We start from the raw sequence: 72,089 nt of genomic DNA on the forward strand, positions 1-72,089 counted from the left end.
AAAATATTTCTCAGAACCCTAACACATTACCAGAACACCAGCTTCATGTGCCTGTTGGACCCGGCCTCGTAGAATGGCCCTCCGTGCCCCCGCACCACCGAAACCTGGTACATACAGCCCAAGCCCCCGGCCCAGCCGAACCTCCCCACAAGGACACACGCACCGACCCGGACATCCCCGTCCCTGGCCTCTCCCCTTTCGGCCACCCCGGGCCCGCGTGCCCACTTCATGCACCAAGATGGCCGCCCGGCCCCAGCGCGACCCGGGCATAGAGGCGCCACTCCGGCTGGAGGACATCCCGCTTCCAGGGGATGAGAGAGGGAGGAGCAGTTTCTATCGCACCTCTGAACTCCCCCGGGACGATGGGTTTCGATCGGCCCTCCGGCCTCCCTGAGGGCTGGCTCCACGCCTGCTGGGTGTCTGGGACTCCTCCCGACCCGGCCCTGAAAGAATCAAAAGACTATAGCAGGAAATCCCGACAAGCGACCCCCAGGTGACAAGACCCCTGCCTGCACAGACTCCGGACATCAAAGAGGGGTCGAACTATAACAAGGGGTGCTCTGGGGCTGTCCGGCAGATTCGACGCTGGAACAATGAGAGCCTGCTGACGTGGTCGCGGCTCCTGGAACTGGAACTCACCTGAGCCCTGCTGAGTGACTCGCGGCTCCCTGAAGATCGTAAGACCTCCGAACTTGTACCTGAGCCCTGCTGAGTGACTCGCGGCTCCCTGAAGATCGTAAGACCTCCGAACTTGTACCTGAGCCCTGCTGAGTGACTCGCGGCTCCCTGAAGATCGTAAGACCTCCGAACTTGTACCTGAGCCCTGCTGAGTGACTCGCGGCTCCCTGAAGATCGTAAGACCTCCGAACTTGTACCTGAGCCCGCTGAGTGACTCGCGGCTTCCACAGACTCCACCGGTCCCACCGGACCCCACGACAACCAGCCTACCCCCCAGCTCGAGGATTGTGAGCTGTGCGCCGGGTACGTCCCTCCTTTGAACCGTTACCAGAGACAGTCCCGCTACCCCCTACCTTTCCGAGACTCTTGAGCCCGTGCTCACCTTGTACATATTTGCAGTGATACCTGTTTGATAAAGCTTGTTCTGAGAATACCCAGTGTGGTCCCTCTGTGTCGTGTGGTGCCAGAAGTACGATCCTAGTTGCGAGAGTCCTCCCCCTGGGGAATCTCCCGCCAGTGCCCGGCTACGATACTTTGAGGGTGGGTCTCAGGGTAGTCAGGACCCCTTCCCGGGCTCCTCTGAGGTCGCCGTCTAACATTGGTGGCAAGCGACGGGATTCGGGCCCATCACCTAGAGATCGTACAGTAAACGACGGACGCACGACCAACAAAGATGGCAGAAGGAAGCGCCACGAGCTCCGCAGAAACCAACGCCAACAGAGTGTTCCAGGTGGAGCATCTGGAAGAATACACACACAAAGAGCTAAAACAATTTTGCAAAGAACTTAAAATCGCTACCACTGGCCTCAACACTAAGGAAGACTTGCAGAAAGCACTGAAAACTTGGGTGGAGACCGGGGCCTCCCGCCCGGAAGGCACGGGGGAGCGCCCCGACGAAGCCGAACCCCCCCAAAGTGAAAGCAGTAGCAATCAGGTGCGAGGCATCGTACCAGACGGGGGCCTATCCCCGGAAGAGCTCGCGGACAGAGAGAGGAGCCGCAGTCATGAACTCGAGTTAGCCAAACTCAAAATCGAGGGAGAATTGAAGTTAGCGGAGAAGAAGCTAGCAGTAGAGCAAATGCGTGTACAAGGCGAACTGGAAGAAAAGAAGCTCCAACGGGAGCACGAAGGAAGAAAGCTCCAACTGGAGCACGAATGGAGCTTAAAGGAACTCGAGCTCAAGGCCCGAAATGAGGACGGGAGGCCCTCGGGGAACCGAGAGATGGCCCCCCCAGCGGAACAGAAGGTCCACATCCCCAAGGATGTGGTCAAAGAATATTATAAAAACGATGACATTCAGCAATGGTTTCGGGCCTACGAGGTCGCCATGACCTCCCATCGGATTCCACAGAAGGACTGGGGGGCGGGGTTGTGGGGACGGTTTCTGAGCGAAGGAAGGGACACCCTGCTCGACCTACCCCTCTCCCTGCAGACCTCCTACAGCCACATGAAAGAGGCTCTCCTCACAAGATACGGCCTCACCCCAGAAATGTACCGCCAACGGTTCCGGGACTGCAGGAAGATCCCGGGCACCACCTGGGTGGAGTATGTAAACTTTTTTAGTCGGGCCTTCGATGGGTGGGTCAAGGGCAGCAAAGTCACCACCCTTGCCGAACTCACTGACCTCATGTTATGGGAACATCTGGCTGCGAACTGCTTCGTAGAGCTACGTCAACATCTGCTGGATAGCAAGCTCACAGATCCCCGGAAGCTGGCCGTGGAGGCCGACCGCTGGACCAACACCCGGGTCTCCCGGGGCATGGTAGGAGAGTACCCCCGAACCAGTCAGGGACCACCCCGCCAGAGAGGGGGAGGGAACCAGGGAGGGCCGAGGGAGTCCCAGCCTAGCCCCCCGAAGACACCACCTCCACCTTTCCCGGCGCCCCCCCCACCAGTAACAGGGCCCCCTGGGAGACGGGGACACCGGGTGACCGTCACATGTTTCTGCTGCCAGAAACCCGGGCACTACGCCAATGACCCAGAGTGCCCCATGGCCACCCAAGTCACCCCTGCGAGACAGATAGCCAACGTAGCCCTAGGGGAGGAGGTTGAGGAAGCCGAGGAGTGGGAACCAGCCGCGATGGCCCTAGTATCCCTGGGAGATAGGGAAATGATCCCTGGTAGCCTCCTACCGTCCAACACACAGAAATATGGGCAGCTCGTCAAGATCAATGGCCACCAGGTAGAGGCCCTGCGGGACACCGGGGCCAGTATCACCGGTGTCCTCAGGCACCTAGTTCCCGAGGAGCAGATCCTCCCCAATGTCTTTTGCCCCGTGATATCTGCAGACAATAGGGAAAGTATGTGTCAGGTGGCCCTGGTGCCATTTGAGTGGGGAGGGGTGATAGGTAAACTCAAGGTGGCCGTAAGAACCTCCCAGCCGGTCGACTGCCTCTTAGGGAACGACCTGGAGAGTTCTCCCTGGAAGCACGTAGAGCGCAAGGCCCACCTAGGAATGATGGGACTCCCCGAGTGGGTGTGTGCCACCACCTGATCTATGACAGCCCGACTCACTCCCCGGAGAGAAATCGAGAGCACCCCGGTCGAAGTAGCCAGCACCGTCCCCGCCGAGGGTCCTCCCGTTCCCCCATCGGAAGGGTCCGTCGCCAGCGACGAACCCGCACCATCCGACCCCGCCCCGGTCCCCGAGTTGGGGGATCTACCCGAGTTGGCCCATTGGCGCCACGAGGGCGGGCCCACCCGAGAAGAATTTTGCCAGGAGCAAGCCACCTGTCCTTCCCTGGTCGGGCTGCGGCGCCAGGCCGAGGGCCAAGCCGCAGGTGACCAGACCGGAACGCACCGAATCTATTGGGAGAATAACGTCCTGTATAGTGAGCAGAAATCAGTGGAGCTGGGATCCGGACGGGTACTGGTGGTACCTCTCCGCTTCCGGGATTTCCTCCTGGGCTTAGCCCACGATGTCCCCCTCGCCGGTCACCTGGGTCAGGACAAGACCTACAGCCGTCTCGTGACCCATTTTTATTGGCCTAAGATGAAAGCAGCGGTAGAGGCCCACTGCAAGTCCTGCCCCACGTGCCAAGCCAGTGGGAAGAGTGGGGGGAAGCGCAAGGCTCCCCTCCAACCCTTCCCGGTCGTCAGTACCCCCTTCGAACGAGTCGGGATCGATATCGTGGGGCCACTGGACCCCCCCACCTCCCAAGGTCACCGTTTCATCTTGGTCCTAGTGGACCACGCCACCCGCTACCCAGAGGCTATTCCCCTACGCACCATTACGGCCCCCGTGGTGGGCCGGGCCCTGATGGGGATCTTCTCCAGGGTGGGTTTCCCCCGCGAGGTCGTGAGCGATCGCGGCACTAATTTTATATCCAGGTATATGACGTCCCTGTGGCAACAATGTGGGGTGTCCTATAAGTTCACCACCCCGTACCATCCCCAAGGGAACGGCCTAGTAGAGAGGTTTAATAGGACTTTGAAAGGGATGATCGCTGGCCTAGAAGAGCCCCTCCGGCGTAAGTGGGACGTCCTGCTCCCCTGCCTCTTGTTCGCTTACCGGGAGGTCCCCCAGAAGTCCTTAGGGTTCAGCCCGTTTGAATTACTCTATGGGCACCCCGTCCGAGGTCCCCTCAGTTTAGTTAAGGAAGGGTGGGAGGCAGCACCCCAGACCACCCCCCGAGATGTGTTCCAATATGTCCTGGCCCTCCGGAACCAGACCAGGAGGTTCCGAGAACTGGCCGAGGCCAACCTGGAGGCGAGTCAAGAAGAAATGAAGCGCTGGTACGACCAGAATGCTACTCTGGTCGAGTTCCAGCCGGGCCAGCAGGTGTGGGTCATGGCCCCCGTGAAGCCTGGCGCTCTCCAGGACCGATGGACTGGGCCCTACAAAGTGGTCGAGAAGAAGAGCCAAGTCACCTACTTGGTGGACGTCCAGTCGCCTCGGGATCCCCTCCGGGTCCTGCACGTGAACCGCCTCAAGCCTCACTTCCAGCGGACAGAACTGAGCCTCCTGCTGGCCACCGATGACGGGGCCGAAGATGAGTCGGATCCCCTCCCGGACCTCCTGTGTATCAAGGAGCAGGATGGCTCCGTGGAAGGAGTGAACCTCTCCCCAGCCCTCACTGCCCAGCAACAAGCGGACTGCCGCCAGCTCCTAAGACAATTTTCTGACCTCTTCTCCCTGACCCCCCGGGTCACCAACTGGTGTGTTCATGATGTGGACACCGGGGACAGCCCGCCGGTGAGACACCGAGCCTACCGGGTTCCTGACCGGGTCCGGTCCTGCATTCAAGCGGAAGTCTCGAAGATGTTGACCCTGGGGGTGATCGAGCCCTCTGACAGTCCCTGGGCCAGCCCCGTGGTCCTGGTCCCGAAGGCAGCGGCCCCCGGTGTCGCCCCCGAGCTCCGATTCTGCGTGGACTACCGGGGGCTCAATGACGTTACCCGAGCCGATGCCCACCCCATTCCACGAGCCGACGAACTCATTGACCGACTAGGGGCAGCCCGGTTCCTCAGCACATTCGACCTCACCTGCGGATACTGGCAGATTGCGCTCACCGAAGGGGCCAAAGAGCGGTCCGCTTTCTCCACCCCCGATGGGCACTACCGCTTCCGCGTAATGCCCTTCGGGATGAAAAATGCCCCGGCCACTTTCCAGCGACTGGTGAATAGAGTCCTGGCCGGGCTAGAACAGTTCAGCGCGGCATACCTGGACGACATCGCTGTCTTCAGTTCAGAGTGGAGTGAGCACCTCCAGCACCTCCGAAGGGTGCTAATCGCCGTGCGCCAGGCAGGCCTCACAGTAAAAGCCAGCAAGTGCCAGATCGGGCAAGGATCCGTGGTCTACTTGGGGCACCAGGTCGGGAGTGGCCAGGTCGCCCCGCTACAGCCAAAGATCGACGCCATCCTGGCCTGGGAACCACCCATCACCCAGACGGAGGTCCGAGCCTTTCTGGGACTCACGGGCTACTACCGAAGATTCATTCGGGGGTATGGCAGCCTTGTCGGCCCTCTCACAGAACTCACGTCTAAAAAACAGCCAAAGAAAGTGCAGTGGACGGCTGCCTGCCAGGAAGCTTTCGATGCCCTAAAAAGGGCCATGTGTACTGCCCCCGTCCTCCAGGCTCCCGACTACGCCAAGGAGTTCATAGTCCAAACCGATGCCTCCGAGCATGGCATTGGGGCCGTCCTGTCCCAAGTAAATGACCAAGGCCTAGACCAGCCCGTCGCCTTCCTCAGTCGGCGGCTGTTGCCCCGAGAACAAAGATGGAGCACCATAGAGCGCGAAGCCTTTGCCGTGGTCTGGGCACTCAAAAAGCTACGACCCTACCTGTTTGGCACCCATTTCAGAGTCCAAACTGACCATCGGCCCTTACGTTGGCTCATGCAGATGCGAGGAGAAAACCCCAAGCTACTGCGGTGGTCAATCTCCCTCCAGGGGATGGATTTCACCGTGGAACACCGCCCTGGTACGGACCACGCCAATGCTGACGGCCTCTCCCGGTTCTTCCGCCTCAGCGAAGAGAACCCCCCAAGCTGATGGGCAGTTCTCTCCGGCTTTCAGCTGGGGGGGACACGTGTTGGACCCGGCCTCGTAGAATGGCCCTCCGTGCCCCCGCACCACCGAAACCTGGTACATACAGCCCAAGCCCCCGGCCCAGCCGAACCTCCCCACCAGGACACACGCACCGACCCGGACATCCCCGTCCCTGGCCTCTCCCCTTTCGGCCACCCTGGGCCCGCGTGCCCACTTCATGCACCAAGATGGCCGCCCGGCCCCAGCGCGACCCGGGCATAGAGGCGCCACTCCGGCTGGAGGACATCCCGCTTCCAGGGGATGAGAGAGGGAGGAGCAGTTTCTATCGCACCTCTGAACTCCCCCGGGACGATGGGTTTCGATCGGCCCTCCGGCCTCCCTGAGGGCTGGCTCCACGCCTGCTGGGTGTCTGGGACTCCTCCCGACCCGGCCCTGAAAGAATCAAAAGACTATAGCAGGAAATCCCGACAAGCGACCCCCAGGTGACAAGACCCCTGCCTGCACAGACTCCGGACATCAAAGAGGGGTCGAACTATAACAAGGGGTGCTCTGGGGCTGTCCGGCAGATTCGACGCTGGAACAACGAGAGCCTGCTGACGTGGTCGCGGCTCCTGGAACTGGAACTCACCTGAGCCCTGCTGAGTGACTCGCGGCTCCCTGAAGATCGTAAGACCTCCGAACTTGTACCTGAGCCCTGCTGAGTGACTCGCGGCTCCCTGAAGATCGTAAGACCTCCGAACTTGTACCTGAGCCCTGCTGAGTGACTCGCGGCTCCCTGAAGATCGTAAGACCTCCGAACTTGTACCTGAGCCCTGCTGAGTGACTCGCGGCTCCCTGAAGATCGTAAGACCTCCGAACTTGTACCTGAGCCCTGCTGAGTGACTCGCGGCTCCCTGAAGATCGTAAGACCTCCGAACTTGTACCTGAGCCCGCTGAGTGACTCGCGGCTTCCACAGACTCCACCGGTCCCGCCGGACCCCACGACAACCAGCCTACCCCCCAGCTCGAGGATTGTGAGCTGTGCGCCGGGTACGTCCCTCCTTTGAACCGTTACCAGAGACAGTCCCGCTACCCCCTACCTTTCCGAGACTCTTGAGCCCGTGCTCACCTTGTACATATTTGCAGTGATACCTGTTTGATAAAGCTTGTTCTGAGAATACCCAGTGTGGTCCCTCTGTGTCGTGTGGTGCCAGAAGTACGATCCTAGTTGCGAGAGTCCTCCCCCTGGGGAATCTCCCGCCAGTGCCCGGCTACGATACTTTGAGGGTGGGTCTCAGGGTAGTCAGGACCCCTTCCCGGGCTCCTCTGAGGTCGCCGTCTAACAGTGCCTCATCACCAACATCAGGTACCTGAAATGCAATAGTGTGGAAACTAAATGAAAAGGCTTTATTCAGCACACAACATTTTTTTGTAAGAAGACACTATTTACAAAGGCCAATGGCCAGTCCATAGTTCGAGTCCAAGGGTGGACGTATGTGACTGTGTCCACCCCTTCCTTGCCTGCACAAAGTCACCTCAAGGTTTGTCGACCGGGGGGGCATCATCAGTGGGAGTACCAGGCACCGCAGGGACAGGAGTGGGTTGGGTAGGTGTGGTGGGTGCAGGGCTGGACGTATCCACCACAGGGGGTGGGGCAGCGCCAAAGGTGGTGGTGAGCAGCTCGCTGCACACTGCTGCCAGGGCCTCCAGAGGAACCCCTGCACCGGAAGAAACACCAGGGCCAACGGAGGGGGGTGTCCGAGGGATGGGGTGCAGCGCTCTTGGGGGAGGTGGTGGATATGGGGGGGACTCAACTCCCCTACCCGGAGGCTTCCTCACCCGCTTGCGGGGTGGTGTCACAGTGGGGCTGAGGGACAGACTAGCCATGTAGGTCTCTTTGGGTGACATTTTGCCTGGGGAGCTAAGGGGAGTGGATTTGGAGGAAGTGGGTCGTGAGGACTGCGGACTCTGACTGTGGCTGCGTGTCTGCCGTTTGCCCCCAGACCCTGTGGGTGTGACTACATCCCGTTGAGTGTGCGTGCCAGGAGGTGTGCGCTGTGCCTTAGTTGGGGGTGTGCTGGATGTGTCTGTTGTGGTGTGTGCCTGTGACTGTCTGTGTGTGCTTTGGACAGGCATGGGACATGCAGCATCGATGCCTGACCAACCTGCAACTGCCGCAGTGTGTCCACAGACTCTTCACTGAGGGCAGCAGGGGTGACAGGGGCAGGGGCTGCGGTGCCTGGTCTGAAGGAGACACGGTGGGACCCTGAACGGACAGAAGGGACGGGAGCAACTGGAAGGGCTAAGATGGCAATGGAGGAGGCGGGTACAGATGGTGGGATGCTGCCAGATGTTATTGCGTCCTCCGCCTCCTCAAGGATGTCAGCCTGGGACCCGTCGGTGTCGTACATGCTCTTGCCTCCGGACAGGTCCTCCGACTGACTCCCCTCGCCCTCCGTGCCACTGTCTCCTGCTGACTCCACAGCACTGGTGGCACTGTTGCTGGGTCCCTCCTCAAGGTCCATGCAGGTGTCTCCCTCGCTTGTGGATGATGATGCTGTGGGCAAGGAGAAGAAACCAGAAAGCATCAGTCACCTGTATACATATGACACATGAGCACAAGAACAATTGGTCACAGTGCATATCAGGCAATGCATCATGAGTAACAGCTGTATTACTCCACACATATGTAAGCCCTGTACTGCCCAGTTGGCAGACCCACCATGCCACTTTGACACCAGGAAACTCAATACACAAAAGGCCACAACTTGAATGAGCAATACACTGAGAAGCTAGTGTCTGCGAACCGGTGAGCACAGCAATACAATGAAGTCATGACACCTCTTGTTTACCCTGAAAGAAACAGGAGTGGTGCACTCAAGGTAAACTAACACACCTCAATACACAAGGTGTCACCACACTCAGAGACCTGTAAGTCCCTTGGAACACAAAACGAACAAATGTTGGTACCTTGGGACTCACAATACTTTAACCAATCTACATGTTTGGGATGTGCCAATTGGCCATTTTGTGAAAAGAACACTGATGTGTCTGCAAGCAAGATGTTGCACAAGGCAGTGCACACAAAAGTAAATTGACACTGTCATTGAAGAAGCTGGCACCTTTTCGGAGGAGCCACTGTTTGAAATAGATGGTGTTGCAGAAAGTACATATACGTGGGCCCACGGAGGTCTTGACGTCTTGACACTCGTTAGTTTGTATCACCGACATCTAATAAGTCTCACAAAATCAAGACCACCGTGGGAACATGTATATGGAGAATCTAAAACACCATTTATTTATAACAGTGGCTTCTTTGAAAAGGTGCCAGCTTGTTCAATGACAGTGTCAATGTACTTTTGGGTGCACTGCCTTGTGCGACATATTGCATGCAGGCACATTAGTGTTCTTAACACAAATCATCAAATTTCCACATGTTAAACATGAACAACTGTTGACAAGTGCTTTGAGTGCCAAGGTACAATTCATGAAGAGTAACAACATGAATCATGTCAGTTGTCACCAGGCCATCCGTCACCTGATTACACAGTTGGCTACACATATGACCTACTGCCTGTCATCTGGAGTGGCACACATGTCCACACCCAGGACAATGCATAAGCTAATGAGCCTGCAATTGGGTGGTAAAAAAGCCCAGCTGTACTGTGGGGACACCCTCATGGCAAGCCAGAATGTACACACAGATGTCAGCACACAAAGTCCAAACTGCGTTGCATCTGAACCACACACGTGCCAAAAATGTATGAGCAGGATTCTTGTTGGTAAAAAAATGACCCAGGCTGCAAAGCACGTACATTAAGCACTGGCCAGCATCACAGGGGCACTGCCCAGTGTATTTTAGTCCAGGCAATTCTCACACACAAGTCAGACCTGGCAATGAAAAATCAGGGTTGCACATGTATGCCTCTCCCGCACCCCCCCCCCAATACCTGAGTCAATGTGATTTATACAGATCAAGAAGTGACACCTCTTATTCAGGGTTACAACAACAGTGCTAGAGAAATTGCTTCATTGACACCACATCACCTCGTGGGGCTGACAACACATATTTGTGACAAACAACCATCAACAGATTGTTGTGAATAGCCACACAGGCACTGCCAAGTGTGCACAAGCAAAATGGTGTATCCCTGTCCAGTGGACACATGTAGCACACATTAACAAAATCCAAACTAGGCCAGGGAACAATGCCACAGAGGCAGACCTATGCATCACATACAGAGAATGTGCACAGTGTTGGATGACACACATGATTAGTAGGCCAGGGTGTCTCAGGGGACTGTAGTGGGCACACTGCTCCATGGTCCTGGAATGAGCTGACTCTACCATGTTCAACCGTCATGGTACTATGCATATCTCACACTCATGCACATCATGTCTGAGGTCAAAACATTGCTCATGCATGCTGCAAGGGTGTCCAGTTGAAAGCTCACACTCCAATGTTGAGAATCAGCATCAGTGACAACAACTATGGACCCCTACATAGTGAACAGGCCATGGCACAGGCAAGGTACCAACACAAGTCACAGACCACCCTCCCACATGATGCAGAAAGCAATGTGCACTTAGATGTACTGGCACCCTAGATGACCATGTGCAAATGTGATTACACACACACCAGGGGACACATGTCAAGGAGAGGAAGGGATGAAAAAGATCCTCAGGTGACATTTGGGAACAGGAAATGCACTGCACATATGAACTCTGGGAGTGTATTCATGCACAATAGCACTTCCTAAAGCTGGCGACACATAACACAACAAAAAGCCATGTACCTACCCCCTCCTTGCTGCAGTCTCTCCTGTAACTGCCTATCGAGGTCAGGGAAGACCACAGCCAGGACACGTTTCATGTGGTGGGTCAGGTGTCGGCGGCCGCCGTGGGGGCGAGGTGGAGAGAGCTTGAGCTGGACCCGGGCGATCCGCCGGGTCCAGCACCGGATGTCCTGCCACCTCTTGCGGACCTGGGCCAGCTGCCAATCACAACCCCCCCCGCAGTCCTCACGGCCCTGACGACGTTGGTCCAGATCACCCCCTTCTCGTAGGCAGTTGCCTGTCAGGATGACAAAGTGACACAACATCAATACACCTGCTCCATGTCCCAGACACACACATTAGAACATCTTTGAAATGTTGAACAGGGCATAGGATGCTGACGTGAATAGCCTCATTCACAACATGAAATTGGCCTGTGTGCAAGCGCCAATGCAGTACATGGCATTGAAAGTCTGCAGGTGGCATGAGGGGTGCAAAACACTCAATGAACATGCCACACACTGTGCAGCACATGCAACAGCAAGCTGATGGGACGCACCCTCAGCAGACTAGACAGACACACCCAGCAACAGATCACTGGCCTGTCATTGACAACAGCGGATACAACCCTCACTCTGCACATGTGCCAGTTGCCAGGGGGGAGTCACAGGTGTCGTGCTAGCTCTGCAAGTCAGACACACAGCACGGCTCACTTGTCACATCAGATGGTTAGATCAGTAGCCTCCAACATGCAGCTGTGGTGCAACACTTCACATGGACACTCACCCACATGACAAGGAACATTCACACACATCAATGTCCATGAGGTTGTACACGTCATTTGGACACTCTCACCACAGGTCCACCCAACTCATACACATCTGTGGGTACAGTGTACTACCAGTGCCCCTGTGTACGCACTAGTTGTACACGTACGTGTAGGCACTGGTAGACACATACGTGTACTACCAGTGCCTACACGTACGTGTACAAGTACGGTACGTGTACGCACTAGTTGTACAGGTACGTGTAGGCACTGGTAGTACGTGTACTACCAGTGCCTACACGTACGTGTACAAGTACGTGTACGCACTAGTTGTACACGAACATGTACTACCAGTGCGTACACATATGGGTATACATTTCACACGCTTACAGTGGTAATACAGCTGTACACATGCCAGGAATGGAGGGCTACGAGTCACACATGGATGTCCATCAAGTACTTGTCATTGCATACTTTCATGTGCAGGCCCTAGGTGTGTTAGCCAGTGATATTGCACAGGTCCTCTCATCTAGTAGCACAATTGATGTGTTCTGACCTGTGGACACATGCCATGTGTGATGGGGCACGATGTGGCACACATCACCTTGCCACTTGCCACATGTGTGTCTGTAGTCCAACTGTGTCATGCATAGCAGCAGTGGGTGGCACAGTCATCAACACCCGCACCCGTCTCCTGATGCCAGGGACACTTTATCAACTGACCTGTCACGATCAGCGTGCCCCTTTGGGACTATGTCAGGTGTGTGTCATGTGTTCCCATGAGCTTCATGTCAGTGTCCCGTCAACAGCATCTGCTGTTGGTGCATCCAACAGGGGTCTGTGTGGAGATGGGCATGTAACACATCTACGCACACCATGCCACATGTGGATTCCCAAGGTCTGTGTGCATGGGACATCATATATTTTCAGTCATACATGTGTTTGTTGTCTCAATGGCTGTGTCTTTGTGTTGTAACATGTACCCCTTCATCGCACTCTGTTTGATATATACATTTGACATTCCATGTGACCTGTGCGTGTGCCTTGCAGTCAGCTGTCTGGATGAGATGACATCCTTCAAATGCAGCTATGTGGTTGTGTGTCACTCCGGTCATATCTGTGGCTCTTCACTCAGACTGGCCACCAAATCATTTCAGGGCATGTCATGTAGACTTGACAATCAACAGGTGTATCAGGCTTTTTGTAGGAGTGCCAGCAAGCTGGCATCTGTGTCCTGGATGTATTGCACACACCCGACTCCATAGTTACCTGATGTGTATTAGCAGTGTAGCATGTGCTATGTTCATTGACATTGATGTTTGCCGACTCTCAATCTTCATTCTTCAAAACTATGTTTTGCAGGGCACCACCTGTCCCAAGACTAATGCCAGACTTGGGTGCCATGAGGGAACGTGCCTGCATCCGCCGTTACAGATTCACTCAACAGTTGATTGAGGACCTGACAAACAAGCTGGCACCACACCTCCAACCGCAACACAGGTATCCTACTCCGCTGACCCCCAAGATGAAGGTGATGGCAGCCTTACTTTTTTTGCCACAGGTACGTTTCAATTGACCATAGCTGATGTGGGTGGGATGTCTCAGACTATGTTCAGCCGTGTCCTGTGTGATGTTTTAGCAGCCATGTTGGAGCACCTTGATGAATTCATCAAATTTCCGACTCCAGAGGGGTTGAGGGATGTCAAGGGGGATTTCTATGCCCTGGGTGGGAGGCCCCATGTAATTGGGTCCATTGATGGTACACATGTGGCTTTTGTACCACCACAGGCACAGGAACAAGCCTATCGCAACCGCAAACATTACCACTCGATAAATGCCCTTGTGGTGTGTCTTGCTAACATGCTGGTTTCCCATGTCTGTGCACATTTTCCACGATCAACACACGATGCCTACATCATGAGTCGTAGCAGGGTGCCGCAAATGATGCTGCGGCTGCACAACGAACGAGCATGTCTTGTTGGTGGGTATACCAATACTATGTGTTGCGGTATCTTTGTCTCTTACGGCATCTCGTGACCCACTTATTTACATGATGTTTCCATGTAGGGGACTCTGGCTATCCCAACATGCCATGGCTGCTGACACCTCTCCGCAACCCCAAGAACAGCTGCAGATCACCGGTACAACGATGCACACGGCCAGACCAGGCGAGTGACTGAGAGGACGTTTGGACTCCTGAAAAGCTGATTCCTGTGCCTGGACAAGACAGGCGGGTCCCTCCCTTATGCCCCGGAGAAGGTCTGCAAAATCTTCATTGTGTGCTGCGTGCTGCACAACATGGCAGTTGAGAAGGCAGTGCTACTCATCCTGGATCCAGATGAGCAGGAGCATCCACTTGTGGAGGATCAAGGGCTTGGTCACGAGGCTAGTGATGAGGAGGAGGAGGGGGATGATATCCGGAGTCAGCTCATACGCAACTTCTTCTCATAATGGTGAGTCACTGGCTATGAGTGTGCAAGCTTGTAGCATTGATTGTCATGTGTTGCAATGTGTGTGTCCAGCTGACTGAATGCAAAGTGACTTGGATGTGTGTTCTGATGTGTCACTCGAGTGATGATGTCATGCAACACAGTTTTGCGGAGAGTTGATTGGCAATTTACATGTGTCCAACATTGTTCATGTTTTGTACACTTCCATGTGTGCGTTGAGAATTTTTTTAGGTGACTTCTCGTGTGTCTGTCATTCCCAGGTATTTTGCACCTGTTGTCTGGTCGTGTCATCGTTGTCCTCCTTCTATTCCTCGTGTGGATTGCAACGTGTGCTGCATCAGCGTTCCATGCACGGATATGTGGAAATGTCAGTTTGGGTAAGGATTGCAGCAAGGCTTTTTGGTGGTGGTACAGGTTGGGAATGTGTGGGGACTGCTCCTGTGCATGTTGTGCTACCATGCATACATGTCTTCTCACCATGGAGCATATGACATGTAGCACCACTCCCATGACATGATAGTCAGCCTTCTTGACAGTCATCTGTAGTGGAATATGGCGTCTGATGAAGGCATCAATGTGTGTGTACCTTGGCTCTGAAACATTGCAGATGCTACGGGTGGACATAGTGGGGGACATCACAACAACATGCTCTATGGGGTATTGCAGCCTCTCCGTGTGCAGCAGGATGTCTTTTGCTCATCCCCTTACCTTGTGTGCTAGTTCATTGGGATTGACATCATCCGTGTTGTGAAGGGGGGGGTCCAGCGTATGTCCCACATGTTCTGTCAACTGACCTGTGAGTCTGTTAATATGGAGGCATATCCCTTTGTGTGTGTATGTGGAATAAAGGTGTTCAGCACAATCCAAAGTGCCTCATCTCGGTCACTGCAGATCTCTTACCAGTTTGCATGCGTCATCTATGGCATAATTGACAAAGATTGAGCATATAAGTGTATGTGTACTTTGGCAACATGCATGCAGTGCTTCATGGCTAATGATCTCTATTGTGCATAAAGTACCTGGTTGTGTATGTATTTGTGCAGGTTGCTGCCCACAACGGGACGTGAATGCCTGCTGATGGCATGTCTCCTTTGCGCATCTCCGCATTTTGTTGCCTGATACAGTGGCTGTAATTTATGGTAATTGATCATACACTTTCTGGGAGTGACCCATGAGTGAGTTGACACTCCTTCCTTGACATACACCTGTTGCACTGTGCCTTGCAGACCTCCTTGTCTTTGTGTGTTGATTTTTGCATGATTTCTAACCCCTTCCGCCTGCTGCTGCCTCACCTGCGGCCCGCCACTCCGAGTGCCCTGATTCTGCAACCCCCACGCCTCAAAAATGCTCAGCTCTTCCCCCTCCACCCATTTGAAATGCAGCCAGCAGCTTCTCTGTGCCACTGTAGCCCCAGCGCCGTGCCAAAGGCCGGACCGTCTGCGCCTGCAACATGCACAGTGCACGACCCTCTAGTCTTTGCATGACCCACGTCACACAACAGGCTCATGCTGCAGCCACTCTCCAAGCAATGTCCTCGTGACAATCATCCTCCTGCCATCAGGCAACCCCTAAGCACACACACGACACCTTCGCATGCTGAGTGTGCTACTCCAACTGCCTACACAGCGCTGCCCAGCCTACCAGACCCTGTCAGTACAACCAGGTTATGTGCCTCCTACTCCACACCCGCTCCATCCACCAGCACGCCATTGGACTCTGTTACCTCCTCAAAACTACAGCCCCACACATCACCTTCATGACAGTAACCTGGACAAAAGCATCCTCAGCACATGACGTCTTCATTGCCATCTCAGACGGATCCAAGATCCCCCGCAGGGACGCCAACACCAATCCCGGGGACTGAATTGCTAATTATTCACAAGTACACCCTCAGAGTCACAAGTCCGGGTTCGCAGCAACTCCCTAGCAGCCCTCGGAGTAACACTCATCTACAGATCTGCAGGCCTACATCCACAATTCCGCTAAGCCATCAACACTTACATCTGCATGCAGGCCCTCACCTCCACTGGCTACATGTACCTGGGGGCCAGTAACTTCTTGCTGGAGGGGACACACACCACCATCCATCATTGGTCCATCAACATTTGAATCCACGTCTAAAACAAGCAACACAGTGCCACACACCCCGCTACCGATCCCTCAAAGATGCTTGATGTAAGTCGCCACAGACAAGCTGTGTGGGACACTCAAAACAACAACAACGCCACACCCTGCAAACTCACACACTGGATCAGCAACCGATCCAACAATCTTGTCACATTGACGGACTTTCCTGTAAAGCACAACAACAGTTAAGGCACCTGGGACAAGGCAGACCTACTGGACTCCTACAGACCTAGCGGGACTCTTGTGCAAACCTTGCAACACAAAGAGACATCATTTACTTTACAGCCCTGGAAAACACCACACACAGCCATCACCATATCATCAGCAAGGACAAGTGGAGATACTTCAGATAGTGCCGAGACACCCAAACACACGACATCAAGGAGCTCATCAGCATTGTGAGTGAACTGACAGCAGATCTCCATCCAAGAAACCCCACCCTTGCAACTTTGTACCACTGCAAGCTCATGGCCATACACAACAGCCTTGGCACACAGAGGCAGACAGCACTATTATCCACTGGACAAACCCCCCTCAGGTCATGAACTCCCGTCAGCAGCAAGTCCACAACCGGGATCATGTGCACCATCCACTCTGGCTCTCCATCAGGCCCCTTCCCACACAACATCTCAACCACATCATTCGCCATCCTTGAAGCCCACGTCCTGCGCGTCATGAATGTCTCCTTTGAGTTAGCCACATTCCATGGCTGCAGGAGGCATGCAGAGCCCCAGGCCCTTCTTAAACAACAGACAGCAGTACTGCATGATCTCCTGGTACATCACCCTACTTCCCTACCCAGCAAATGTCACCAGGAAGACACTCAACAAGCAACTGACCAATTTCCTACATGCAACCAGCTCCAGCCAACCGGCACCAGACTCTTTTACACAGTATTCACACCACTGCAACTGTCATCATTGCCACCACCAATGACTACTTAGCCCTGCTCAACAATGGTGAGGCCACCACCCTTGACCTCTCAACGGCATTCTACACCATGTGCTACCACACTGTCAGCTCACACATCTCCAACACTGGTATCCAGAGGAGGGCCCAGGATTCAATCAGGAAGTAGCTCACCAGCAAGGCCCAGGGAGTCTGCCTCCACCCTGCAACATGTAGTACACTGGGGTCATCTGGCCCATGCCCCAGGGCTCTTCTCTCAGCGTGACGATCTTCAATGTCTCCATGACCCCCCTCTCCACCATCACATGCGCACACAACCTCATCATCATCTGGTATGCCATTGACACCCAGCTGCTCCTCAAACTCACCAAAGAGCCAGCCATTGCCAGATCCAAACTTCAAGAAGGCATGAGATCCATTGATGACTGGCTGAACATCAGCCATCTGAGGCAGGACTTGGACAGGACAGAGGTCATCATCTGAGGATTGTCCCCTTATGGCTGGGTCAACTCCTTGCGTCCCACTGGTCTGCGCACCGCACCAGCTCCCAGTGGCCATGCAGGCAAGCTGGTGTTCATCATGGACCCATCGCTCACAATTAACATGCAACTCACCAACATCTGTACCTCATGCTACAACACCCTCCACATGCTGCTGATGACCCCCAGATAGATCCATGCCAAGGCAAGACAGACCGTCCCCCTGGTCCAGGACACCAGCCGGCTCAAATACAGCACCGGCCTATACAGAGGACGACAGCAAACATGCAGGAGAACTTATCCACATCCAGGGTGCATACGCACACCTCATCTGCAACATCCCTCGCCCCAGCAACATCACCGTCCACCTGAGAGAGGTACAATGGCTCACTGTGTGCTGCAGGATCACCTCCAGACTCCTCAACCACACTCAGGAGGCAGTCCACAACCCCAGACCCAAACCGACCTTGGACGTGTGTCATCCAACACCCCGTTGGCCCTACTCCATGCAGCCCACCTTGCCCTGGCCACCATTCATCACATCCACATAAAATCTGCATGCAGGAGATAGTTCTCCCACCTCGCAAAACAGACCTGGGACTCCCTCCCCGGGCACATCAACATGACCCATGACCTCTACACCTTCATGTAACTCTTCCAAATTGGTCTGTCAGAGCAAAATAGCAAGCCCCCCCCTCAGGAGCTTGAGGCCATCACAGGTGAGTGTTGGGCTCCATGTCTGTATCTTGTGATACATTGTGAGCCATGTGTGTCCTCTACCGGACTCAGATCCAAGTGTATGGATGGCTGGAGTTTGTTGCACACTCAGGCATACTTTGACATATCCCCGCACGTATGTTGTGGACTCATGCTAAATGACTGCAACATGAAATTTCAATTATTAATTTTTTAATTTCTAGCTCTGGGGCGTGATTTGTGCACAGAAAATGGGGAAATGCAGGGACCATAGAATCCAAAGTTCACAGGGGAAGATGGGATCCTTGCCATTTGAAGTCATCAGAGTCCAGCCCAGTGTTTGGCATCAATGGTCAGACTGTGACCAGCAAGTCCATGTGGCAGATGATGTCAATCAATGAGGTGATGCTGTCGCACATGAAGGCCAGGTGCCAGGCCAGGTAACCTGGGAGATGTGGATGGCCTGCTGCCTCTCACGGTCTTTTCCGTGGACCACCAACCTTCCTCCGGGGACCCTCAGATGCAGGCCTTGACGATGTTTGGGACGCTCCGTCGGACGAATCCTCCTCCTCCTCCCTCCCTGTGGCTGGTGCTGGTCTGCGCCTGGTGTCACAGGGAGGGTTGCCCATCTTGTCGGCGATCCGACGGAGTGAATGGCTTATGTCCCTTTGCACCGCCAGGAGCTCAGCCAGTCTTGCCTCCATCCGTCCTTGGTGTTGTTGTTGACTGGCGTGTTGCTCGGCCTGCTGGTTTTTGATCTCTGTGAGGGTCACCACTACCTGGCTGATCTCCCTGGTGTCACGCCGGTATGCCTCCATGATGTTGCGGATGCGTGACATACCGGTCCCTTCAGCTGGCTGGTCAGGTTCTCGCCTCCGCCTGCCTCCACTCCCGCCACACCTGCCCACACGAGCCTGGCCTGCCGTTGTGGGCACATCGGGTCGACGGGACCCCTGAGGGATGGCAGTGGTGGTGTTGTCTGCCTCCTCCTGGGTGCCCGCCGCACCTTGTCCCTCCTGGTCAGACTGGCTCTCTTCACTGCGGGCAGGGCTCCTGGGTGTCTCCTGTGATGTGGCAGGAATGGGGGTGGTGGTTGGCACAGATGGATCTGAACCAGGTTGTTGGACTTGGCCCTTCTGGCAGGTTCACCCCTGGACTTTTTGGCTTTTTATTGGTGACTTGGTATGGTGATTGTTTAGTCTCTGCGCACTTTCCCTGTGTCCCAGGGTAAAGTGCGTGCGTGCTCTGAGTGCATGTGGTGAGATAGGCCTACCCTCCCATAGGAATGCATGGGGAATGTATGTGTCCCTAGTAGTTCCTGATGCGTGGGGTGTGCAGGCCCGAGTTTGGTATGTGCGGACTCGTGGGAGTGAATGCTGCGCGATGATGTGTGCGGCATGCATGTACCTAGTGTGGAAGTGCCACTTCTAGAAGTGGGCACTTCTGTGTGCAGTGTGTCTGTCGCGTGATTGGCTGGTCGTGTCATGTGACGGGCTAGGGATTCCCCAGAGTCAGGATGAGTCACCCAGTGGTGAATGGGGAGATCAGCAGCTAGATAGGTGGGAGGAGTACACCTGGGTCCTGAATAGGACAGGGTTTTCCACACACAATGCTGGCCCCGCCCCCTGTGGTGCGACTGACGACCCTAGCCCTGCCAGTGAATAGAGTGAGGGGCTGAGCACATCAAGGGTGCTCCCCAACCAGCTGCGACTGGTTTTCCCCCTCACCCTGAACCCAGAACAAAGGGTTTGCCTGTATAAAAATGGGGCTGTGTCCCCACAGAAACTGTTCTCTGCCAGGATCTTACCTGAGGGGGGCTGCTGCTGCTGCTGGACCAGAGGACCGCCACCTGGATTACCTCCCTGTCTGGAGGCCCAGTGAGCTGGCTCTGGGTCCAGCCTTGCCCCCCCCCACCCCTGCCTTGCTGCCTGCAAGGGAGAACTGTCCTGGACTTTGCTGACTTTGCTGTTATCCGCTTTAAAGCGCTGGGAGCGCTTTATTTGCACCCCTAAGCGCCTGGAAGCGCTTTTCTTTCTCCTGCGCGCCTGGAAGCGCTCTGGGTTTCACCTCTAGCGCCGGGAGCGCTTTATTTGTGGCCAAGCAGCGCTGCGCTGCGATGATCGGCGAGGGAACCCCGATGTAGGGATTCCCTGCTATTTCCGTCCTCTTCAAAGCGGGTGCCCACCCCGCATTGTGGTGCCTGCGGGAGCCTACCCCGCTTATTGGTAAATTAATATCCCTAGCGGGTGCCCACCCCGCCAGGGACCTTGCCGTAGTGAATTTCACCCCCCCTCGCGGGTGCCCACCCCGCGTCACCACGATCGCAATTCACCGCCGCAGCCCAGGAAGTCAGGCAACGCTGACTGGGACGTGGGCGGGACCTGGAAGCAGGAAGCGACGAGAGCTCACCTCGCGCTCCTGCACTGGCCGGAGGAGAGAGGAATCCGGACGCTCGGAGCCCGGCAGGGTCCGCTCCCCAAGTCCCGGGTCCCAGGAGGGGGCCCGGGCGAAAGGAAGAGCAGCGCTGCCGAGACCGGAGCAGCCATCCCGGTGAGTGGGGGCCGAGTGGGGAAAGCGCCAATGCTCTAAGTGCGGGACGCCTCGTTACGGGGGCAGCAGTGTGAAAGAGTCCCCCGTGTGGGACTCTAACGGCAGTGGGGGCATTTCTGTCGTGCCTGCCCCAGGCACCAGGGCAGTGCGAGTGTCGGGCGGCCCCGGAAGGCAGCGGGCCGCCCCAACGTGTTCCCAAGCCCCGAGGCTCCAACGAGAGGGGCAGTCTTTGTGGAGAGAGCCTGCGAGGCTCGAGGGGGCATTTTCTTTGGTTAAAGAGCCGTGAATGCTCCAACGTGGGCATGACTGGTCTCGAGTGCGAGTAGCACTACAACACGACGGCTCATTGTTTGTATAGAGCCTGCGAGGCTCAGGGGCATTGCTTGTGTTTGAGCCCAGCGAGGCTCCAAGGGGCCAGTCCTTTGTGTAGAGCCCAGAGGGGCTCAGGGGAAAGTCCGTGGACAGAGCCTGCCAGGCTCCAGTGTTGGCCCCATCCTTGTCCTACAGCTGCCCAGCACTTAGTGGGCAGCTGCAACGTTTAGGTTGTGGCCTCTGTGTGTTGGCTGGCGCAGCTTGCGCAGCCTTGCCCTAACATTTGGACACAGGGCGCCCTTGCCCCTTCACGGCCAGTTGGCCTGGGACTGCCACAGGTGGTGGCTAATGTGAGTTTTTGCGCTATTGTCCCCTTTCCTGCACCTCTGAATGTGTTTATGCGTCATGTGCTTTGCTTTACACCGCTGAATGTATTTTATGCATCATGTGTTTCCCTTGTTCTACACCTCTGAATGTGATGCATCATGTGTAAAGTGCGTTTACCCCTACAGGTATTGTGATACTTAGGTGGTTGTTTTCTCCCTAGTACAGGTGGTGCTAGTGAGGTCCTGATTCCCTGCGCAATATTTTCCTAAGGTGGTTAGGGTTGCGTAGGTGGTACTTACCTGATACCAGTAGAGACTGGTTGTGCTCTACATTTACTTTGTGTTATGTTCTACGTTTACTGTTGGTGATTTGTGCTATGTTCTAAGTGCTAATTCCGGACAGTGGTCCATGTGGCCCTGTCCCCTGTACATATAATCCCTTGTAAATTCTGCCCGTGCCTGTTGGCACATTGTAGAGTGTGTGTTTTTATCTAATGTGTTGTGTATAATACAAAGGCTATTTTTATAGAATACCTTGTGTGGAGTTTCCTTTGTGGTGGGCCTTGGGTGTTGTTGCTGGGTGCGTGCGCAAACGCTTTACACATCGCCTCAGGGATAAGCCTGACTGCTCGTGCCAAGCTACCAAGGGGGTGAGCAGGGGTTATCTTTGGCGTGTAACTTCCTTGCCCTGACTAGAGTGGTGGTTTCTGCCTGACTTTGGCGCAAGCCTTAGCCAACCAGAAATCCCATTTCTAACACAGGTGCTACAGGGGCTTGGACACCAGAGGGTCCAGGTCGGTCGGGGTCATCCGCGGACTGTTGAGAGGCGTCGCTGCTGGTGGGATGGGGGGATGTTCATCACGTTGCCCTGTGTGTGAGAGACAGACAATGTTAATGCTGTTTCATGCAACATGCATGTTTTATACACATTCAAGTTGGCACTGTTCCTCCAGGTAGTTGTATGTGCCTAGCATTCTCCTCAATGTTCACTTGTGTATGGATATGTTGCGGGGGACAGATTGATATGTTCTCCTGAGTCTTTGACATGTCCATTTGTGGCTTGGGTGCTTCTTCGGCTATGTATTGGTCTTGTTGTGTTACATATCCATTGTGGCAGTGGGTAAATCCATTGCCTGTCCCGGGGGTGTCTGCTTGTGTAAGGGGTGTGTGTGACAGGGCCTGCTGGTGGGTGTAGTGTGATTTTGCACTGGGGCTCCCAGGTGATGTAGCTGTCCCCCCATGGAGCATGCTGCCATGACAGTGAGTGTGAGTTCCTGTCCTAGATATCTGACCTTGTTGTGTTGGTGTTTGTGTTTGCACTGGTCACAGTAGGGCCTTGTGCTGCCTACATCAGGCGTGTCCTACTGTGTTGTTTGGTTGTTTCAATCACCTCCAACAGTGTATACCAACTATTTGTGGAGAGGATTTTTGTTTGTATATTTTATATGTGGTGAAGATGAATGTGGAGTATAATTGTAGGTTGTGAATGGTTGAATTGTATGCATGGTTAGTATGAATGTGATATGATAATTTATATGCCCCTTTGACCTTTCTGATGGGGCCAGTTTTGATTTTGTAAATATCTTTTCAAACATTACATTGAGCTGTAAATTTCGATCATATATCTGGTGTGCTCTCTCCTAGATGGTCTAGCCTGAGTGACCTTTAGGGTTATACATCATAATGATTTAGTCTTTTTATAATTATCTAGAAAGGTAGAGCAAATTTTTCTTCGCATTATTGCTGCCTACATCAGGGCCAAGTGTGAGCTATCTTGTCAGTACTTTCCCAATCCCTGGGCATTGCGCATGGTGCATGGGTATGTAGCTGGGCCATATGGGATGAGGGCAATTGTGTCTGATTTGGAATTCAAACATGCGTTTTGGTGCACCCACCCTCCCAGCATACCGGACATCCATTCTTGGGTTGGTGCTTCGTGTAACATGTGACATAGCATGGCCTTGCTTTCTCAATGGGGCATACACATGTTATTGGCATTCGCGTTGTTTGTGACTGTGGTTCTGGCGGGTGAGGGCTTCGGGGTAGTTGCGTGCACTTGGTGTAGTTGGGGTGTGGATGCCATTACCCCCATGTTACGTAAGTTGTTTGTGTACTCACCAGGCTCTGGAGGTCCTTGGAGTCCATGTACTCCCACCGGCGGAAGCATGGCCATCACCTTCTCCTCCCAGGGATGGTAATGTACTGGTCTGCGGGGCGCACCACCTCCAGTGATGTTGGTCTGGGCGTGCTCTTCATTCATTTTTCTCTTGACCGCCCTCCGCAGATCGTACCACCTGGCTTGGCATTCATTCCTGGTCCTTCTGATGGGTGCAACAGCATTCACCCTCTCGACGATCCTCTGCCACAGGCGTGATTTTTCAGCTATGCTGGTCTGTCTGACCAATGTCCAAACAGCTGTGGCTCGACTCTGATGACTTCGTTGACAATGATGTCCAGCTCCTCCCTTGTGAACTTTGGATTCTTGTCGGTGGGCATGGTGTGGGGTGAGGGTGTGGATGGTTGTGGGTGTGTGGGTCTGAATGTGACGGTGTGTGTGTGAATGTGGAGAGGGGGTATGTGTGAAGGGGTATGTGGGAAGGTGTATATGTTAAGGTGGATGGGTGCAGTGGTTTGTGTGTGCTTTTTAGCAGTAGTGAGTCTGTTGCAAAGGTTCATGGTTTGTGTGTGTGGTCCCTTTTTATTGGTCCATTTGTGGGTGGGGCTCAGTTTAAATTTTTGGTGGGTGTGTTATAAGGGGTGGTTGTGAGGTTGCCTGGTTGGATGTGTCCAGGTCAGTCCTTTTCATTTTTTGTGCAGTGTAGCCGTGTTTTGTGGTGTTGTGCAAGTCGAATAGGCCTTCCTTGTGCTGTTTTACAGTGTCCGTGGTTCAGTACGGTACAGGGGTACGAGTCGTACAGCCACACACCCCCATGTGTAGTGGATGTGAGGTGCGTACACGGACATTGCTATGTACGGTGCGTACACCCCATTGCTTCTGTACGGTGCAAGTGCGTAGACCGCCATCGCGTATGTACGCGGGGGGGGGCGGTGCGTACCTATGTGCGGGGGGGACGGTGCGTACCTACGTGCGGGGGGGACACGGTGCGTACCTACGCGCGGGGGGGTATGGTGCGTACCTACGCGCGGGGGGGTATGGTGCGTACCTATGCGCGGGGGGGTACGGTGCGTACCTACGCGTGGGGGGGTACGGTGCGTACCTACGCGCGGGGGGGTACGGTGCGTACCTACGCGCGGGGGGGTATGGTGCGTACCTACGCGCGGGGGGGTACGGTGTGTACCTATGCGCGGGGGGGTACGGTGCGTACCTACGCGCGGGGGTGGGGTACGGTGTGTACCTACGCGCGGGGGGGTTACGGTGCGCACCTACGCGCGGGGGTATGGTGCGTACCTACACGCGCGGGGGTACAGTGCGTACCTACGCGCGGGGGGGGTACGGTGCGTACCTACACACGGGGGGGTACGGTGCGTACCTACACACGGGGGGGTATGGTGCGTACCTACGCGCGGGGGGGTAACTACGCGCGGGGGGGTACGGTGCGTACCTACACGCGGGGGGGGGTACGGTGCGTACCTACGCGTGGGGGGGGGACGGTGCGCACCTACGCGCCGGGGGGGGACGGTGCGCACCTACGCGCGGGGGGGGGAAGGTGCGTACCTACGCGTGGGGGGGTACGGTGCGTACCTACACGCGGGGGGGTACGGTGCGTACCTACACGCGGGGGGGTACGGTGCGTACCTACACGCGGGGGGGTACGGTGCGTACCTACGCGCGGGGGTATGGTGCGTACCTACGCGCGGGGGGGGTACAGTGCGTACCTACGCGTGGGGGAGGGTACGGTGCGTACCTACGCGCGGGGGGGGTACGGTGCGTACCTATGCGTGGGGGGGTACGGTGCGTACCTACGCGCGGGGGGTACGGTGCGTACCTACGCGCGGGGGGGTACGGTGCGTACCTACGTGCGGGGGGGGTACGGTGCGTACCCCCCCAGGTTGTGAGGTTGCCTGGTTGGATGTGTCCAGGTCAGTCCTTTTCATTCTTTGTGCAGTGTAGCCGTGTTTTGTGGTGTTGTGCAAGTCGAATAGGCTGTTTTACAGTGTCCGTGGTTCAGTACGGTACAGGGGTACGAGTCGTACAGCCACACACCCCCATGTGTAGTGGATGTGAGGTGCGTACACGGACATTGCTATGTACGGTGCGTACACCCCATTGCTACTGTACGGTGCAAGTGCGTAGACCGCCATCGCGTATGTACGCGGGGGGGGCGGTGCGTACCTACGTGCGGGGGGGCGGTGCGTACCTACGTGCGGGGGGGGACGGTGCGTACCTACGTGCGGGGGGGGTATGGTGCGTACCTACGCGCGGGGGGGTATGGTGCGTACCTACGCGCGGGGGGGTACGGTGCGTACCTACGCGCGGGGGGGGTACGGTGCGTACCTACGCGTGGGGGGGTACGGTGTGTACCTACGCGCGGGGGGGGTACAGTGCGCACCTACGCGCGGGGTGGTACGGTGCGTACCTACGTGCGCGGGGGGGTACGGTGTGTACCTACGCGCGGGGGGGTACGGTGCGTACCTACGCGCGGGGGTGGGGTACGGTGCGTACCTACGCGCGGGGGGGTACGGTGCTTACCTACGCGCGGGGGTGGGGTACGGTGCGTACCTACGTGCGGGGGTGGGGTACGGTGCGTACCTACGCGCGGGGGTGGGGTACGCGGGGGGGGTACGGTGCGTACCTACATGCGGGGGGGGTACGGTGCGTACCTACGAGCGGGGGGGGGTACGGTGCGTACCTACGCACGGGGGGGTATGGTGCGTACCTACGCGCGGGGGGGTGTACGGTGCGTACCTACGCGCGGGGGGGTTACGGTGCGCACCTACGCGCGGGGGGTATGGTGCGTACCTACGCACGCGGGGGTACGGTGCGTACCTACGCGCGGGGGGGTACGGTGCGTACCTACACACGGGGGGGTATGGTGCGTACCTACGCGCGGGGGGGGGGTAACTACGCGCGGGGGGGTACGGTGCGTACCTACGCGCGTGGGGGGGTATGGTGCGTACCTACGCGCGGGGGGGTACGGTGCGTACCTACGCGCGGGGGGGTACGGTGCGTACCTACACGCGGGGGGGTACGGTGCGTACCTACACGCGGGGGGGTACGGTGCGTACCTACGCGCGGGGGGGTACGGTGCGTACCTACGCGCGGGGGGGGGTACGGTGCGTACCTATGCGCGGGGGGGTACGGTGCGTACCTACGCGCGGGGGGGTACGGTGCGTACCTACGCGTGGGGGGGTACGGTGCGTACCTACGCGCGGGGGGGTACGGTGCGTACCTACGAGCGGGGGGTACGGTGCGTACCTACGTGCGGGGGGGTACGGTGCGTACCTACGTGCGGGGGGGGTACGGTGCGTACCTACGCGCGGGGTGGGTACGGTGCGTACCTACGCGCGGGGGGTACGGTGCGTACCTACGCGCGGGGGGGTACGGTGTGTACCTACGCGCGGGGGGGACGGGGGATACGGTGCGTACCTATGCACGGGGGGGTACGGTGTGTACCTACGCGTGGGGGGGATGGTGCGTACCTACGCGCGGGGGGGGTACGGTGCGTACCTACGCGCGGGGGGGGTACGGTGCGTACCTACGCGCGGGGGGGGTACGGTGCGTACCTACGCGCGGGGGCGGTACGGTGCGTACCTACGCGCGGGGGGGGTACAGTGCCTACCTGCGCGGGGGGGTACGGTGCCTACCTACGCGCGCAGGGGGGTATGGTGCGTACCTACGCGCGGGGGGGTATGGTGCGTACCTATGCGCGGGGGGTGGTGCGTACCTACGCGCGGGGGGGTATGGTGCGTACCTACGCGCGGGGGGTACGGTGCGTACCTATGCACGGGGGGGTACGGTGTGTACCTACGCGTGGGGGGGGATGGTGCACACCTACGCGCGGGGGGGTATGGTGCGTACCTACGTGCGGGGGGGTACGGTGCGTACCTACGCGTGGGGGGGGTATGGTGCGTACCTACGCGCGGGGGGGGTACGGTGCGTACCTACGCGCGGGGGGGTACGGTGCGTACCTACGCGCGGGGGGGTACAGTGCCTACCTGCGCGGGGGGGGTACGGTGCCTACCTACGCGCGCGGGGGGGTATGGTGCGTACCTATGCGCGGGGGGGGTACGGTGTGTACCTATGCGCGGGGGGTACGGTGCGTACCTACGCGCGGGGGGTACGGTGCGTACCTACGCGCGGGGGGGGTACGGTGCATACCTGCGCGGGGGGGTACGGTGCGTACCTACGCGCGGGGGGGGTACGGTGCGTACCTACGCGCGGGGGGGGTACGGTGTGTACCTACGCGCGGGGGGTATGGTGCGTACCTACGCGTGGGGGGGACGGTGCGTACCTACGCGCGGGGGGGTACGGTGCGTACCTACGCGCGGGGGGGTACGGTGTGTACCTACGCGCGGGGGGGTACGGGGGGATACGGTGCGTACCTATGCGCGGGGGGGACGGTGCGTACCTACACGCGGGGGGGTACGGTGCGTACCTACGCGCGGGGGGGGTACGGTGCGTACCTACGCGCGGGGGGGGTATGGTGCGTACCTACGTGCGGGGGGGGTATGGTGCGTACCTACGTGCGGGGGGGTACGGTGCGTACCTCCGTGGGGGGTACAGTGCGTACCTGCGCGGGGGGGTACGGTGCGTACCTACGCGCGGGGGGGGTACGGTGTGTACCTACGCGCGGGAGGGGTATGGTGCGTACCTACGTGCGGGGGGGTATGGTGCGTACCTACGCGCGGGGGGGTACGGTGCGTACCTACGCGTGGGGGGTACGGTGTGTACCTACGCGCGGGGGGGGGTACAGGGGGATACGGTGCGTACCTATGCGCGGGGGGGTACGGTGTGTACCTACGCGCGGGGGGGGTACGGTGCGTACCTACGCGCGGGGGGGGGTACGGTGCGTACCTACGCGCGGGGGGGTACGGTGCATACCTACGCGCGGGGGGGTACGGTGCGTACCTACGCGCGGGGGGGTATGGTGCGTACCTACGTGCGGGGGGGTACAGGGCGTACCTATGTGGGGGGGTACGGTGCGTACCTACGCGCGGGGGGGTACGGTGCGTACCTATGCGCGGGGGGGGTACGTGCGTACCTACGCGTGGGGGGGTACGGTGCGTACCTACGCACGGGGGGTACGGTGCGAACCTACGCGCGGGGGGGTTCGGTGCGTACCTACACGCGGGGGGGGTACGGTGCGTACCTACGCGCGGGGGGGTAAAGTGCGTACCTACGCGCGGGGGGGTACGGTGTGTACCTATGCGCGGGGGGGGGTACGGTGCGTACCTACGCGCAGGGGGGGTACAGTGCGTACCTACGCGCGGGGGGGTACAGTGCGTACCTACGTGCGGGGGGGCGTACGGGGCGTACCTACGCACGGGGGGGTACGGTGCATACCTACGCGCGGGGGGGAGTAACTACGCGCGGGGGGGTAAGGTGCGTACCTACGCGCGGGGGGGTACGGTGCGTACCTACGCGCGGGGGGGGAAGGTGCGCACCTACGCGCGGGGGGGGTACAGTGCGCACCTATGCGCAGGGGGTACGGTGCGTACCTACGCGTGGGGGGGTACGGTGCGTACCTTCGCGCGGGGGGTACGGTGCGTACCTATGCGCGGGGGGGTACGGTGCGTACCTACGCGCAGGGGGGTACGGTGCGTACCTACGCGCGGGGGGGTACGGTGCGTACCTACATGCAGAGGGGGGTACGGTGCCTACCTATGCGCGCGGGGGGGTACGGTGCCTACCTACGCGCGGGGGAGTACGGTGCCTACCTACGCACGAGGGGGTACGGTGCCTACCTACGCGTGGGGGGGAGGGTGCCTACCTATGCGCGGGGGGGAGGGTACCTACCTACGCGCGGGGGTACGGTGCTTACCTACGCCGGGGGTACGGTGCGTACCTATGCGGGGGGGTACAGTGCGTACCTATGCGGGGGGTACGGTGCGTACCTACGCAGGGGGGTACGGTGCGTAACTACGCGCGGGGGGTACGGTGCGTACCTACGCGCGGGGGGGTACGGTGCGTACCTACGCGCGGGGGGGTACGGTGCGTACCTACGCACGGGGGGGTACGGTGCGTACCTACGCGCGGGGGGGTACGGTGTGTACCTACGCGTGGGGGGGTACGGTGCGTACCTACGCGCGGGGGGGGGTACGGTGCGTACCTACGCGCGGGGGGTACGGTGCATACCTACGTGCGGGGGGGTACGGTGCGTACCTACGCGCGGGGGGGGTACGGTGCGTACCTACGCGCGGGGGGTACGGTGCGTACCTACACGCGGGGGGTACGGTGCGTACCTACGTGCGGGGGGGGTACGGTGTGTACCTACGCGCGGGGGGGGGGGACGGGGGGATACGGTGCGTACCTATGCACGGGGGGGTACGGTGTGTACCTACGCATGGGGGGGGATGGTGGGTATCCACGCGCGGGGGGGGGTACGGTGCGTACCTACGCGCGGGGGGGTACGGTGCCTACCTACGCGCGGGGGGGGTACAGTGCCTACCTGCGCGGGGGGGTACGGTGCCTACCTACGCGCGCGGGTGGGGTACGGTGCCTACCTACGCGCGGGGGGGGTACGGTGCGTACCTGTTAGAAATGGGATTTCTGGTTGGCTAAGGCTTGCGCCAAAGTCAGGCAGAAACCACCTCTCTAGTCAGGGCAAGGAAGTTACACGCCAAAGATAACCCCTGCTCACCCCCTTGGTAGCTTGGCACGAGCAGTCAGGCTTATCTCTGAGGCGATGTGTAAAGCGTTTGCGCGCGCACCCAGCAACAACACCCAAGGCCCACCACAAAGGAAACTCCACACAAGGTATTCTATAAAAATAGCCTTTGTATTATACACAACACATTAGATAAAAACACACACTCTACAATGTGCCAGCAGGCACGGGCAGAATTTACAAGGGATTATATGTACAGGGGACAGGGCCACATGGACCGCTGTCCGGAATTAGCACTCTTAGAACATAGCACTTGGAACATAGGAAATAAAATTACTGTTGCACAAAATTACACCTAGCACACAACCAGTCACTACTGGTACAATAATGACCTCAGCGTCATCACACTAGCATCAGGTAAGTACCACCTACGCAACCCTAACCACCTTTAGAAAAACATTGCGCAGGGAATCAGGACCTCACTAGCACCACCTGTGTTAGGGAGAAAACAACCACCTAAGTATCACAATACCTGTAGGGGTCTAAGCACATAAACACATGATGCATAACATTCAGAGGTGTAAAGCAAAGCACATGACGCATAAACACATTCAGAGGTGCAGGAAAGGTACAATGGCGCAAAAACTCACATTAGCCACTATCTGTGGCAGTCCCTAGGCCAACTGGCCGTGGAGGGGTAAGGACGCCCTGTGTCCAGCAAGTCAGGGCGCGCCGGCGCAGGCTGCGCAAACCAGCGCGCACAAAGCACCACCTAAACGTGGCAGTTGCCCACTAAGTGCTGGGCAACTGGAGAAATGCTGGGGCACCACTGTGCCTTCCTAAACAAATATGTAGTACTCACGTGGAGCCTCTCCTGGGCTCTAGCTGTACAAAATGCCCCCTAGAGCCTTCGTGGCTCTGAACGTCACTGTGGGGCAAGGTGGGAGTGGCCCGCTGCCATCTGGGGCCACTCAGTCACAAAAGAAATGCCCCCAGAGCCTCGCAGGCTCTACAAGCAATGGGCCCACGTGTTGGAGCCTCACAGGCTCTATCGGAAGAATGCCCCCAACGTTGGAGCTACACGGAGCTCTTAGGCACACCAGGCCCGTGGGAGTCCCTCTGGACTCTAAACAAATAATGCTGGCCGGCGGGGGAGTCCCTCTGGACACTACAAGATAATCATGCCCCCAGCGATGGAGCTTCGTGGGCTCGACAAAACACAATCCCCACGTTGGAGCGCCTCGCGCTCAAAGACAATCGCTGCCAGTCGGTGGAGCCTCGGGGCTCTAGTGACCCCAGAAATAATGCCCCCGTTGTGGGAGGGGCCGAGCAACAGGACCAGCGCTGGGCGCTGCCGGGGAGGACCGAACCCAGGGCCCCGTCACACCCCCAGTAGCGGACACTCACCGGGTGAACACACAGGTCCCGGCCGACGGCAGCGCTTCGTGGAGTCCCGCTCAGGGACTCGGGAATCCTTCGCCAGCACCGATCCCCGGATCCGCTGGCTTCCTCCGGCGACGCGGGACTCTCCTTTGCAGGCGGAGGCGGGGTAGGCTCCCGTCCGCTTCCTGTTTGAGGCGAGGCCCCGCCTACGTCCCTCTGAGATTTGCCTGACTTCCTGTGAGTCCCGAACCGGGCTGCAGCGGTGATTTTTCCCGTCACAAGAGGGGTAGGCTCCCTCGTTACAGTGGATGTACGGCGGGGTGGGCACCCGCCGTAAAATAAACAAATAAGCGGGGTGGGCACCCGCCAACGAGCACAGCAAGGTCCCTGGCAGGGTGGGCACCTGCCAGGGGATTTCAGGATCTGTATAGACGGGGCAAACGCCGGGTGGGCACCGGCTGTTAGAAATAAAGCGCTCCTGAGCGCTAAAGGAAAATGAAAGCGCTTCCAAGCGCTTAGGGACACAGGAAGAGCACTCCCAGCGCTTTAGCCTAAAAAGCACCACGAAGTCCAGCAGGTTCTTCCCTGCATGCAGCAGGGCAGGGGTGGGGGGCAAGGCTGGACCCAGAGCCAGCTCACTGGGCCTCCAGGCAGGGAGGTAGTCCAAGTGGCGGTCCTCTGGTCCAGCAGCAGCAGCAGCCCCCCTCAGGTAAGATCCTGGCAGAGAACAGTTTCTGTGGGGACACAGCCCCATTTTTATACAGGCAAACCCTTTGTTCTGGGTTCAGGGTGAGGGGGAAAACCAGTCGCAGCTGGTTGGGGAGCACCCTTGATGTGCTCAGCCCCTCACTCTATTCACTGGCAGGGCTAGGGTCGTCAGTCGCACCACAGGGGGCGGGGCCAGCATTGTGTTTGGAAAACCCTGTCCTATTCAGGACCCAGGTGGACTCCTCCCACCCATCTAGCTGCTGATCTCCCCATTCACCACTGGGTGACTCATCCTGACACTGGGGAATCCCTAGCCCGTCACATGACACGACCAGCCAATCACGCGACAGACACACTGCACACCGAAGTGCCCACTTCTAGAAGTGGCACTTCCACACTAGGTACATGCACGCCGCACACATCATCGCGCAGCATTCACTCCCACGAGTCCGCACATACCAAACTCGGGCCTGCACACCCCACGCATCAGGAACTACTAGGGACACATACATCCCCCATGCATTCCTATGGGAGGGCAGGCCTATCTCACCACATGCACTCAGAGCACGCACGCACTTTACCCTGGGACACAGGGAAAGTGCGCAGAGACCAAACAATCACCATACCAAGTCACCAATAAAAATCCAAAAAGTCCAGGGGTGAACCTGCCAGAAGGGCCAAGTCCAACACAACCCCCTTCCAGCCAAAACGCAGGGCAGACCAATCACCACCGTGATGGACTTCCCTGCTTGGGGCGATAGAACACGGACGCGGGCCCGCAACTGCATGGACACCCTCCGGTTCTACGCCACGGTGAACCCATGGAATTCTTTTTAACACCACTGTCCGGACCAACTGGGCTACCCCACTGGTACTCCCAAGCTGTCCGCGGCCAAGACCAGGCCCTAGGCCACCCAGGTGCCACTGGTCTTTGCCTAACCACAGAGTGGGGGGTAGTAACCCCTGGCACATAGCGGCCATTCTCCACTCTTCCTCTCTGAAAGACAGGACTAGACTGCCACTGGTTCTCCAGCCTAGGGTCTACACCCTCAGGCGGACCAGGAGTCTCAGGGAAAGCTCTCCTCCCCCTACCTCTTCTCCTAGGGTTCCTCCTCCTCTGGCGAGGGGTACACCTAGAACGCCATCCCAACCCAGGGTTTAACCCCTCAGGTTGTACCGGGGGCAGAGGTGGGCTCTCCCACCCTCTGCACCCCCTTCCAGAGCCCTGCTCCCTACCAACTGGGGCGGTACCTCTGGAAGAAGAACTGGTCGGGACGCTGGTTACAGACGTCCCACCCCTCAGGTCAGGCTGATCCTGAACCTGGCCTCCCAACCTCCGGCCTAGAGCCTTTGGTGGAATAATTGCCTGGCACTCCAGGACTTCTGGGGATTTCCACTCCATCCCCCTGAGGCTATCAAAGGACACATACGTCAAGCGACTGTCTGTCTGGCGCTGATCTCCCGTCCCCTGTCCACCTGACAGTGCGCGGAGATCCCCCAGAACAGAAGTGGTGCCACCCTGGTCACTACACGGGATCCTAGCCCAACTGGGTAGTCCCTGACCCACAGGCTCTTCCACTGGGAAACTCATCCCCCAATCACTCCTCACACTGGACTCCTGTACCCTCCCTACCGGAGCGGTACTGCCAGACTCTAGAACCACAGGAGCCCTGGTTACAGGTGCTCCAGGTCCTCTACTCACCAGGAGATCTCCCTCAAATGGGCTAACAGGACAGCCTAGGTCCCCAACTTGGTGTTCCCTCATGGAACCATCCAAGTCCTGAGGCAGGGTTTCGTACGTTAGGGGACCCTCGGTCACCCTCTCACTCCTGCTCCACTGAGCCAGGCAGTGAGCCCCTACACCCTCCTCGCTATCCTGGGACCTAGCTGGGCTACACTGAGCCTCTTCCACCACGCTGGGCTGGAAGATACCTGACCCACTACTTTTGGAGTCACTCCCTAATGACTCTAGAGAACCTCTAGCCCTTTCCCAGCGCTCTGCTTCTTCCGCAAGCTCAAGGGGCTCAGACAATCCACACCCCAACAGGTGTTGGCGCAACCCTGGCACACAACAACTGAGCAGGTGTTCTTTGAGAACCAGATTACACAGTATGTCAAAATCACTTGCTGTGGAAATCCAATCAAACATTGCATCCTCACATCCATCCACAAACTCCTCCCAAGTCTGGTGAGACAGTTTCCTACTGCCCCTGAATTTCAACCTTAACTCCTCCTCCTGGGGAACAGGTACCAGACTGGGGGAACTGGGACTGGGATTTCCTACACTGGAATCTACATCGCTACTACCACTGGACTCAACCCTCCCTGGGGAGCCCAGAAAATTAAAACTGCGCGCAGGGGGTAGTCTACCCTCCAGAGCTACTTTGCCTCTGGTGGAGGCCCTCTCAGCCTCCTCTACCCTCTCCCGCGCCAAGACCCACTCAGTCTCTCGCTGTTGCTTCCTGGCCTCCAGCTGCGCCATAGCCTGAGCATGCTCTAACCTGAGCTTCTCTAACGCCAGCTGGTGCTCCCTTTCTTTCCTCCTATCTTCCCACTCCTCTGGGGACAGGGAAAGGGATGAGGCGCTGCCTCCTACGCTGGACCCAGCACGGGACGCCCTACCTATGGGGTCCTCACTCTCTACTGGCGTCCAGGTATTGTCATCCTCTACCTCCTCTTCTGACTCTTCCTCTGTACAGTACCTTTCTAACTCCTGCCTCTGGCGCCAAGCTAGCTCATAGGGATCACAAGCAGGCTCCATTCTGGCGGACGTTATGGTAACAATTATACAGGGAACCTAGGGGTCTGAGTTTCACACAGGAGCACACAATTCACAAAAAGATTCAGCAAGCTCTCTAACCCAGAGAACTCACACTCACTTGCCTAGTGCCACACACCATTCATCCACACACACAACCCTCCCCTCGGACTGGTAAGGCAGTTTCTACCACCCCTGATTCCTCAACCTGACCACCACGTGACACAGGTACCAACTCTGGGCGCAGGGCGGGGGACAAATGTACTGGACACTATTACGCTGCCACCACTGGATCCCACCCTCTGGTGAATCCAGAAACACAATGCACTTAGGGGGATGATCTACCCTCCCGAGCTAGGGACACCTAACTCACAGTGCACAAAACCACATTTCCAAAGAAATGACAATTAAAAACAATCTTAGAACAATAATCCCTATACCATGTGATTTATCTAAATGCAGAGTTTTGTAGTGCGGCCAGTTGCTGCTGCGGTACAGCGCAAACGCAAGTCCAAATCCCACCGCTGCCACCAATGTTAGAAATGGGATTTCTGGTTGGCTAAGGCTTGCGCCAAAGTCAGGCAGAAACCACCTCTCTAGTCAGGGCAAGGAAGTTACACGCCAAAGATAACCCCTGCTCACCCCCTTGGTAGCTTGGCACGAGCAGTCAGGCTTATCTCTGAGGCGATGTGTAAAGCGTTTGCGCGCGCACCCAGCAACAACACCCAAGGCCCACCACAAAGGAAACTCCACACAAGGTATTCTATAAAAATAGCCTTTGTATTATACACAACACATTAGATAAAAACACACACTCTACAATGTGCCAGCAGGCACGGGCAGAATTTACAAGGGATTATATGTACAGGGGACAGGGCCACATGGACCGCTGTCCGGAATTAGCACTCTTAGAACATAGCACTTGGAACATAGGAAATAAAATTACTGTTGCACAAAATTACACCTAGCACACAACCAGTCACTACTGGTACAATAATGACCTCAGCGTCATCACACTAGCATCAGGTAAGTACCACCTACGCAACCCTAACCACCTTTAGAAAAACATTGCGCAGGGAATCAGGACCTCACTAGCACCACCTGTGTTAGGGAGAAAACAACCACCTAAGTATCACAATACCTGTAGGGGTCTAAGCACATAAACACATGATGCATAACATTCAGAGGTGTAAAGCAAAGCACATGACGCATAAACACATTCAGAGGTGCAGGAAAGGTACAATGGCGCAAAAACTCACATTAGCCACTATCTGTGGCAGTCCCTAGGCCAACTGGCCGTGGAGGGGTAAGGACGCCCTGTGTCCAGCAAGTCAGGGCGCGCCGGCGCAGGCTGCGCAAACCAGCGCGCACAAAGCACCACCTAAACGTGGCAGTTGCCCACTAAGTGCTGGGCAACTGGAGAAATGCTGGGGCACCACTGTGCCTTCCTAAACAAATATGTAGTACTCACGTGGAGCCTCTCCTGGGCTCTAGCTGTACAAAATGCCCCCTAGAGCCTTCGTGGCTCTGAACGTCACTGTGGGGCAAGGTGGGAGTGGCCCGCTGCCATCTGGGGCCACTCAGTCACAAAAGAAATGCCCCCAGAGCCTCGCAGGCTCTACAAGCAATGGGCCCACGTGTTGGAGCCTCACAGGCTCTATCGGAAGAATGCCCCCAACGTTGGAGCTACACGGAGCTCTTAGGCACACCAGGCCCGTGGGAGTCCCTCTGGACTCTAAACAAATAATGCTGGCCGGCGGGGGAGTCCCTCTGGACACTACAAGATAATCATGCCCCCAGCGATGGAGCTTCGTGGGCTCGACAAAACACAATCCCCACGTTGGAGCGCCTCGCGCTCAAAGACAATCGCTGCCAGTCGGTGGAGCCTCGGGGCTCTAGTGACCCCAGAAATAATGCCCCCGTTGTGGGAGGGGCCGAGCAACAGGACCAGCGCTGGGCGCTGCCGGGGAGGACCGAACCCAGGGCCCCGTCACACCCCCAGTAGCGGACACTCACCGGGTGAACACACAGGTCCCGGCCGACGGCAGCGCTTCGTGGAGTCCCGCTCAGGGACTCGGGAATCCTTCGCCAGCACCGATCCCCGGATCCGCTGGCTTCCTCCGGCGACGCGGGACTCTCCTTTGCAGGCGGAGGCGGGGTAGGCTCCCGTCCGCTTCCTGTTTGAGGCGAGGCCCCGCCTACGTCCCTCTGAGATTTGCCTGACTTCCTGTGAGTCCCGAACCGGGCTGCAGCGGTGATTTTTCCCGTCACAAGAGGGGTAGGCTCCCTCGTTACAGTGGATGTACGGCGGGGTGGGCACCCGCCGTAAAATAAACAAATAAGCGGGGTGGGCACCCGCCAACGAGCACAGCAAGGTCCCTGGCAGGGTGGGCACCTGCCAGGGGATTTCAGGATCTGTATAGACGGGGCAAACGCCGGGTGGGCACCGGCTGTTAGAAATAAAGCGCTCCTGAGCGCTAAAGGAAAATGAAAGCGCTTCCAAGCGCTTAGGGACACAGGAAGAGCACTCCCAGCGCTTTAGCCTAAAAAGCACCACGAAGTCCAGCAGGTTCTTCCCTGCATGCAGCAGGGCAGGGGTGGGGGGCAAGGCTGGACCCAGAGCCAGCTCACTGGGCCTCCAGGCAGGGAGGTAGTCCAAGTGGCGGTCCTCTGGTCCAGCAGCAGCAGCAGCCCCCCTCAGGTAAGATCCTGGCAGAGAACAGTTTCTGTGGGGACACAGCCCCATTTTTATACAGGCAAACCCTTTGTTCTGGGTTCAGGGTGAGGGGGAAAACCAGTCGCAGCTGGTTGGGGAGCACCCTTGATGTGCTCAGCCCCTCACTCTATTCACTGGCAGGGCTAGGGTCGTCAGTCGCACCACAGGGGGCGGGGCCAGCATTGTGTTTGGAAAACCCTGTCCTATTCAGGACCCAGGTGGACTCCTCCCACCCATCTAGCTGCTGATCTCCCCATTCACCACTGGGTGACTCATCCTGACACTGGGGAATCCCTAGCCCGTCACATGACACGACCAGCCAATCACGCGACAGACACACTGCACACCGAAGTGCCCACTTCTAGAAGTGGCACTTCCACACTAGGTACATGCACGCCGCACACATCATCGCGCAGCATTCACTCCCACGAGTCCGCACATACCAAACTCGGGCCTGCACACCCCACGCATCAGGAACTACTAGGGACACATACATCCCCCATGCATTCCTATGGGAGGGCAGGCCTATCTCACCACATGCACTCAGAGCACGCACGCACTTTACCCTGGGACACAGGGAAAGTGCGCAGAGACCAAACAATCACCATACCAAGTCACCAATAAAAATCCAAAAAGTCCAGGGGTGAACCTGCCAGAAGGGCCAAGTCCAACAGTACCTATGCGCGGGGGGTACGGTGCGTACCTACGCGCAGGGGGTACGGTGCGTACCTACGCGCGGGGGGGTACGGTGCATACCTGCGCGGGGGGTACGGTGCGTACCTACGTGCGGGGGGGTACGGTGCGTACCTATGCACGGGGGGGTACGGTGTGTACCTACGCGCGGGGGGGTATGGTGCGTACCTATGCGCGGGGGGGACGGTGCGTACCTACGCGCGGAGGGGTACGGTGTGTACCTACGCGCGGGGGGGTACGGTGTGTACCTACGCGCGGGGGAGACGGTGCGTACCTACGCGCGGGGGGGGTACGGTGTGTACCTACGCGCGGGGGGGGACGGTGCGTACCTACGCGCGGGGGGGTACGGTGCATACCTGCGCGGGGGGGTACGGTGCGTACCTACGTGCGGGGGGGGTACGGTGCGTACCTATGCACGGGGGGTACGGTGTGTACCTACGCGCGGGGGGTATGGTGTGTACCTATGCGCGGGGGGGACGGTGCGTACCTACGCGCGGGGGGGTACGGTGCGTACCTACGCGCGGGGGGGTACGGTGTGTACCTACGCGCGGGGGAGACAGTGCGTACCTACGCGCGGGGGAGACAGTGCGTACCTACGCGCGGGGGGGTACGGTGTGTACCTACGCGCGGGGGGGGACGGTGCGTACCTATGCGCGGGGGGGGTACGGTGCGTACCTACGCGCGGGGGGGGTACGGTGCGTACCTACGCGTGGGGGGGTACGGTGCGTACCTACGCGCGGGGGGGTATGGTACGTACCTACGCGCGGGGGGGTACGGTGCGTACCTCCGTGGGGGGGTACAGTGCGTACCTGCGCGGGGGGGTACGGTGCGTACCTACGCGCGGGGGGGGGTACGGTGCGTACCTACGCGCGGGGGGGGTACGGTGTGTACCTACGCGTGGGGGGGGTATGGTACGTACCTACGCGCGGGGGGGTACGGTGCGTACCTACGCGTGGGGGGTACGGTGTGTACCTACGCGCGGGGGGGTACGGGGGGATACGGTGCGTACCTATGCGCGGGGGGGTACGGTGTGTACCTACGCGCGGGGGGGACGGTGCGTACCTGCGCGGGGGGGGTAGGGTGCGTACCTACGAGCGGGGGGGGGGTACGGTGCGTACCTACACGCGGGGGGGTACGGTGCGTACCTACGCGCGGGGGGGGTACGGTGCGTACCTACGAGCGGGGGGTACGGTGCGTACCTACGCGCGGGGGGGTACGGTGCGTACCTACGCGCGGGGGGGTACGGTGCGTACCTACGCGCGGGGGGGTACGTGCGTACCTACGCGTGGGGGGTACGGTGCGTACCTACGCATGGGGGGTACGGTGCGTACCTACGCGCGGGGGGGTACGGTGCGTACCTACGCGCGGGGGGGTATGGTGCGTACCTACGCGCGGGGGGGTACGGTGCGTACCTATGCGCGGGGGGGTACGGTGCGTACCTACGCGCAGGGGGGGTACAGTGCGTACCTACGCGCGGGGGGGTACAGTGCGTACCTATGTGCGGGGGGGCGTACGGTGCGTACCTACGCACGGGGGGGTACGGTGCATACCTACGCGCGGGGGGGAGTAACTACTCGCGGGGGGGTAAGGTGCGTACCTACGCGCGGGGGGGGTACGGTGCATACCTACGCGCGGGGGGGAAGGTGCGCACCTACGCGCGGGGGGTACAGTGCGCACCTATGCGCGGAGAGGTACGGTGCGTACCTACGCGCGGGGGGGTACGGTGCGTACCTACGCGCGGGGGGTACGGTGCGTACCTATGCGCGGGGGGGTACGGTGCGTACCTACGCGCGGGGGGGTACGGTGCGTACCTACGCGCGGGGGGTACGGTGCGTACCTATGCGCGGGGGGGTACGGTGCGTACCTACGCGCGGGGAGTACGGTGCGTACCTACGCGCGGGGGGTACGGTGCCTACCTACGCGCGCGGGGGGGTACGGTGCCTACCTACGCGCGGGGGAGTACGGTGCCTACCTACGCGCGGGGGGGGGTACGGTGCCTACCTACGCGCGGGGGGGCGGGTGCCTACCTATGCGCGGGGGGGAGGGTGCCTACCTACGCGCGGGGGTACGGTGCTTACCTACGCCGGGGGGTACGGTGCGTACCTATGCGGGGGGGGTACAGTGCGTACCTATGCGGGGGGTACGGTGCGTACCTACGCAGGGGGGTACGGTGCGTAACTACGCGCGGGGGGGTACGGTGCGTACCTACGCGCGGGGGGGTACGGTGCGTACCTACGCACGGGGGGGTACGGTGCGTACCTACGCACGGGGGGGTACGGTGCGTACCTACGCGCGGGGGGGGTACGGTGCAGACCTACGCGCGGGGGGGTACGGTGCGTACCTACGCGCGGGGGGGTACGGTGCGTACCTACGCGCGGGGGGCGTACGGTGCGTACCTATGCGGGGGGGTACAGTGCGTACCTATGCGGGGGGTACGGTGCGTACCTACGCAAGGGGATACGGTGCGTACCTACGCGCGGGGGGGTACGGTGCGTACCTATGCGGGGGAGTAACGTGCGTACCTACGCGCGGGGGGGGTACGGTGCGTACCTACGCGCGGGGGGGTACGGTGCGTACCTACGCGCGGGGGGGTACGGTGCGTACCTACGCGCGGGGGGGTACGGTTCGTACCTACGCGCGGGGGGCGTACGGTGCGTACCTACGCGCGGGGGGGTACGGTGCGTACCTACGCGCGGGGGGGTACGGTGCGTACCTACGCGCGGGGGGGTACGGTGCGTACCTACATGCAGAGGGGGGTACGGTGCGTACCTACGCGCGGGGGGGTACAGTGCGTACCTACGCGTGGGGGGTACGGTGCGTACCTACGTGCAGGGGGCGTACGGTGCGTACCTACGCACGGGGGGGTACGGTGCGTACCTACGCGCGGGGGGAGTAACTACGCGCGGGGGGTAAGGTGCGTACCTACGCGCGGGGGGGGTACGGTGCGTACCTACGCACGGGGGGGTACGGTGCGCACCTACGCGCGGGAGGGTACGGTGCGCACCTACGCGCGCGGGGGGTACGGTGCGTACCTACGCGCGGGGGGGTACGGTGCGTACCTACATGCAGAGGAGGGTACGGTGCGTACCTACGCGCGCGGGGGGGGTACGGTGCCTACCTACGCGCGGGGGGGGTACGGTGCCTACCTACGCGCGGGGGGGAGGGTGCCTACCTACGCGCGGGGGGAGGGTGCCTACCTACGTGCGGGGGTACGGTGCTTACCTACGCGGGGGGGTACGGTGTGTACCTACATGCAGAGGGGGGTACGGCGCCTACCTACGCGCGCGGGGGGTACGGTGCCTACCTACGCGCGGGGGAGTACGGTGCCTACCTACGTGCGGGGGGGTACGGTGCGTACCTACGCACGGGGGGTACGGTGTGTACCTACGCGCGGGGGGGTATGGTGCGTACCTATGCGCGGGGGGGACGGTGCGTACCTACGCGCGGGGGGGTACGGTGCGTACCTACGCGCGGGGGGGTACGGTGTGTACCTACGCGCGGGGGAGACGGTGCGTACCTACGCGCGGGGGGGGTACGGTGTGTACCTACGCGCGGGGGGGGACGGTGCGTACCTACGCGCGGGGGGGTACGGTGCGTACCTACGTGCGGGGGGGGGGACGGTGCGTACCTACGCGTGGGGGGGTACGGTGCGTACCTACGCGCGGGGGGGGGTATGGTACGTACCTACGCGCGGGGGGGTACGGTGCGTACCTCCGTGGGGGGGTACAGTGCGTACCTGCGCGGGGGGGTACGGTGCGTACCTATGCGCGGGGGGGGGTACGGTGCGTACCTACGCGCGGGGGGGTACGGTGTGTACCTACGCGTGGGGGGGGGTATGGTACGTACCTACGCGCGGGGGGGTACGGTGCGTACCTACGCGTGGGGGGTACGGTGTGTACCTACGCGCGGGGGGTACGGGGGGATACGGTGCGTACCTATGCGCGGGGGGGTACGGTGTGTACCTACGCGCGGGGGGGACGGTGCGTACCTGCGCGGGGGGGGTACGGTGCGTACCTACGCGCGGGGGGGTACGGTGCGTACCTACACGCGGGGGGGGTACGGTGCGTACCTACGCGCGGGGGGGGTACGGTGCGTACCTATGCGTGGGGGGGTATGGTGCGTACCTACGCGCGGGGGGTACGGTGCGTACCTACGTGGGGGGGTACAGTGCGTACCTATGTGGGGGGGTACGCTGCGTACCTACGCGCGGGGGGGTACGTGCGTACCTACGCGTGGGGGGGTACGGTGCGTACCTACGCGTGGGGGGTACGGTGCGTACCTACGCGCGGGGGGGTACGGTGCGTACCTACGCGCGGGGGGGTACGGTGCGTACCTACGCGCGGGGGGGTACGGTGCGTACCTATGCGCGGGGGGGGTACGGTGCGTACCTACGCGCAGGGGGGGTACAGTGCGTACCTACGCGCGGGGGGTACAGTGCGTACCTACGTGCGGGGGGGCGTACGGTGCGTACCTACGCACGGGGGGGTACGGTGCATACCTACGCGCGGGGGGGAGTAACTACTCGCGGGGGGGTAAGGTGCGTACCTACGGGCGCGGGGGGGGGTACGGTGCGTACCTATGCGCGGGGGGGAAGGTGCGCACCTACGTGCGGGGGGGTACAGTGCACACCTATGCGCGGGGAGGTACGGTGCGTACCTACGCGCGGGGGGGTACGGTGCGTACCTACACGCGGGGGGTACGGTGCGTACCTATGCGCGGGGGGGTACGGTGCGTACCTATGCGCGGGGGGGTACGGTGCGTACCTACGCGCGGGGGGTACGGTGCGTACCTACATGCAGAGGGGGGTACGGTGCCTACCTACGCGCGCGGGGGGGTACGGTGCCTACCTACGCGCGGGGGAGTACGGTGCCTACCTACGCGCGGGGGGGGTACGGTGCCTACCTACGCGCGGGGGGGCGGGTGCCTACCTATGCGCGGGGGGGAGGGTGCCTACCTACGCGCGGGGGTACAGTGCTTACCTACGCCGGGGGTACGGTGCGTACCTATGCGGGGGGGGTACAGTGCGTACCTATGCGGGGGTACGGTGCGTACCTACGCAGGGGGGTACGGTGCGTAACTACGCGCGGGGGGGTATGGTGCGTACCTACGCGCGGGGGGGTACGGTGCGTACCTACGCACGGGGGGGTACGGTGCATACCTTCGCACGGGGGGGTACGGTGCGTACCTACGCGCGGGGGGGTACGGTGCGTACCTACGCGCGGGGGGCGTACGGTGCGTACCTATGCGGGGGGGTACAGTGCGTACCTATGCGGGGGGTACGGTGCGTACCTACGCAAAGGGATACGGTGCGTACCTACGCGCGGGGGGTACGGTGCGTACCTATGCGGGGGGGTAACGTGCGTACCTACGCGCGGGGGGGTACGGTGCGTACCTACGCGCGGGGGGGTACGGTGCGTACCTACGCGCGGGGGGGTACGGTGCGTACCTACACGCGGGGGGGTACGGTTCGTACCTACGCGCGGGGGGCGTACGGTGCGTACCTACGCGCGGGGGGGTACGGTGCGTACCTACGCGCGGGGGGGTACGGTGCGTACCTACATGCAGAGGGGGGTACGGTGCGTACCTACACGCGGGGGGTACAGTGCGTACCTACGCGCGGGGGGTACGGTGCGTACCTACGTGCAGGGGGCATACGGTGCGTACCTACGCACGGGGGGGTACGGTGCGTACCTACGCGCGGGGGAGTAACTACGCGCAGGGAGTAAGGTGCGTACCTACGCGCGGGGGGGGTACGGTGCGTACCTACGCACGGGGGGGTACGGTGCGCACCTACGCGCGGGAGGGTACGGTGCGCACCTACGCGCGCGGGGGGTACGGTGCGTACCTACGCGCGGGGGGGTACGGTGCGTACCTATGCGCGGGGGGGTACGGTGCGTACCTACATGCAGAGGAGGGTACGGTGCGTAACTACGCGCGCGGGGGGGTACGGTGCCTACCTACGCGCGGGGGGGTACGGTGCCTACCTACGCGCGGGGGGGAGGGTGCCTACCTACGCGCGGGGGGTACGGTGCCTACCTACGCGCGGGGGTACGGTGCTTACCTACGCGGGGGGGTATGGTGTGTACCTATGCGGGGGGTACAGTGCGTACCTACGCGGGGGGTACGGTGCGTACCTACGCAGGGGGGTACGGTGCGTACCTACGCGCGGGGGGGTACGGTGCGTACCTACGCGCGGGGGGGTACGGTGCGTACCTACGCGCGGGGGGGTACGGTGCGTACCTACGCGCGGGGGGGTACGGTTCGTACCTACGCGCGGGGGGCGTACGGTGCGTACCTACGCGCGGGGGGGTACGGTGCGTACCTACGCGCGGGGGGGTACGGTGCGTACCTACATGCAGAGGGGGGTACGGTGCGTACCTACACGCGGGGGGGTACAGTGCGTACCTACGCGCGGGGGGTACGGTGCGTACCTACGTGCAGGGGGCGTACGGTGCGTACCTACGCACGGGGGGGTACGGTGCGTACCTACGCGCGGGGGAGTAACTACGCGCAGGGAGTAAGGTGCGTACCTACGCGCGGGGGGGGTACGGTGCGTACCTACGCACGGGGGGGTACGGTGCGCACCTACGCGCGGGAGGGTACGGTGCGCACCTACGCGCGCGGGGGGTACGGTGCGTACCTACGCGCGGGGGGGTACGGTGCGTACCTATGCGCGGGGGGGTACAGTGCGTACCTACATGCAGAGGAGGGTACGGTGCGTACCTACGCGCGCGGGGGGGTACGGTGCCTACCTACGGGCGGGGGGGGTACGGTGCCTACCTACGCGCGGGGGGGAGGGTGCCTACCTACGCGCGGGGGGGAGGGTGCCTACCTACGCGCGGGGGTACGGTGCTTACCTACGCGGGGGGGTACGGTGTGTACCTATGCGGGGGGTACAGTGCGTACCTACGCGGGGGGTACGGTGCGTACCTACGCAGGGGGGTACGGTGCGTACCTACGCGCGGGGGGGTACGGTGCGTACCTACGCGCGAGGGGGTACGGTGCGTACCTACGCGCGGGGGGTATGGTGCGTACCTACACGCGGGGGGGGTACGGTGCGTACCTACGCGCGGGGGGGTACAGTGCGTACCTACGCGCGGGGGGGTACAGTGCGTACCTACGCGCGGGGGCGTGCGGTGCGTACCTACGCGCGGGGGGGGTACGGTGCGTACCTATGCGCGGCGGGGGGGTACGGTGCGTACCTACGCGCGGCGGGGGGTACGGTGCGTACCTACGCGCGGCAGGGGGTACGGTGCGTACCTACGCGCGGGGGGGTACGGTGCGCACCTACGCACGGGGGGGGTACGGTGCGTACCTGTTAGAAAGGGTAGACGGACCGGGAGGGTCGGCCGGGGTCAGGAGGAGAGGCCTCCGGGGAGAGCCGTCTCCAGCGATCGTACAGACAAGTAACTTCCCCCCCACAGACAGATACCACACACGGATAAGGTTCAGTGTTCTTTATAAGCACTTCTTAAGGTACGGTTGAATGGTACAAGGAGGTCTGGACTGAGGGGTCCCCTCGATTCAAGTCTCTCAATGCAGGGTAAGGGGGAACGGGACAGTCTGGTTACCAGTCAGGTAGTTCGGATGAGATGATGACTAGCTCACAATCCTCGAGCTTGGTGGTTTAGTTGGTACGGGCCGCGGCAGCGCCAGCAGGTCCCGGTCGAGATGGTCGGTACACGGTCCGCGGCAGCGCCAGCAGGTCCCGGAAATATGGTCGATGTACGGTCCGCGGCAGCGCCAGCAGGTCCCGGTGAGGATGGTCGTTACAACGGGCCGCGGCAGCGCCAGCAGGTCCCGACGAGGATGGATGTTGCAGAAGGCCGCGGCAGCGCCAGCAGGCAGGACGATGGTTCACAAGAGCGGGCTACGGCAGCGCCAGTAGTCCGTCAAGGCTGAGTTCTCTCGGTGTCTCTCGACTCCAGGATACAACTGCCTTCCTGCTCCGGAGTTGCCCCAGTTATAGGGCAGGCGCTCTTTGATGTCCGGACCCTCGCACTTGGAGGTCGGAGGGCCCAGGATGAAGGTGTCCAGACACCCAGCAGGGGGTGGAGCCAGCGCCTGGGGGAGCTGGAGGCGATCGGCACCTGGCGGGGGAAGAGCTCTTGACACTTCGTCCTCCCATTGACCTGCCAAGTGGTCCGCTCACCTCCCGGGTGGATGGTGGTGCCGGGATGTCGGGGCCGGTCAGGCCCGGGGTTAGGGTCGGGGCGAGGCCACGCGGCCTCGTGGTGCAGGGCCCAAGATGGCGGCTTGAACCGGCCGGGGGAGCCGGTGGGGCTGGGCCCCGTGATGAGTAGAGGTCCGAGGGCAGAAGATCCGTCGGGAGACGGGGTACAGGTGCTTTTCGTGGGTTATGCCTGGTGGGCCGGAGCTCGGGCCCTGTCGTGCGGGGAGGGAGCAAGCCCTTCGTGTGGCCTGTCCAACATGCGTCCCCCCCAGCTGAAGGCGGGGAGAGTCACCCATCTCCTTGGGGACTCTCTTCGTCGAGGCGGAAAAAGCGTGACAGGCCATCTGCGTTGGCGTGGTCTTGGCCCGGTCGGTGCTCCACAGTGAAGTCCATTCCCTGCAGGGAAATGGACAAGCGCAAGAGTTTTGGGTTCTCCCCCCGCATCTGCATCAGCCACTGCAGGGGTCGATGGTCGGTTTGTACCCGGAAGTGGGTACCGAAGAGATAGGGCCGGAGCTTTTTGAGGGCCCACACCACTGCGAAGGCCTCCCTCTCGATGGTGCTCCAGCGCTGTTCTCGGGCCAGGAGACGTCGACTGATGAAGGCCACCGGCTGGTCATGACCTTCGGGGTTTAACTGAGAAAGGACGGCTCCGATGCCGTGGTCGGAGGCGTCGGTCTGTACCATGAATTCCCGACTGTAATCGGGGGCCTGGAGCACAGGGGCGGTGCATAGAGCGGCCTTCAGCTTCTCGAAGGCCGCTTGACAATCGGGGGTCCAGTTAATCCGCTTCGGTTGGTTCTTGGACGTGAGACCCGTGAGGGGCCCCACGATGCTGCCGTAGTCCTTCACGAACCGCCGGTAGTAGCCGGTGAGCCCCAAGAAGGCTCGGACCTCGGTCTGGGTGACGGGGGGCTGCCAGGACTGGATGGCAGCAATCTTAAGTTGTAGCGGGGCCACCAGCCCGCTTTCCACTTGGTGCCCAAGGTAGGTCACAGACCCTTGGCCAATTTGGCACTTGCCGGCCTTAATTGTGAGGCCGGCCCGCTGGAGGGCCTGTAGGACCTCTTGGAGGTGACGGAGGTAGTCGGCCCAGTGGCGGCTGTATACAGCGATATCGTCCATGTAGGCAGCGCTGAACTCTTCGAGCCCCGCCAAGACCTGGTTCACGAGGCGTTGAAACGTGGCGGGGGCATTCTTCATGCCGAAGGGCATGACCTTGAATTGGTAGTGGCCATCGGGGGTAGAGAAGGCTGACCGTTTCTGAGCCCTGGGTGTGAGGCCGATCTGCCAGTAGCCCGCTGTTAGGTCGAAGATACTGAGGTAGCGGGCGGCCCCCAGCCGGTCGATCAGCTCGTCTGCTCGGGGGATCGGATGAGCGTCGGTCCGGGTGACAGCGTTCAAGCCCCGGTAGTCGACGCAGAATCTCAGTTCAGGTGCGGTGCCGGGGGCAGCGGCTTTGGGGACCAATACAACCGGACTGGCCCAGGGACTGTCCGAGGGCTCGATGACCCCGATTGTGAGCATCTTGGCCACTTCCTCCTGTATGCAGGCCCGTACCCGATCTGGTACGCGGTAGGCCCGGTGTCGGACAGGGGGACTGTCCCCGGTGTCCACGTCGTGCAAACACCAAGGGGTGACCCCGGGGGTGAGGGAGAACAGGGTAGCGAACTGCAGCAGGAGGTTCCGGCAGCCCTGGCGTTGCTCCGAAGTGAGGGCGTCAGAGAGCCGGACCCCGTCCACGGAGCCGTCATTCTCCTGAGTCTTCAGAAGATCCGGGAGGGGTTCGGAGTCTTCCTCTGCCCCACTGTCCGTAGCCATCAGGAGGCTGAGTTCTGAGCGCACAAAGTGTGGTTTGAGTCGGTTGGTGTGGAGGACCCGAAGGGGGTTCCGGGAGGTCCCCAGGTCGATGAGGTAAGTGACGGGGCTTTTGCGCTCGACCACTTTGAAGGGCCCCGTCCACTTATCTTGCCAGGCACATGGTTCGGTGGGGGACATCACCCATACTTGTTGTCCAGGCTCGAACTCAACGGAGGAGGTATTGTGATCATACCACCTCTTCATGTCCTCCTGGCTGGCCTCGAGGTTCGCCTTGGCCACCTCTCTGAAGCGCCGGGTCTGATTGCGTAGGGCCAGGAGGTATTTGAAGACGTCTGGAGGGGTCTTTAGGGGGGCCATCTCCCAACCTTCTTTTACTAGGCTGAGGGGCCCTCGCACAGGGTGCCCGTACAGGAGTTCGAAAGGGCTAAAACCGAGGGACTTCTGGGGAACTTCTCGGTAGGCGAAGAGGAGGCACGGGAATAGTACATCCCACTGGCGACGGAGGGGCTCTTCCAATCCCCCAATCATCCCCTTGAGAGTGCGGTTAAAACGCTCCACTAGTCCGTTCCCTTGGGGGTGATAGGGGGTCGTGAATCTGTAGGTGACCCCGCATTGTTGCCAGAGGGACTTCATGTATTTGGATATAAAGTTCGTGCCTCGGTCGCTGACGACTTCTCGGGGGAAGCCTACCCGGGAGAAGATCCCCATTAGGGCCCGGCCAACCACCGGAGCTGTCACGGTCCGTAGGGGCACCGCCTCGGGGTAGCGGGTGGCATGGTCCACCAGTACTAAGATGAACCTGTGTCCTTGTGCCGTGCGGGGGTCCAGAGGCCCCACAATGTCTATCCCCACCCTCTCGAACGGGGTGGTGACCACAGGGAAGGGTTGCAATGGGGCTTTCAGCTTCCGACCACTCTTCCCGCTGGCTTGGCATGTGGGGCAAGATCGGCAGTGGTTCAGGACGTCGTTCCTCATTTTTGGCCAGAAAAAGTGGGTCACTAGGCGGCTGTACGTTTTGTCCTGGCCCAGGTGTCCAGCCAGGGGGACATCGTGGGCCAGGTTGAGCAGAAAGTCTCTGAAGCGGAGAGGTACCACCAGTACTCGACCGGCCCCCAGCTCGGCGATTCTTTGCTCGCTGTATAGCAGGTCGTTATCCCAGTAGACCCAGTGAGTTCCGGTGGAGTCCCCTGCGTTCTGGGCGCTGGCTTGTTGGCGGAGTCCCTCGAGGGAGGGACAGGTCTTTTGTTCCTGGCGGAACTGTTCTTGGGTGGGCCCCCCTGCTTGACGCCACTGAGCCAGGTCAGGAAGGTTCTGGGGTTGCGCGTCCCCTTCGGTCGTCGGGTCTGGGAGGCTGGCCTCGTCGTTGTCTTCTACTGGGGCGACCGGGGGCGGAGGTGCTGGCCATTCCGGTTCTTCTGATCGGGGGACGGCACGGCCAGCCATGGACCGGGTGGTTACGCAGGCCCAGTCCAGGAGGCCCAGCATCCCCAGGTGCTCTCTTCTCTCAACGGTGGCCCACGGGGAACTCTCGAGGTCATTCCCCAGGAGGCAGTCCACGGGGGCATCGTCCCGGACCGTCACCTTCAACAGGCCGGAGACCCCTCCCCATTCGAACGGGACGCAGGCCATTTGACACATACTCTCAGAGTTGTCTGCCGAGCGGACGGGGCAGAGAATGTTCGGCAGGATCTGCTCGGGCTTCACCAGGTGACAGTGGACGGCCGTCACACTGGCGCCTGTGTCACGCAAGGCCTCGGCTCGCTGTCCATTAATGGTCACCCACTGACCGTATTTCCTGGTGTTAGCGGGGAGGGGGGCCCGTGGGACCATGTCTCTTCCCCCTAAGCACGCCAGGACCATGGCGGCCGGTTCCCACTCTTGCTGGGCCGGCTCATACTCTTCTGGTTCCCCCGATAATCGCTGTTCCCCCAGGGCGGCGGCAGCTACCTGGCGGGGCTTGGGTGTTTGGTTCTGCGGGCAGCTCGGGTCATTGGCGTAGTGGCCGACTCGCTGGCATCGGTGGCACGTGACGTTGGCTCAGAACCCAGGACGCCACGGGGGGTTGCCCCGGCCGGCCGGAGGCGGGGTGCTGGCCACGGGTGTTGCTGGCAAGGCGTCTCTCCCTCGCCCCTGGCCCCCTCCTCCTCCCCGAGGACGGTGCTGGCCTGGGTTGCTTCTGTTCTGTTCGTGTGGCCCCCTCCGGCCTACCCGGGTGCTTTCCCATCGGTCAGCTTCGGCGGCGAGCTGCCGGGGGTCAGTTAGCTTACTGTCGAGGAGGTGCTGCCTAAGCTCGACGAAACAGTTGTTCGACAGGTGCTCCCATACCATAAGGTTAAAGAGTTGTTCGTAGGTGGAGACATGGCTCCCCTTGATCCAACCCTCGAAGGCACGGCTAAAATAGTTCACGTATTCTACCCAAGTTGTACCTGGGATCCGGGTGCAATCTCTAAACCTCTGGCGGTACATCTCGGGTGTGAGGCCGTAGCGGGTGAGGAGGGCAGCCTTCATGTGGTCGTAGGACGACATTTGGTGATCTGGGAGCTGCAGTAGGGCATCGCGACCCTCGTTGACAAACCTCCCCCAAAGTCCGGCTCCCCAATCACTCCGGTCGATCCGGTGGGAGGTCATGGCGATCTCGTAGGCTTTAAACCACTGTTGTATGTCGTCTTCTCGGACATACTCGCGGACAACATCCTTGGGGATGTGGACTTTTTTCTCGATGGGCCCCGGGGTGTGTGGCCGCTCAGGCACCCCCAGTTCTTTATTCTGTTTCCGAAGTTCTATCTCCGCTAGTTGGCGCTCGTGCTCGAGCGTTATTTTTTTCTCCTCCAGCTCTCTCTGTCTCTGCTTCTCTTCTCGTTCTTCTCGGAGCCGCATATGCTCGAGGTTGAGTTTCTGTTCTGCTAACTTGAGTTCCCCATCCATCTTGAGTCGTGCCATTTCCAACTCGTGCAATCTGGTTCTTTCTCTTTCTCGGATCTCCTCCTGCGAGAGGCCCGTTCCCCGCTCCTCGGGAGCCGTGGCGTTCCCCTCTGGTGTGATGCTGCTTTGGTCGGAGGGTCCGGCGACCCCAGTTTCTGTCCACGACTCTAGGGCGTGCTTTAGATCATCCTTGGTACTCAGGCCGGTGGTAGCAATGCCAAGTTCTATGCAGAATTGTCTCAGTTCGCGGTGGTTGTATTCTTCTAACTTATCCATTTGGAATTTCTCGGTGGAGCTGCTATCTTTGGCTGACATCGTGTTTTTGTCGTGGGGTGAGCTACTCTCTGTACGATTACGCGTTGATTCGGATCGCGCCGCTGGCCACCAATGTTAGAAAGGGTAGACGGACCGGGAGGGTCGGCCGGGGTCAGGAGGAGAGGCCTCCGGGGAGAGCCGTCTCCAGCGATCGTACAGACAAGTAACTTCCCCCCCACAGACAGATACCACACACGGATAAGGTTCAGTGTTCTTTATAAGCACTTCTTAAGGTACGGTTGAATGGTACAAGGAGGTCTGGACTCAGGGGTCCCCTCGATTCAAGTCTCTCAATGCAGGGTAAGGGGGAACGGGACAGTCTGGTTACCAGTCAGGTAGTTCGGATGAGATGATGACTAGCTCACAATCCTCGATCTTGGTGGTTTAGTTGGTACGGGCCGCGGCAGCGCCAGCAGGTCCCGGTCGAGATGGTCGGTACACGGTCCGCGGCAGCGCCAGCAGGTCCCGGAAAGATGGTCGATGTACGGTCCGCGGCAGCGCCAGCAGGTCCCGGTGAGGATGGTCGTTACAACGGGCCGCGGCAGCGCCAGCAGGTCCCGACGAGGATGGATGTTGCAGAAGGCCGCGGCAGCGCCAGCAGGCAGGACGATGGTTCACAAGAGAGGGCTACGGCAGCGCCAGTAGTCCGTCAAGGCTGAGTTCTCTCGGTGTCTCTCGACTCCAGGATACAACTGCCTTCCTGCTCCGGAGTTGCCCCAGTTATAGGGCAGGCGCTCTTTGATGTCCGGACCCTCGCACTTGGAGGTCGGAGGGCCCGGGATGAAGGTGTCCAGACACCCAGCAGGGGGTGGAGCCAGCGCCTGGGGGAGCTGGAGGCGATCGGCACCTGGCGGGGGAAGAGCTCTTGACACTTCGTCCTCCCATTGACCTGCCAAGTGGTCCGCTCACCTCCCGGGTGGATGGTGGTGCCGGGATGTCGGGGCCGGTCAGGCCCGGGTTTAGGGTCGGGGCGAGGCCACGCGGCCTCGTGGTGCAAGGCCCAAGATGGCGGCTTGAACCGGCCGGGGGAGCCGGTGGGGCTGGGCCCCGTGATGAGTAGAGGTCCGAGGGCAGAAGATCCGTCGGGAGACGGGGTACAGGTGCTTTTCGTGGGTTATGCCTGGTGGGCCGGAGCTCGGGCCCTGTCGTGCGGGGAGGGAGCAAGCCCTTCGTGTGGCCTGTCCAACAGTACCTACGCGCGGGGGGGTACAGTGCGTACCTACGCGCAGGGGGGTACGGTGCGTACCTACCCGTGGGGGGGGTACGGTGCGTACCTACGCACGGGGGGTACGGTGCGTACCTACACGCGGGGGGGTAAGGTGCGTACCTACGCGCGGGGGGGGTACGGTGCGTACCTACGCGCAGGGGGGTACGGTGCGTACCTACCCGTGGGGGGGGTACGGTGCATACCTATGCGTGGGGGGGGTACAGTGTGTACCTATGCGCGGGGGGGTACAGTGCGTACCTATGCGCGGGGGGGTACGGTGCGTACCTACGCGCGGGGGGGGAATGGTGCGTACCTACGCGCGGGGGGGGGAAATGGTGTGTACCTACGAGCGGGGGTACGGTGCTTACCTACGCGGGGGTACGGTGCGTACCTATGTGGGGGGGTACAGTGCGTACCTATGCGGGGGGTACGGTGCGTACCTACGCGCGGGGGGTACGGTGAGTACCAACACGCGGGGGGTACGGTGCGTACCTACGCGTGGGGGGTACAGTGCGTACCTACGCGCGGGGGGTACAGTGCGTACCTACGTGCGGGGGGGTACGGTGCGTACCTACGCGCGGGGGGGTACCGTGCGCACCTACTCGCGGGGGGTACGGTGCGTACCTACGCGCGGGGGGGGTACGGTGCGTACCTACGCGCGGGGGGGGTACGGTGCGTACCTACGCGCAGGGGGGTACGGTGCGTACCTACCCGTGGGGGGGTACGGTGCGTACCTATGCGCGGGGGGGTACAGTGTGTACCTATGCGCGGGGGGGTACAGTGCGTACCTATGCGCGGGGGGGTACGGTGCGTACCTACGCGCGGGGGGGGAAATGGTGCGTACCTACGCGCGGGGGGTACGGTGCTTACCTACACGGGGGTACAGTGCGTACCTACGCGCGGGGGGGTACGGTGCGTACCTACGCGCGGGGGGGTACGGTGCGCACCTAGGCGCGGGGGGTACGGTGCGTACCTACGCGCGGGGGGGTACGGTGCGTACCTACGCGCAGGGGGGTACGGTGCGTACCTACCCGTGGGGGGGGTACGGTGCGTACCTATGCGCGAGGGGGTACAGTGCGTACCTATGCACGGGGGGGTACAGTGCGTACCTATGCGCGGGGGGTACGGTGCGTACCTACGCACGGGGGGGGAAATGGTGCGTACCTACGCGCGAGGGGGGGAAATGGTGCGTACCTACGCGCGGGGGGTACGGTGCTTACCTAAGCGGGGGGTACGGTGCGTACCTATGTGGGGGGGTACAGTGCGTACCTATGCGGGGGGGTACGGTGCGTACCTACACGCGGGGGGGAGTAACTACGCGCGGGGGTAAGGTGCGTACCTACGCGCGGGGGGGTACGGTGCGTACCTATGCGCGGGGGGGGTACGGTGCGTACCTACGCGCGGGGTGGTACGGTGCGTACCTACGCGCGGGGGGGGTACGGTGCTTACCTACGCGGGGGGGGTACGGTGCGTACCTACGCGCGGGGGGGTACGGTGCGTACCTACGCGCGGGGGGGTACGGTGTGTATCTACGCGCGGGGGGTATGGTGCGTACCTACGCGCGGGGGGGGTATGGTGCGTACCTACGCGCGGGGGGTACGGTGCGTACCTACGCGCGGGGGGGTACGGTGCGTACCTATGCGGGGGGGTGCGGTGCGTACCTACGCGCGGGGGGGGTACCGTGCGTACCTACGCGCGGGGGGGTACGGTGCATACCTACGCGCGGGGGGGTACGGTGCGTACCTACGCGCGGGGGGGTACGGTGCATACCTACGCGCGGGGGGGGTACGGTGCGTACCTATGCGCGGGGGGTGCGGTGCATACCTACGCGCGGGGGGGGTACGGTGCGTACCTACGCGCGGGGGGGGGTACGGTGCGTACCTACACGCGGGGGGGAAATGGTGTGTACCTACGCGCGGGGGGTACGGTGCGGTGCTCGAGGTTGAGTTTCTGTTCAGCTAACTTGAGTTCCCCATCCATCTTGAGTCGTGCCATTTCCAACTCGTGCAATCTGGTTCTTTCTCTTTCTCGGATCTCCTCCTGCGAGAGGCCCGTTCCCCGCTCCTCGGGAGCCGTGGCGTTCACCTCTGGTGTGATGCTGCTTTGGTCGGAGGGTCCGGCGACCCCAGTTTCTGTCCACGACTCTAGGGCGTGCTTTAGATCATCCTTGGTACTCAGGCCGGTGGTAGCAATGCCAAGTTCTATGCAGAATTGTCTCAGTTCACGGTGGTTGTATTCTTCTAACTTATCCATTTGGAATTTCTCGGTGGAGCTGCTATCTTTGGCTGACATCGTGTTTTTGTCGTGGGGTGAGCTACTCTCTGTACGATTACGCGTTGATTCGGATCGCGCCGCTGGCCACCAATGTTAGAAAGGGTAGACGGACCGGGAGGGTCGGCCGGGGTCAGGAGGAGAGGCCTCCGGGGAGAGCCGTCTCCAGCGATCGTACAGACAAGTAACTTCCCCCCCACAGACAGATACCACACACGGATAAGGTTCAGTGTTCTTTATAAGCACTTCTTAAGGTACGGTTGAATGGTACAAGGAGGTCTGGACTCAGGGGTCCCCTCGATTCAAGTCTCTCAATGCAGGGTAAGGGGGAACGGGACAGTCTGGTTACCAGTCAGGTAGTTCGGATGAGATGATGACTAGCTCACAATCCTCGATCTTGGTGGTTTAGTTGGTACGGGCCGCGGCAGCGCCAGCAGGTCCCGGTCGAGATGGTCGGTACACGGTCCGCGGCAGCGCCAGCAGGTCCCGGAAAGATGGTCGATGTACGGTCCGCGGCAGCGCCAGCAGGTCCCGGTGAGGATGGTCGTTACAACGGGCCGCGGCAGCGCCAGCAGGTCCCGACGAGGATGGATGTTGCAGAAGGCCGCGGCAGCGCCAGCAGGCAGGACGATGGTTCACAAGAGAGGGCTACGGCAGCGCCAGTAGTCCGTCAAGGCTGAGTTCTCTCGGTGTCTCTCGACTCCAGGATACAACTGCCTTCCTGCTCCAGAGTTGCCCCAGTTATAGGGCAGGCGCTCTTTGATGTCCGGACCCTCGCACTTGGAGGTCGGAGGGCCCGGGATGAAGGTGTCCAGACACCCAGCAGGGGGTGGAGCCAGCGCCTGGGGGAGCTGGAGGCGATCGGCACCTGGCGGGGGAAGAGCTCTTGACACTTCGTCCTCCCATTGACCTGCCAAGTGGTCCGCTCACCTCCCGGGTGGATGGTGGTGCCGGGATGTCGGGGCCGGTCAGGCCCGGGTTTAGGGTCGGGGCGAGGCCACGCGGCCTCGTGGTGCAGGGCCCAAGATGGCGGCTTGAACCGGCCGGGGGAGCCGGTGGGGCTGGGCCCCGTGATGAGTAGAGGTCCGAGGGCAGAAGATCCGTCGGGAGACGGGGTACAGGTGCTTTTCGTGGGTTATGCCTGGTGGGCCGGAGCTCGGGCCCTGTCGTGCGGGGAGGGAGCAAGCCCTTCGTGTGGCCTGTCCAACAGTACCTACGCGCGGGGGGGTACAGTGCGTACCTACGCGCAGGGGGGTACGGTGCGTACCTACCCGTGGGGGGGGTACGGTGCGTACCTACGCACGGGGGGTACGGTGCGTACCTACACGCGGGGGGGTAAGGTGCGTACCTACGCGCGGGGGGGGTACGGTGCGTACCTACGCGCAGGGGGGTACGGTGCGTACCTACCCGTGGGGGGGGTACGGTGCATACCTATGCGTGGGGGGGGTACAGTGCGTACCTATGCGCGGGGGGGTACAGTGCGTACCTATGCGCGGGGGGGTACGGTGCGTACCTACGCGCGGGGGGGGAATGGTGCGTACCTACGCGCGGGGGGGGGAAATGGTGTGTACCTACGCGCGGGGGTACGGTGCTTACCTACGCGGGGGTACGGTGCGTACCTATGTGGGGGGGTACAGTGCGTACCTATGCGGGGGGTACGGTGCATACCTACGCGCGGGGGGTACAGTGCGTACCTACGCGCGGGGGGTACAGTGCGTACCTACGTGTGGGGGGGTACGGTGCGTACCTACGCGCGGGGGGGTACCGTGCGCACCTACTCGCGGGGGGGTACGGTGCGTACCTACGCGCGGGGGGGGTACGGTGCGTACCTACGCGCAGGGGGGTACGGTGCGTACCTACCCGTGGGGGGGTACGGTGCGTACCTATGCGCGGGGGGTACAGTGTGTACCTATGCGCGGGGGGGTACAGTGCGTACCTATGCGCGGGGGGGTACGGTGCATACCTACGCGCAGGGGGGGAAATGGTGCGTACCTACGCGCGGGGGGTACGGTGCTTACCTACACGGGGTACAGTGCGTACCTACGCGCGGGGGGGTACGGTGCGTACCTACGCGCGGGGGGTACGGTGCGCACCTACGCGCGGGGGGTACGGTGCGTACCTACGCGCAGGGGGGTACGGTGCGTACCTACCCGTGGGGGGGGTACGGTGCGTACCTATGCGCGAGGGGGTACAGTGCGTACCTATGCACGGGGGGTACAGTGCGTACCTATGCGCGGGGGGGTACGGTGCGTACCTACGCACGGGGGGGGAAATGGTGCGTACCTACGCGCGAGGGGGGGAAATGGTGCGTACCTACGCGCGGGGGGTACGGTGCTTACCTAAGCGGGGGGTACGGTGCGTACCTATGTGGGGGGGTACAGTGCGTACCTATGCGGGGGGGTACGGTGCGTACCTACACGCGGGGGGGAGTAACTACGCGCGGGGGGTAAGGTGCGTACCTACGCGCGGGGGGGTACGGTGCGTACCTATGCGCGGGGGGGGTACGGTGCGTACCTACGCGCGGGGGGGGTACGGTGCGTACCTACGCGCGGGGGGGTACGGTGCTTACCTACGCGGGGGGTACGGTGCGTACCTACGCGCGGGGGGGTACGGTGTGTATCTACGCGCGGGGGGTATGGTGCGTACCTACGCGCGGGGGGGGTATGGTGCGTACCTACGCGCGGGGGGTACGGTGCGTACCTACGCGCGGGGGGGTACGGTGCGTACCTATGCGGGGGGGTGCGGTGCATACCTACGCGCGGGGGGGGTACGGTGCGTACCTACGCGCGGGGGGGTACGGTGCGTACCTACGCACGGGGGGGTACGGTGCGTACCTACGCGCGGGGGGGTACGGTGCATACCTACGCGCGGGGGGGGTACGGTGCGTACCTATGCGCGGGGGGTGCGGTGCATACCTACGCGCGGGGGGGGTACGGTGCGTACCTACGCGCGGGGGGGGTACGGTGCGTACCTACACGCGGGGGGGGAAATGGTGTGTACCTACGCGCGGGGGGTACGGTGCGTACCTACGCGCGGGGGGGTACGGTGCGTACCTACGCGCGGGGGGGTACGGTGCGTACCTATGCGCGGGGGGTGCGGTGCGTACCTACGCGCGGGGGGGTACGGTGCGTACCTACATGCGGGGGGGGGAAATGGTGCGTACCTACGCGCGGGGGGTACGGTGCTTACCTACGCGGGGGTACGGTGCGTACCTATGCGGGGGTGTTAGAAAAGGTAGACGGACCGGGAGGGTCGGCCGGGGTCAGGAGGAGAGGTCTCCGGGGAGAACCGTCTCCAGCGATCGTACAGACAAGTGACTTCCCCCCCACAGACAGATACCACACACGGATAAGGTTCAGTGTTCTTTATAAGCACTTCTTAAGGTACGGTTGAATGGTACAAGGAGGTCTGGACTCAGGGGTCCCCTCGGTTCGAGTCTCTCAAGGTAGGAAAGGGGGTAGCGGGACAGTCTGTTTACCAGTCAGGTAGTTCGGATGAGATGATTTGCTCACAATCCTCGAGCTTGGTGGTTAGGTGGTACGGGCCGCGGCAGCGCCAGCAGGTCCCGGTGATGATGGTCGTGACAACGGGCCGCGGCAGCGCCAGCAGGTCCCAGGAAGACGGTCGATGTACGGTCCGCGGCAGCGCCAGCAGGTCCCGGTGAAGATGGTTGTTACAACGGGCCGCGGCAGCGCCAGCAGGTCCCAGGAAGATGGTCGATGTACGGTCCGCGGCAGCGCCAGCAGGTCCCGGTGAAGATGGTTGGTACAACGGTCCGCGGCAGCGCCAGCAGGTCCCGGTGAGGACGGAGGTTGCAGAAGGCCGCGGCAGCGCCAGCAGGCAGAACGATGGGTCACAAGAGCGGGCTACGGCAGCGCCAGTAGACCGTCAAGGCTGAGTTCACTCGGTGTCTCTCGACTCCAGGATACAACTGCTCTCCTGCTCCGGAGCTGCCCCAGTTATAGGGCTGGTCCCCTTTGATGTCCGGACCCTCGCACTTGGAGGTCGGAGGGTCTGGGATGAAGGTGTCCAGACACCCAGCAGGGGGTGGAGCCAGTGCCTGGGGGAGCTGGGGGCGATCGGCACCTGGCGGGGGAGAGCCTTTGACACCTCGTTCTCCCATTGACCTGCCAAGTGGTCCGCTCACCTCCTGGGCGGATGGTGGTGCCGGGATGTCGGGGCCGGCCAGGCCCGGGGTTGGGGTCGGGGTGAGGCCACGCGGCCGCGTGGTGCAGGGTCCAAGATGGGGGCTTGACCCGGCCGGGGAAGCCGGTGGGGCTGGGCCCCGTGATGAGTAGTGGTCCGAGGGCAGAAGATCCGTCGGGAGACGGGGTACAGGTGCTTGTCGCGGGGGTATGCCGGGTGGGCCGGAGCCCGGGCCCTGTCGTGCGGGGAGGGAGCAAGCCCCCTGTGTGGCCTGTCCAACATGTGTCCCCCCCAGCTGAAGGCGGGGAGAGTCACCCATCTCCTTGGGGACTCTCTTCGTCGAGGCGGAAAAAGCGGGACAGGCCATCCGCGTTGGCGTGGTCTTGGCCTGGGCGGTGCTCCACGGTGAAGTCCATTCCCTGCAGGGAAATGGACCAGCGCAAGAGTTTTGGGTTCTCCCCCCGCATCTGCATCAGCCATTGCAGGGGTCGATGGTCGGTTTGTACCCGGAAGTGGGTACCGAAGAGATAGGGTCGGAGCTTTTTGAGAGCCCATACTACTGCAAATGCCTCCCTCTCGATGGTGCTCCAACGCTGTTCTCGGGCCAGGAGACGTCGACTGATGAAGGCCACCGGCTGGTCATGACCTTCGGGGTTCAACTGAGAGAGGACGGCCCCGATGCCGTGGTCGGAGGCGTCGGTCTGCACCACAAATTCCCGACTGTAATCGGGGGCCTGGAGCACAGGGGCGGTGCACAGGGCGGCCTTCAGCTTCTCGAAGGCCGCTTGACAATCAGGAGTCCAGTTAATCCGCTTCGGTTGGTTTTTGGATGTGAGACCCGTGAGGGGCCCCACGATGCTGCCGTAGTCCTTCACGAACCGCCGGTAGTAGCCGGTGAGCCCCAAGAAGGCTCGGACCTCGGTCTGGGTGACAGGGGGCTGCCAGGACTGGATGGCCGCAATCTTAAGTTGTAGGGGGGTCACCAGCCCGCTCCCCACTTGGTGCCCAAGGTAGGTCACAGACCCTTGGCCAATTTGGCACTTGCCGGCCTTAATGGTGAGGCCGGCCCGCTGGAGGGCCTGTAGGACCTCTTGGAGGTGACGGAGGTGGTCGGACCAGTGGCGGCTGTATACAGCGATATCGTCCAGGTAGGCAGCGCTGAACTCTTCGAGCCCCGCCAAGACCTGGTTCACAAGGCGTTGAAACGTGGCGGGGGCATTCTTCATGCCAAAGGGCATGACCTTGAATTGATAGTGGCCATCGGGGGTAGAGAAGGCTGACCGTTCCTGAGCCCTGGGTGTGAGGCCGATCTGCCAGTAGCCCGCTGTTAGGTCGAAGATACTGAGGTAGCGGGCGGCCCCCAGCCGGTCGATCAGCTCGTCTGCTCGGGGGATCGGATGAGCGTCGGTCCGGCTGACAGCGTTCAAGCCCCGGTAGTCGACGCAGAATCTCAGTTCAGGTGCGGTGCCGGGGGCAGCGGCTTTGGGAACCAATACAACCGGACTGGCCCAGGGACTGTCCGAGGGCTCGATGACCCCGATCGTGAGCATCTTGGCCACTTCCTCTTGTATGCAGGCCCGTACCCGATCTGGTACGCGGTAGGCCCGGTGTCGGACAGGGGGACTGTCCCCGGTGTCTACGTCGTGCAAACACCAAGGGGTGACCCCGGGGGTGAGGGAGAACAGGGCAGCGAACTGCAGCAGGAGGGTCCGGCAGTCCTGGCGTTGTTCCGAAGTGAGGGCGTCAGAGAGCCGGACCCCGTCCACGGAGCCGTCATTTTCCTGAGTCTTCAGAAGATCCGGGAGGGGTTCGGAGTCTTCCTCTGCCCCACTGTCCGTAGCCATCAGGAGGCTGAGTTCTGAGCGCACAAAGTGTGGTTTGAGTCGGTTGGTGTGGAGGACCCGAAGGGGGTTCCGGGAGGTTCCCATGTCGATGAGGTAAGTGACGGGGCTTTTGCGCTCGACCACTTTGAAAGGCCCCGTCCACTTATCTTGCAAGGCACATGGTTCGGTGGGGGACATCACCCATACCTGCTGACCAGGCTCGAATTCAACGGAGGAGGCGTTGTGATCATACCACCTCTTCATGTCCTCCTGGCTGGCCTCGAGGTTCGCCTTGGCCATCTCCCTGAAGCGCCGGGTCTGGTTTCGTAGGGCCAGGATGTATTTGAAGACGTCTGGAGGGGTTGTTAGAGGGGCCAGCTCCCAACCTTCCTTGACTAGGCTGAGGGGCCCTCGCACAGGGTGCCCGTACAGGAGTTCGAAAGGGCTAAACCCGAGGGACTTCTGGGGAACTTCCCGGTAGGCGAAGAGGAGGCACGGGAGTAGTACATCCCACTGGCGACGGAGGGGCTCTTCTAATCCCCCAATCATCCCCTTGAGAGTGCGGTTAAAACGCTCCACTAGTCCGTTCCCTTGGGGGTGATAGGGGGTCGTGAATCTGTATGTGACCCCGCATTGTTGCCAGAGGGACTTCATGTATTTGGATATGAAATTTGTGCCTCGGTCGCTGACGACTTCTCGGGGGAAGCCTACCCGGGAGAAGATCCCCATTAGGGCCCGGCCAACCACCGGAGCTGTCACGGTCCGTAGGGGCACCGCCTCGGGGTAGCGGGTGGCATGGTCCACTAGCACTAAGATGAACCTGTGTCCTTGTGCCGTGCGGGGGTCCAGAGGCCCCACAATGTCTATCCCCACCCTCTCGAACGGGGTGGTGACCACAGGGAAGGGTTGCAGAGGGGCTTTCAGCTTCCGACCACTCTTCCCGCTGGCTTGGCATGTGGGGCAAGATCGGCAGTGGTTCAGGACGTCATTCCTCATTTTTGGCCAGAAAAAGTGGGTCACTAGGCGACTGTACGTTTTGTCCTGGCCCAGGTGTCCAGCCAGGGGGACATCGTGGGCTAAGTTGAGCAGAAAGTCTCTGAAGCGTAGCGGTACCACCAGAACTCTACCGGCCCCCAGCTCGGCGATTCTTTGCTCGCTGTAGAGCAGGTCGTTATCCCAGTAGACCCAGTGAGTTCCGGTGGCGTCCCCTGCGTTTTGGGCGCTGGCTTGTTGGCGGAGTCCCTCGAGGGAGGGACAGGTCTTTTGTTCCTGGCGGAACTGTTCTTGGGTGGGCCCCCCTTCTTGACGACACTGAGCCAGATCCGGAAGGTCCTGGGGTTGCGCGTCCTCTTCGGTCGTCGGGTCCGGGAGGCCGGCCTCGCCGTTGCCCTCTACTGGGGCGACCGGGGGCGGAGGTGCTGGCCATTCGGGTTCTTCTGATCGGGGGGCGGCACGGGCGGCCATGGACCGGGTGGTTATGCAGGCCCAGTCCGGGAGGCCCAGCATCCCCAGGTGCTCTCTTCTCTCGACGGTGGCCCACGGGGAACTCTCGAGATCATTCCCCAGGAGGCAGTCCACGGGGGCATCGTCCCGGACCGCCACTTTCAGCAGGCCGGAGACCCCTCCCCATTTGAATGGGACGCAGGCCATTTTACACATACTCTCAGAGTTATCTGCCGAGCGGACGGGGCAGAGAAGGTTCGGCAGGATCTGCTCGGGCTTCACCAGGTGACAGCGGACGGCCGTCACACTGGCGCCAGTGTCACGCAGGGCCTCGGCCCTCTGCCCATTAATGGTCACCCATTGACCGTATTTCCTGGTGTTGGCGGGTAGGGGAGCCCGCGGGACCATGTCTCTTCCCCCTAAGCACGCCAGGACCATGGCGGCCGGTTCCCACCTTTGCTGGGCCGGCTCATACTCTTCGGGTTCCTCCGATAATCGCTCTTCCCCCAGGGCGGCGGCCGCTACCTGGCGGGGCTTGGGTGTTTGGTTTAGCGGGCAGCTCGGGTCATTGGCGTAGTGGCCTAGTCGCTGGCACCGGTGGCACGTGACGTTGGCTCGGAACCCGGGCCGCAACGGGGGGTTGCCCCGGCCGGCCGGAGGCGGGGTGCTGGCCACGGGTGTTGCTGGCAAGGCGTCTCTCCCTCGACCCTGGCCCCCTCCTCCTCCCCGAGGACGGTGCTGGCCTTGGCTGCTTCTGTTCTGGTCGTGTGGCCCCCTCCGGCCCACTCGGGTGCTTTCCCATCGGTCAGCTTCGGCGGCGAGCTGCCGGGGGTCAGTCAGCTTACTGTCGAGGAGGTGCTGCCTGAGCTCGACGAAACAGTTGTTTGACAGGTGCTCCCATACCATAAGGTTGAAGAGTTGTTCGTAGGTGGTGACCTGACTCCCCTTGATCCAACCCTCGAAGGCACGGCTGAAATAGTTCACGTATTCTACCCAAGTTGTACCTGGGATCCGGGTACCTACGCGCGGGGGGTACGGTGCGTACCTACGCACGGGGGGGTACGGTGCGTACCTACGCGCGGGGGGGGTACGGTGCCTCCCTACGCACGGGGGGGTACGGTGCGTACCTACGCGCGGGGGTCACGGTGTGTACCTACGTGCGGGGGGGTACGATGCGTACCTACGCGCGGGGGGGTACGGTGCGTACCTATGCACGGGGGGGTACGGTGCGTACCTACGCGCGGGGGGGTACGGTGCGTACCTACGCGCGGGGGGGTATGGTGCGTACCTACGCGCGGGGGGGGTATGGTGCGTACCTACGCGCGGGGGGGTACGGTGCGTACCTACGCGCGGGGGGGGTACGGTGCGTACCTACGCGCGGGGGGGTACGGTGCGTACCTACGCGCGGGGGGGTACGGTGCGTACCTACGCGCGGGGGGGTACGGTGCGTACCTACACGCGGGGGTACGGTGCGTACCTACGTGCGAGGGGGGTACGGTGCGTACCTACACGCGGGGGGGAAATGGTGCGTACCTACGCGCGGGGGGTACGGTGCTTACCTACGCGGGGGGTACGGTGCGTACCTATGCGGGGGGTACGTTGCGTACCTATGCGGGGGGGTACAGTGCGTACCTATGCGGGGGGTACAGTGCGTACCTACGCGGGGGGGTACGGTGCGTACCTACGCGGGGGGGTACGGTGCGTACCTACGCGTGGGGGGGTACGGTGCGTACCTACGCGCGGGGGGGTACGGTGCGTAACTACGCGCGGGGGGGTACAGTGCGTACCTACGCGTGGGGGGGTACGGTGCATACCTACGTGCGGGGGGGGTACGGTGCTTACCTACACAGGGGGTACGGTGCTTACCTACGCGGGGGGTACAGTGCGTACCTATGCGGGGGGGTACAGTGCGTACCTACGCGGGGGTACAGTGCGTACCTACGCGGGGGTACAGTGCGTACCTACGCGGGGGGTACGGTGCGTACCTACGCGGGGGGTACGGTGCGTACTTACGTGGGGGGTACAGTGTGTACCTACGCGGGGGGTACAGTGAGTACCTACATGGGGGGTACGGTGCGTACCTACATGGGGGGTACGGTGCATACCTATGTGGGGGGTACGGTGCATACCTACGCGGGGGGTATGGTGCATACCTACGCGGGGGGTACGGTGCATACCTACGCGGGAGGTACGGTGCATATCTACGCGGGGGGGTACAGTGTGTACTTACACGGGGGCGTATGGTGTGTACCTACATGCGGGGGGGTACAGTGCATACCTACATGCGGGGGGGTACGGTGCGTACCTACATGCAGGGGGGGGTACGGTGCGTACCTACACACAAATTTTGTTGCGCGCGGGGGGGGTACGGTGTGTACCTACGCGGGGGGTACGGTGCATACCTACGCGGGGGGTATGGTGCGTACCTACATGGGGGGGTACGGTGCATACCTACGTGGGGGGTATGGTGCATACCTACGCGGGGGGTACGGTGCATACCTACGCGGGGGGTAGGGTGCATACCTACGCGGGGGGTACGGTGCATACCTACGCGGGGGGTACGGTGCATACCTACACGGGGGGTACAGTGTGTACCTACATGGGGGCGTATGGTGCGTACCTACGCAGGGGGATACGGTGCGTACCTACGCGCGGGGGGGATACGGTGCGTACCTACGCGCGGGGGGGTACGGTGCATACCTACGCGCGGGGGGGTACGGTGCGTACCTACGCGCGGGGGGGGTACGGTGCGTACCTACGTGCAATGTGGGGGGGTACGGTGCGTACATACGCGCGGGGGGGGGTACGGTGCGTATCTACGCGCGGGGGGTATGGTGCGTACCTACGCGCGGGGGGGGTATGGTGCGTACCTACGCGCGGGGGTACGGTGCGTACCTACGCGCGGGGGGGTACGGTGCGTACCTATGCGCGGGGGGTGCGGTGCATACCTACGCGCGGGGGGGGTGCGGTGCGTACCTACGCGCGGGGGGGTACGGTGCGTACCTACACGCGGGGGGGGAAATGGTGCGTACCTACGCGCGGGGGGTACGGTGCTTACCTACGCGGGGGGTACGGTGCGTACCTATGCGGGTGGGTACAGTGCGTACCTATGCGGGGGGGTACAGTGCGTACCTACGCGGGGGGGGTACGGTGCGTACCTACGCGCGGGGGGGGTACGGTGCGTACCTACGCGCGGGGGGGTACGGTGCGTACCTACGCGCGGGGGGGTACGGTGCGTACCTACGTGCGGGGGGGTACGGTGCGTACCTACGCGCGGGGGGGTACGGTGCGTACCTACGCGCGGGGGGGTACGGTGCGTACCTACGTGCGGGGGGGGTATGGTGCGTACCTAATCGCGGGGGGGGGTACGGTGCGTACCTACGTGCGGGGGGGGTATGGTGCGTACCTACGCACGGGGGGTACGGTGCGTACCTACGTGCGGGGGGGGTACGGTGTGTACCTACGTGCGGGGGTGGTGTACGGTGCGTACCTACGCGCGGGGGGTACGGTGCGTATCTACGCGCGGGGGGTATGGTGCGTACCTACGCGCGGGGGGGGTATGGTGCGTACCTACGCGCAGGGGGGGTATGGTGCGTACCTACGCGCGGGGGGGGTACGGTGCGTACCTACACGCGGGGGGATACGGTGCGTACCTATGCGCGGGGGGTGCGGTGCGTACCTACGCGCAGGGGAAGTACGGTGCGTACCTACGCGCGGGGGGGTACGGTGCGTACCTACGCGCGGGGGGGTATGGTGCGTACCTACGCGCGGGGGGGTACGGTGCGTACCTACGCGCGGGGGGGGTACGGTGCGTACCTACGCGCAGGGGGGTACGGTGCGTACCTACGCGCAGGGGGGTACGGTGCATACCTACCCGCGGGGGGGTACGGTGCGTACCTACCCGCGGGGGGGTACAGTGCGTACCTATGCGCAGGGGGGTACGGTGCGTACCTATGCGCGGGGGGGTACGGTGCGTACCTACCCGCGGGGGGTACAGTGCGTACCTATGCACGGGGGGTACAGTGCGTACCTATGCGCGGGGGGGTACGGTGCGTACCTACACGCGGGGGGGTACGGTGCGTACCTACGCGCGGGGGGGTACGGTGCGTACCTACGCGCGGGGGGGTACGGTGCGTACCTACGCACGGGGGAGGTACGGTGCGTACCTACGCGCGGGGGGGTACGGTGCGTACCTACGCGCAGGGGGGTACGGTGCGTACCTACGCGCGGGGGGGTACGGTGCGTACCTACACGCGGGGGGGGTACGGTGCGTACCTACGCGCGGGGGGGTACGCTGCGTACCTACGCGCGGGGGGGGGGTACGGTGCGTACCTACGCGCGGGGGGGGTACGGTGCGTACCTACGCGCGGGGGGGTATGGTGCGTACCTACGCGCGGGGGGGGTACGGTGCGAACCTACGTGCGGGGGGGGGTACGGTGCGTACCTACGCGCGGGGGGGGTACGGTGCGTACCTACGCGCGGAGGGTATGGTGCGTACCTACGCGTGGGGGGGGTATGGTGCGTACCTACGCGCAGGGGGTACGGTGCGTACCTACGCACGGGGGGGTACGGTGCGTACCTACGCGCGGGGGGGTACGGTGCGTACCTATGCGTGGGGGGTGCGGTGCGTACCTACGCACGGGGGGTATGGTGCGTACCTACGCGCGGGGGGGGTACGGTGCGTAACTACACGCGGGGCGGGGAAATGGTGCGTACCTACGCGCGGGGGGGTACGGTGCGTACCTACGCGCGGGGGGGTACGGTGCGTACCTACGCGCGGGGGGGTACGGTGCGTACCTACGCGCGGGGGGGGTATGGTGCGTACCTACGCGCGGGGGGGTACGGTGCGTACCTACGTGCGGGGGGGTATGGTGCGTACCTACGCACGGGGGGGTACGGTGCGTACCTACGCGCGGGGGGGGTACGGTGCGTACCTACATGCGGGGGGGGGGTACGGTGCGTACCTATGCGCGGGGGGTACGGTGCGTATCTACGCTCGGGGGTATGGTGCGTACCTACGCGCGGGGGGGTATGGTGCGTACATACGCGCGGGGGGTACGGTGCGTACCTACGCGCGGGGGGGTACGGTGCGTACCTACGCGCGGGGGGTACGGTGCGTACCTACGCGCGGGGGGGGTACGGTGCGTACCTACGCGCGGGGGGGGTACGGTGCGTACCTACGCGCGGGGGGTACGGTGCGTACCTACGCGCGGGGGGTACGGTGCGTACCTACGCGCGGGGGGGTACGGTGCGTACCTACACGCGGGGGGGTACGGTGCGTACCTACGCGCGGGGGGGTATGGTGCGTACCTACGCGCGGGGGGGTACGGTGCGTACCTACGCGCGGGGGGGGTATGGTGTGTACCTACGCGCGGGGGGGTACGGTGCGTACCTACGTGCGGGGGGGGTACGGTGCGTACCTACGCACGGGGGGGGGTACGGTGCGTACCTACGTGCGGGGGGGGGTACGGTGCGTACCTACGTGCGGGGGGGGGTACGGTGCGTACCTACGCGCGGGGGGGTACGGTGCGTATCTACGCGTGGGGGGTATGGTGCGTACCTACGCGCGGGGGGGGTATGGTGCGTACCTACGCGCGGGGGTACGGTGCGTACCTACGCGCGGGGGGGTACGGTGCGTACCTATGCGCGGGGGGTGCGGTGCATACCTACGCGCGGGGGGGGTACGGTGCGTACCTACGCGCGGGGGGGGTACGGTGCGTACCTACACGCGGGGGGGGAAATGGTGCGTACCTACGCGCGGGGGGTACGGTGCTTACCTACGCGGGGGGAACGGTGCGTACCTATGCGGGTGGGTACAGTGCGTACCTATGCGGGGGGGTACAGTGCGTACCTACGCGGGGGGGGTACGGTGCGTACCTACACGCGGGGGGGGTACGGTGCGTACCTACGCGCGGGGGGGTACGGTGCGTACCTACGCGCGGGGGGGTACGGTGCGTACCTACGTGCGGGGGGGTACGGTGCGTACCTACGCGCGGGGGGGTACGGTGCGTACCTACGCGCGGGGGGGTACGGTGCGTACCTACGTGCGGGGGGGGTATGGTGCGTACCTACGCGCGGGGGGGTACGGTGCGTACCTACGTGCGGGGGGGTACGGTGCGTACCTACGCACGGGGGGTACGGTGCGTACCTACGTGCGGGGGGGGGTACGGTGTGTACCTACGTGCGGGGGTGGTGTACGGTGCGTACCTACGCGCGGGGGGTACGGTGCGTATCTACGTGCGGGGGGTATGGTGCGTACCTACGCCCGGGGGGGTATGGTGCGTACCTACGCACGGGGGGGTATGGTGCGTACCTACGCGCGGGGGGGTACGGTGCGTACCTACACGTGGGGGGATACGGTGCGTACCTATGCGCGGGGGGTGCGGTGCGTACCTACGCGCGGGGGAAGTACGGTGCGTACCTACGCGCGGGGGGGTACGGTGCGTACCTACGCGCGGGGGGGTACGGTGCGTACCTACGCGTGGGGGGGTACGGTGCGTACCTACGCGTGGGGGGGGTACGGTGCGTACCTACGCGCAGGGGGGTACGGTGCGTACCTACGCGCAGGGGGGTACGGTGCATACCTACCCGCAGGGGGGGTACGGTGCGTACCTACCCGCGGGGGGGTACAGTGCGTACCTATGCGCAGGGGGGTACGGTGCGTACCTATGCGCGGGGGGGTACGGTGCGTACCTACCCGCGGGGGGTACAGTGCGTACCTATGCACGGGGGGTACAGTGCGTACCTATGCGCGGGGGGGGACGGTGCGTACCTACACGCGGGGGGGTACGGTGCGTACCTACGCGCGGGGGGGTACGGTGCGTACCTACGCACGGGGGAGGTACGGTGCGTACCTACGCGCGGGGGGGGTACGGTGCGTACCTACGCGCGGGGGGGTACGGTGCATACCTACACGCGGGGGGAGTACGGTGCGTACCTACGCGCGGGGGGTACGCTGCGTACCTACGCGCGGGGGGGGTACGGTGCGTACCTACGCGCGGGGGGGTACGGTGCGTACCTACGCGCGGGGGGGTATGGTGCGTACCTACGCGCGGGGGGGTATGGTGCGTACCTACGCGCGGGGGGTACGGTGCGTACCTACGCGCGGGGGGGTACGGTGCGTACCTACGCGCGGGGGGGTACGGTGCGTACCTACGCGCGGGGGGTACGGTGCGTACCTACGCGCGGGGGGGGTACGGTGCGTACCTACGCGCGGGGGGGGTACGGTGCGTACCTACGCGCGGGGGGGTACGGTGCGTACCTACGCGCGGGGGGTACGGTGCGTACCTACGCGCGGGGGGGGTACGGTGCGTACCTACACGCGGGGGGGTACGGTGCGTACCTACGCGCGGGGGGGTACGGTGCGTACCTACGCGCGGGGGGGTACGGTGCGTACCTACGCGCGGGGGGGTACGGTGCGTACCTACGCGCGGGGGGGTACGGTGCGTACCTACGCGCGGGGGGGTACGGTGCGTACCTACGCGCGGGGGGGGTATGGTGTGTACCTACGCGCGGGGGGGTACGGTGCGTACCTACGCGCGGGGGGGTATGGTGCGTACCTACGCACGGGGGGGTACGGTGCGTACCTACGCGCGGGGGGGGTACGGTGCGTACCTACGCGCGGGGGGGTACGGTGCGTATCTACGCGTGGGGGGTATGGTGCGTACCTACGCGCGGGGGGGGTATGGTGCGTACCTACGCGCGGGGGTACGGTGCGTACCTACGCGCGGGGGGTACGGTGCGTACCTACGCGCGGGGGGTACGGTGCGTACCTATGTGCGGGGGTGCGGTGCGTACCTACGCGCGGGGGGGGTACGGTGCGTACCTACGCGCGGGGGGGGTACGGTGCGTACCTACACGCGGGGGGGGAAATGGTGCGTACCTACGCGCGGGGGGTACGGTGCTTACCTACGCAGGGGGTACGGTGCGTACCTATGCGGGGGGGTACAGTGCGTACCTATGCGGGGGGGTACAGTGCGTACCTACGCGGGGGGGTACGGTGCGTACCTACGCGCGGGGGGGTACGGTGCGTACCTACGCGCGGGGGGTACGATGCGTACCTACGTGCGGGGGGGGTACGGTGCGTACCTACGCGCGGGGGGGTACGGTGCGTACCTACGCGCGGGGGGGTACGGTGCGTACCTACGCGCGGGGGGGGTACGGTGCGTACCTACGCGCGGGGGGGTATGGTGCGTACCTACGCGCGGGGGGGTACGGTGCGTACCTACGTGCGGGGGGGTATGGTGCGTACCTATGCACGGGGGGGTACGGTGCGTACCTACGCGCGGGGGGGGTACGGTGCGTACCTACGTGCGGGGGGGGTACGGTGCGTACCTACGTGCGGGGGTGGGGTACGGTGCGTACCTACGCGCGGGGGGGTACGGTGCGTATCTACGCGCGGGGGGTATGGTGCGTACCTACGCGCGGGGGGGGTATGGTGCGTACCTACGCGCGGGGGGGGTATGGTGCGTACCTACGCGCGGGGGGGGTATGGTGCGTACCTACGCGCGGGGGGGGTACGGTGCGTACCTACACACGGGGGGGTACGGTGCGTACCTATGCGCGGGGGGTGCGGTGCGTACCTACGCGCGGGGGAAGTACGGTGCGTACCTACGCGCGGGGGGGTACGGTGCGTACCTACACGCGGGGGGGGAAATGGTGCGTACCTACGCGCGGGGGGTACGGTGCTTACCTACGCGGGGGGTACGGTGCGTACCTATGCGGGGGGGTACAGTGCGTACCTATGCGGGGGGGTACAGTGCGTACCTACGCGGGGGGGTACGGTGCGTACCTACGCGCGGGCGGGTACGGTGCGTACCTACGCGCGGGGGGGTACGGTGCGTACCTACGCGTGGTGGGGTACGGTGCGTACCTACGCGCGGGGGGGGTACGGTGCGTACCTACGCGCGGGGGGGGTACGGTGCGTACCTACGCGCGGGGGGGGTACGGTGCGTACCTACGCGCGGGGGGGGGGTACGGTGCGTACCTACGCGCGGGGGGGGGGTACGGTGCGTACCTACGCGCGGGGGGGTACAGTGCGTACCTACGCGCGGGGGGGTACGGTGCATACCTACGTGCGGGGGGTATGGTGCTTACCTACACGGGGGTACGGTGTTTACCTACGCGGGGGGTACAGTGTGTACCTATGCGGGGGGGTACAGTGCGTACCTACGCGGGGGTACAGTGTGTACCTATGCGGGGGTACGGTGCGTACCTACGCGGGGGGTACGGTGTGTACCTACGCGGGGGGTACGGTGCATACCTACATGGGGGTACGGTGCGTACCTACATGGGGGGGTACGGTGCATACCTACGTGGGGGGTACGGTGCATACCTACGCGGGGGGTATGGTGCATACCTACGCGGGGGGTATGGTGCATACCTACGCGGGGGGTACGGTGCATACCTACGCGGGGGGGGTACAGTGTGTACCTACACGGGGG

This window comes from Triturus cristatus, chromosome 7 (assembly GCF_964204655.1).
Source record: "Triturus cristatus chromosome 7, aTriCri1.1, whole genome shotgun sequence".
Classification (NCBI taxonomy): domain Eukaryota; kingdom Metazoa; phylum Chordata; class Amphibia; order Caudata; family Salamandridae; genus Triturus; species Triturus cristatus.